The sequence below is a fragment of the Andrographis paniculata genome, unplaced genomic scaffold (genome assembly GCF_009805555.1).
Source record: "Andrographis paniculata isolate CXL003 unplaced genomic scaffold, ASM980555v1 Contig70END, whole genome shotgun sequence".
NCBI classification, from domain to species: Eukaryota; Viridiplantae; Streptophyta; class Magnoliopsida; order Lamiales; family Acanthaceae; genus Andrographis; species Andrographis paniculata.
In genome coordinates, this window is record NW_026137607.1 from 2,272,886 (window position 1) to 2,344,974 (window position 72,089).

Consider the following 72,089-nt stretch of genomic DNA (forward strand, 5'->3'; position numbering starts at 1 on the left):
TATAAAAAAAGAAAAGTAATTGTTTGATGTGATATTTTTTTAGGTAAAAAAATCTAAATAGTAAAAATTTGTGGTAAAACCAAAAAAGAACACAATCTTGTTTCAACAAGCTCCTCAAATGGTGCCTGAGTTTCTGCAATGATGGAGAAGTGTATGGGCAAGAGTTGGAAAACCTGTTAATGTGTGTTTGCAAATATTATTTCTGCAGGGTATAGGGCCCGATCAACCATGTTCTATATCCTCTTATACTATTTCTCTAGAACACCTACCAAGCCGTTCTGAAGTTACCCCGACAATTCCGCTTACAAGAATTATGAAGATCGTGCATAAGAAAGATAAACGGTCAAAACTTTCATGCAAAGCACCATTTGAAGGATGTGATCTAGGCCGGTTGGATAGGTCTGTTGGCCATGCCTAAAAAATAGTTGAAAGTTACATCTCTATCAAGTTTTATATTTACGACATTTATTTAAATGCTTATTATAATTTAAGACTACAATGAATTCCATGATAGACCTGACGATGATGATATTGTACTTTGTCAACTCATCAAAAGACAAAGGTTACAACAAGCTTGCTTTTGATCCATAGTATATAGCGTGTCCTTACTGTCTGCACTACAAAAAAACTTAAATTTAGCTACAAAAAAAAATTCGTAGCAAAAGGTAATAATTCATATAGCAGGGGTAAACTATTTTTTTAGTCCCGTATCTGACCCCCTTTATCATTTTAAGACTTTAAGTGGACTCTATCTGAAAATAGTCCCGTAAGTAAAATTTTTTCGCTAAAATGGTTCTCCGGTGCCGGAGTTACGACGTTGGCCTGGCATTGCTGACGTGGCGTTGATGTAGCTGACATGTCATTGCCACGTAGATGCCACGTCAGCGACACATGGATTTATTTTTATTTTTTATTTTTTTATTTTACAAAATTTCTTGGTAAACTATTTTTTAGTCCCGTACATGATCTCATTTATCAATTTTAGGACATTTAAATGGATTGTCTCAAAATAGTCCTGCATGTAAAAGATTTTCGCTAAAATGGTCCTCTGACGTGGCATCTACGTGGCGATGACATGTTAGCCAGGTCAGCAACGGCTGCCAGCATGGCGAGTCCGGCACCGGAGGACCATTTTAGCGAAATTTTTATACTTACGAGACTATTTTCAGACATGGTCCACTTAAAGTCCTAAAATGATAAAGGGGGTCAAATACGAGACTAAAAAAACAATTTACCCTTCACAACATAAACATTTTTGCGACGAAATGAGTTTCGTCGCCTATACCGCGTTAGTAAAGGTCTTTGGCGATAAATATGACTTTCGTAACAAAAAATAAATTTTTGCAATGAAAGTTAAGAAAAGAGATATAGCTACAAAAAATATGATTTCGTAGCTAAAATGTTTTTACTATATAATTAAAATTTATAACTAAAGAGTTTTAGCAACAAAATATATATGATTTTTTTAGCCAAATGATTTTAGATATGAAAAATAATTTTGTAGCTAAAACCTTCTTGCTATGAAGATAGAATTTTCTAGCAAAAAAAATTTAGCGACGAAATTAATTTTGTAGTACATAATTTATTTTTAATGACGAAATTAATTTTGTAGTACATAATTTATTTTTAGCGATGAAATTTTTTTTGTTGCTAAATGTCACGTTTTAACTACAAAATATTTCATAGTTAAAAATATTGTAACTAATTAGATAATTTTTTGTAGCGCCGGTAACTCAAATATTATTGAAACATAGTACAAAAAGGATGGAAAAGAGTAGTGCGATCATCCCTACTTTGCCCGAACATCAAGCTGTCGAAACTAGGGATGGCATACCGTACCATACCGAAAATACCGACCGATACTGATACCGTACCGAACTTTTCGGTATGGCGAAAATACATACCGGTAGTATATTGAAACTTTCGGTACGGTACCGGTATATACCGTTTATACCGAAAATTTTAATTTCGGTACGATACCAATATATACCGCTTATACCGAAAATTTTGATTTAGGTACAATACCGGTATATACCGATTGTACCGAAAATTATAATTTTAAATTTTAAAATAATTAAAAAAATTAATAAATATCACCATTCTCCACCACAAAAATATTATGAAAAAATCAATAAATTTTCAATAGTCTACATATTTTTGTTATGATTTTAAAAAACTAATATAATTATTAAAAAAATATGATATTGTTTTTATTAAATAATTTAATTATTAATATAAATAATAATTAAATTATTTAATAAAAACAATATCGGTACGGTATCATACCGAAATACCGAACTTTCCAAAAATTCATACTGATACCGTACTGAAAATTTTGGTACGATATCTATACCGTACCGAAATTATCGATATACTAGTACGATAAGTCGGTATTTCGGTATGTTCGGTAAATTTCTCCATCCCTAGTCCAAACCTTGGGTTTGTCCAAGTTTTCCGCTGAATTAATGGTTGTATTTTTTCAAGGTCAACTTAATACTAATGAGCACTTGCCATCTGCACAAAAGTGCTTCGCATCGCCATCTGCACAACGCATTGTCAAACACCCCCAAAGTTTTCAAAGATTATCCCTAGGGTTAAATTGCAATTTAATCAAAGTATTAATTGTAATTTTTGGAATTACAAGGGTTTGTTCGGTTTTGATTTCAAACAACTTTTTTACTATCAATTAACTCAGTTTTCAATAAAAATTTATTTTATTTATTAAATACCACATTAAATAATTATTGAAAATAATACTCGAATTAAAAACTCAAAACCAAAATATAAATCAACAAACCTTAAAGTATGCATAAATATATATATATATATGTAATTATATATTAAAATTAACTTAAGTTGGGACACGAAACTATGAAGGATAGGTGAGATGGACAAGAGCAAGTGAGATTGCAACTCATGCACAATTTGAGTATGAAAATGAAGAATTTTGGTAATACATAGGATGAATAATACTACTAAGGAGCAATATTGATTATTGAATATATATGTGCGGTCCTACAAGATGTATTTCTACACCTTAAACTCCAATCCTGATCACTTTTGAACGATGCATCGGAATGAAATGCAAACTCAAAATGTTTGTTTTGTAGAGTGATGTTGTCTGCTTGAAATTAGAACAACAAACAAGCAACAAAAAATGCAGTCTAGAGTGAATCGAAACAAACAACACACCAGCGTTTGTTGACCCAGTTCGGCTCTTAACCGGCCTACGTCTGGGTGGTACCAACCCAGGGCAATTCCACTATGAGTAAGGCAGGAACAAGATACAAAAACTCCTCACACACACTCCACAAATCAACAGCCACAAACCCAACTTAAATGTATTAGTTTCCCTACCACATACAAGTGCAACTTCCTTCGCAAAGGTAAGCATGCAAGGCCTCGACCTTCATTGGTTGTGCTTTGAAATGGAAAGTTGTTGAAGGCAACTTGTCACTTCCTCCTCCTTCGACTCTCTTTGGAATCCCCTTTGAACTAAGCAAACACTCGACAGTTTATCGACACAACACATTGTTGTGATTTATTCAGGATGTGATTTTGGCTTCAAATCTCCATCAAGTTTGACATGGTTCAGACCCAATGTAATAGATAAAAATCCTCTCAGATTTTTCTACTCAAAATATGGTCTATCCTCCCACAAAAATCCCTCAAAATAAAAGAGAACACTCCCCCTCAACTAGAAGTGAAACTCAACTAATAACACTATGGGATTTGGGCTTTCCTTTCGGTGAAGATGAATAGAACTCTTCAAGTTCTCACTCTCTACTTAGAACACGAAAGATATTATATTTTCTCTCTTAGAAAATTATGAAAGCCCCATTTCCACAATTCCAAGGGTAATGTATATATATACATACACAAACCCACTTCTTCCGATCAACATTCGACAACAAATGGACTCAAAATGGTCAAATATGCCAAGACACATCTCATGACACATATGTATGCATATGAGACGAAATTGATATGTCAAACTCCACATAAATGCCTAGAAGAAAGAGATAGTCAAATATTACCTCTTTTGGTAATGGGTGTTGAAAACCTTCTTCTTCCTTTATTTTTTATTTTCCTTTTGCATGCAATTTCGTGGAACAAAGCCCTTTTGTTTTTGTATGAAGTAGGACAGTGAGATATATATTTTGTCTCACTTTGAAGCTTTTTCAATGACCAAAACATCAGACCTTGAACCATGAATTCAAGCAGGTTGTAGTCTTGCAAATAGTTGATTGGTTGTCTGATCTTTCTATAGATCCAAAATGGACTGAGTCTCCCTTCCTTTTTCTTCATCTCTTTTTGACTTTTCATTTTGATGCAAGCACGAGGGACAAGGTATTTTGTCTTTATTACAGTCAAGCATCGAGATAAACAATTTATCTAATGTTGGAGCTTTTCAAAGACCAATATATCAGACCTTGAACCGAGCATCAAGAGCAGATTTGAAGGCATGCAGACATCAGCTTGGTTGTCTGACTTGTCTGCGGATCCAAAAGGGGTAGAGTGTCCCTTCCTCTTTCTTCATCTATTTTTTTTACTTTCCAAATCAATGCTCGCACATTTTTCCTTATGTCTTTTGTCAATGAAACAAACCAGATTTCAATTGTCTTTTTATCTCTTAAAAAGACTTGTTCCAACTCAGAAAATATGTGAAAAAATACTCCACATCAGCAGCCAACGTGGACAATTTAGCAACCACACATGCACTAGTTAGTTTTCTGAATATTCTGCGGATATCCGATACATCAAATAAAATTTCATATCAACAATATGTATGAGATAGTTTTTGTAATTGTTTTGATATAATATTTATTTTAAAAGAAATAATATCCCTAAAGCCTAAAAAGTATAAAATACAATTAAACAGATAATTCTAATAAAATAGTTTTAAACGTGTTTGGGTAAATTAATTTTTTTAGTCTCGTAACTGTTATCCCTTATAATTTTAGTCTCATAACTAGAGCAGAGATTAAAATAATCTTATAAGTAGTTATTTTTAGCACATTTGGTCCTTCGGGGCCACAGATGCTTGTATGGCACGCCGCAGGACACGTGTCCGCCCTGGTAAGCATCATCTGGCGGACACATGGAATAATTGATCCTTTTATCATTTTAGTCCCTTAATTGGATCATATTTAAAATAGTCTCATAAATACTTTTTTTTTGCATAATTGGTCCATTGGCACCGGAGATGCGCACATGGTACCCACGTGTATCTGTCTGCCAGGTACGTAAAGTTTGGCGGACATGTGGATTTTTTTAAATTTTAAATTTTTTTATTTAAAATTTGGACAATATCAAAAATAAAATAAAACCAAGTGTGCTGCCATGTAATCTCCGGCGCCAAAGGACCGAATGTGCAAAAACAAATCACTTACGAGACCATTTTTATACACGCTAATATTACAAGACTAAAATGATAAATTGGGTCCATTATGGGACTAAATAAACAATTTTTCCAGAAAATTAATAGTCCACGTGTCCGCCAGGTGATGCTTACTTGGCAGACATGTGTCCTCCGGTGTGCTACAGAGGCATCTCCAGCGCCGGAGGATCAAATGTGTCCAAAAAATCCACTTACGAGACTCTTTCAATACAAGTTTCAGTTACAAGACTAAAATGATAAAGATAATAATTACGAGACTAAAAAAACAATTTACCCTAAATGTGTGAGATTATTTTTATTTCAAAATTTTCAAGATATAATGAAAATTTCTTTTGAGTATGTTAATTCTATTGCCCTCCTATCACTACAAAAAATTAACATATTTGTAACAAAAATTAGGGATGGGTGAGGTTTGCTACGAGAAATTTATGGGTGAAATTTAATGAATTTCGTCCATAATTCTATCATTGATGTCATTAATAACGGAACAAGTGGATTAAGGATGAAAAAATTTTATTTCAAAAATATTATTTTCTTGTCGTGTATATTTTGTATATTCAATAATAAAATTAATGATAAATTATTTTCCCAACAATAGTGAAACTTTTATTATATCTTACACAAAATATATAATTATATAATATTCATTTTAAAATATTGTTGAAGACCCTTGTTACAAATATATCATTATGCTAACATATTTCGAGTTTTCAACAAACAATTTGGGCAGTACATTGGCTCTTGTTGGGCCCGACATCCACACACTTGATGCTTTTTGGCATTTGGCTCGCTGCATAACGTCCAATCACTGTTAAGAAGCAATCATTTTGCCCGGTTGAACCACAGGCGCCTTGTCTAGAAATTGGGGGTATTGGACAATATTTTCCAGGTTGTCCTACACATCCGTATGCTCGCATACATTATATATTTATCATTTGGAAATATAAATTTATGAAATAGGCATAAATAAATAAAAAAAAATTACCTAAAGAAGGAGTGAAGAGGGCTGACAAAATCGACAAACAGAACACAATGACGATGGATGAGTTCTTCATTTTTCTTTTAGTTCTTGATTTATTTATTTTTTCTCAATATTCTTGCATTTATTTGAATTTGAACACCACTCTTTTTATAGTTGCGTGTAAGAATCAGATTGAGACTTGGAAATGTCTTAAAAACAGGTTTAATGTTTTGGAAATCTTTAAAAAATTGGAAGTAAATATTAAATTATTGTTAAATTACTTTACTATTACAATAATTTTGATGGAATCCTATTAATAAATTATTTGACATAGTAATTTACCAATAAATTTGGTTGATTATGTATATTATGAAAATCACACCTATTGATTCGAATGGATGGGTAAACATTTATAATTTTAATAATTAAAATCTCCAAAAGCATTTTAGTAATCTAATTATTCTTGGTAAATGAAATCATGAGCATAAGATCTTTTTATACTACATTTGCATGTTATTACATGAGTTAATGGCTTAGATTTTTCACACATGGTAAATATGATAGGATTACCAATTTATATATATATACATTCACATGTTTCATAAGTAATATTTGCGAAGATTTTTTTGCTATGACAAATGATATAAATTCTATAAATCATAATAGCTTTAATGGACACTATCACAAATATTTACATTTTAAATACAATGTATAAATTTTAAAGTTAATCATTAATGACAACATAATTTCAATACCGGCAAAACATTTAGTTGTCTTGTGTATAGCATATATGTAAAAGCATGATCTTTATTATTTCCATGTACATTTTGACTGTTTGTTCTTAGATGATGTAGATTGTTTGCCCATCGCTTTTCCACCTTCTCCTGAGGTCTCCCTCTGTACAATATTGAAGTGTTTCTAGCATATGACTCGGACGAACCTAATTATGATAATACAAGAGTTAGTAGTTTTAAAGTTTTGGTAATGTTTCTTGTAAGTTTCTCTTTTTAATCATTTGGATACATTTTTTTGCAGCAGTTTCGTAATGCAGGCCAGATTCTACTCGTAGAAAATGAACAAGATGCTTCTCAAGATTTTGAAAAGGTATACAATCGATAAATGGCTCATTCTATTGCTTATCAGCAAAGCTTTTGGCCCACTAATATCTCAATCAGTTTGACAACTACCACGTCCTTATAAATAAGTGTTGCAAATTTTAGATATTAGATTTCTCAAATGTGGAGGTGATTAAATGGTTGTTTCTATTTAGGATCAGCCAAACACCAATGAGCTGTTGCTATCAATGCAAAATACATTAAATTTTTCTGGTAAAATTTTAGATATAAGGGGGTGTCATGCAATTTCTAAAGTACAGAGATATTTTACGCTGAATTTTAAAAAACGTCGCATGAAACCCCACTATCGTAGATGAGAAGATGATTTTCTATCTATATGTTTTGCATAATATGGGGTTTCATGCAATACTTTTGAAAATATAAGGAGGCGTCATGCAATTTTTTAAAGTAAAGTGGGGATTTACGTCGAGTTTCGAAACAACATAGAGGTTTTATGGAACATTTATTAAAGTATAAGGGGGTGCTATGCAATTTTTAAAGTAAATGGGAGATTGACGCTGACTTTCGAAACCACAAGGGAATTTTGGACAATTTTGCCAATTTTCCCTCTGCATAACACTATGAGTGCGAGAAAGCCAGCGATAATGCAAGAGTTAGTAATATTAAACATTTTTTCATATTGTTTAAGTCTCTCTTTTTATTAATTTATGGAAATTTAAGTGTAGCAGTTGAATACTACACGCGAGCTTGTACTTGTAGAAAAAGATCAAGATACTACTGAGATTTCGACTAGGTTAGCAATCTATAATTGGCTATTTCTATTGGTTCCAACCAACCTTTTTGGCGCCTAATATTACTATCATTTTGTAAACTACCACTTTCTTATGAACTAAATGCTTTTACACGTTGAAATTATATTGTATGGTATTTGTCAGTAACCAGTCCTTCCTGCTTACAGCACTTTCGAAAGCTACCTCAGATATGAGCAAAGTATTTTTCGGTCCCAGCTACCTCTACTTACAGGAAAATATGGGAACATTCCGCCTCACGAATCCTTGGTTATAACACTTATAAGTTCTTACACTTTTTGCATTGCCAGATTAGTTGATGTTAAACTTTTTCCATGTGTTTGATTCTAGCCAATGGAAGATGTTGCAGCCATAACTTCTCCTCCCGCAGTTCAACAAATTTGGGGTTTTTAAAGACTGTTATTTTGGCTGTTAGAAATTCCCAAAAATTTCTAACAGTGGTATTAAATTGTATTATACATTTAACTTGCAATAAGAATCTAATATTTGTTTGGAACTAGGTTTACTTATTAAGCATTTAGAATCATATAAAACCCTCACGTCACTATGATTTACTTGAATCAGTCTGAACGAAGTTTAGCCGAACGACCATCTATCCATGAAGAACAGGTTGTTGAAATTCCACTTAAAGACTATGATCGTCAACTAACTGCAAATTTAAATAGGTATCTACTTTCATATAAATTACATTATAATTCCTTGGAGGGAACGCCTCTGACTGACTTGGACCAACATTTCAGACCACCACTGTGCAATCTGAAACGACTTAATTAATCTAGATTCCAGACTCTGTCTAAATACCATTGACAGTCCGAGAATTGATAGTAGATCGACTTCAAGTATTGGAAAAGGCACGTATAAAGGTAATAAAGCTTTACCATTCGGAACACAGAATGGTTGACCTTCTAGATAACACCTTCAGGAAGGTTTTTGAGTTAATGACCGAAGCCGTTGGTTGGTTCCATGACTTGGCAATCTCTGAAACAACAATGAAAGTGTGATTTGAGTAATCACCGATGATCTTGTGATGGTGTGAATTGATATGTATAAAAAGATTACAAAAATATGTCTTCTACACAAGTAAACAAAAGAATGCAACAAAAGGAAAATATAAAATCTATACATATCTAAGATCTGATCTTATTACCCCCGTCAAGCGCTGCATGGGATGCATGCAAGCGCAGAACTTCAAAAGAAGGGCACGGAAGACATTTTGTAAAGATATCGCTAAGATGAAGAGAGGAAGGAACATAACATGTAGTAACCAACCCACAGAGACTAGTTCTCACACGAAGTGGCAGTCAATGTCGATGTTCTTGGCGCGTTTATGATCAACCGGATTCTGACTGAGAAAAATATCGTTATTGTTATCATTGAAGAGCAATGGACAACCAGAAAGAACAACATGTAGTTCAAAGAGAAGAGTCTAGATCCAAATCAACTTAGAAGCAGAACTGGCCATGGCACGATACTCGGATTCACAACTAGAGCGAGAAACTGCTGGTTACTTATTGGCACTCCAAGATACAAGATTTTCTCCAAGGAAAATTGAGTAACTGTACATAGATCGACGAGTGTCAGTGAACCTTGCCCAATTGGCATCTAAGCAACCAATTAGGGAGAGATCAGGCTGTGAAGTGAAAGAGAGACCAAAGGATAACATCCCCTAAAAATAGCGCAAAATTCTTTTTACAACCAAGAAATAAGCCTCTGTTGGCAATTGCAAAAGCTGACTTACAAGATTTAGAACATATGACAAGTCCGGTCTAGTGATGGTTAAATACTGAAGAGCACCTACAAGCGAGCGATAGAGAGTGGGGTCGGAACATGGATTGTCATCCTTTGTAAGTGTCTCACCGACCACTAGCGGAGTAGATACTGGCTTAGAATCGAGAAGTTTTGCACGCTGTAGAATATCATGCACATGTTTTGCTTGGCTAACAAAGAGGCCAAGAGATGAATTCGATACCTCCAGACCCAAAAAAATAAGTTAGTTGACCAAGGTCTTTAATAGCAAACTTAGTGCCAATACGGTTGATCAAATGAGTAAGCGACTCACCGTGGTTTTCATTTTTTATTATGTCATCAACATCTAAAAGGAGAAAGATATTATTCTCTACTTGGTGCACAAAGAATAAGGAAGGATCCAAACGACTCTGAGCAAAGCCGAGAGAGAAGAGGAAATAGCAAAATCGCTAAAACCAAACCAATGGAGCTTGGCATAAGCCATGTAAAGCCTTTTTTAATCGACATACATGATTCATAAATCATAGATCGATGCAACCAGGTGGTTGGGCCATGTAGACATGTTTAGTAAGAAAACCATTGAGAAACACATTTTTAACAAGTTGAATCAAGGCCATTTGTAATGAACGAATAAGGCGAGAATTATGCAGACAGTAGAAGCCTTGACAACTGGGCCAAAAGTATGATGGAAATCAACACCAGGAATTTGTGTAAAGCCTTAAGCAACAGTTCGGGCCTTATGTCGCTCAATAGAACCATTAGAGCGGTATTTTGTGCAATAAACCCATTTTGACACAACAATATTGGCATTTTCGGGTAGAGATACCAAATCCCATATGTAATTAGAGTGCAATGCATCCATTTCTTTCTGCATAGCGGCTGACCATTGTGGTGATTTTTGCGCAGATTCGAAACCACTGAATTTTTATCTAGAGTGGATAGCAAGGCTGTAGAGGCATAATTTACTAGGTATAGAGGCATAAACCACTGACCATATGATGTTTTTACTGCGATGCAACTGGTAGAGCAGGGGACATGCTACATGAGTATCTATAATATATGGTAGGTCATTAATAGGTGGAGCAAGTTGTGGCAACTCAATAGTAGGAGTAGTAGGAGTCTCAAACAAACAAGGCCGGAATATCCAAGAATTCCCATGCTGTAGAGGTAAACTTATTGGAAAACAGAAAAAATGTTTTATCAAATTGTGTATGTCGAGCCTGAAATATTTTTCCAAAATTAGGATCATAATACCGGAAACTCTTATATGGAGGTGTAGCCCAAAAATATGCATAGTCGACTACAGGGGGCCAATTTGTGTGGTGAAGAATCCCGTAGATAAGGATAGACTATGCAACCGAAGAGTTTGAAGTTCACAAAATTCATAGAAAATGTAAAAATAAACTTAGAAGGAGACTTTTCAGCCAAGACAGATGAGGGAATACGATTGACGATAAATGCAGCAGTGGCAAAAGCATTGAACCAAAAATTTGCGGGCATATAGCATGAAACATCATTGATAAACCTGTCTCGGTGACATGGTGATGTTTTCTCTCAGCTCGGCAATTTTGTGGTGGTGTGTGTGAACAAGACAAACGATGATGTATCCCATGCACGTGCATGAACTCTCGAACACGGCTATTAACGAATTTAGTGCCACCATCACTTTGAAACATTTTAATAATAGTGGAGAACTGATTGCACACATAGTGATGAAATCTCACAATCACATCATAGAAATCAAATTTAGCATTCAAGGGATAGAGCCAAGTGAAACGTGGTAAATTATTTATAAATGGCACATAATAACGAAAACCATCACGAGATATAACAGTCGCGAGACCCCATAAATCATAATAAATAAAATCCAATACAACATAAGCCCGTTTCTCATTTAAGTGGAAAGAAAGTCTCTTGCTCTTGGCTAATTGACAGGAGGAGAAAAGTTTTAGGCTCGGAAATATTGAAGTAACAGATAAGTGTCTAATCTTATTTAGCAATGTAATGGTACAAGATTGGACATGCCCCAGGAGTAAATGCCATAAATCATAACTTGCTCTTATTCTACATTTTTAATAGAAATAAGAAATGCTGCAGAACCTATCTTCAAGATATAAAGCCCATGTTCACAACTTCCCTACGGAAGAGTCGCCTTTGTGAGGTGGTGCTGAATGGAAAAAGAATCATTAGTAAAAACAGCCTCAACCGGATAATAAGTTGTCAATTCGCTTATAGATAAAATATTCGTTGTTATTTGAGGCACAACAGGAACATTATGTTGAGAGTTAATTAATTTGCAATTTCCAGAGAAGAAGATTGAAAAGCCATTTTGAGAGATTAAAAGACTACAAGAATAATTAATTGATGAATTAATTTACATTGGAACATGTTATGTGTTATTCAACATTGATTATGTGAACTCTTATATATTGTAACCGAATAAAGAAGTGAGATTAAGATAAGTTTTCTTGCAAAGTAATAAAACGTGCAACAACACATTTCTTCACCATTTACATTTATCTTCAAAATCACCAAAAAATTTTGGTATCAGAGTACATAAGATTTCCTCAACACATACTCCCACCATGTTGTCGTTCACTTCCAATCAAGTTCCTATATTCGAAGGCAAACATTTTGATTATTGGAGCAGTCAAATGGAGACGTTGTTTCTATCCCAAGACTTATGGGATGTTATGGAAGAAGAATATCCGATACTACCTGAAAACAATGAAGGGTAGACTGATCCTCAACAAGCAGAGTATAAGAAGAACATAAAGAGGGATGCTTGTGCACTCAGATTCGTCTAGCAAGGTCTGAGTAAAACCATATACCCAAGAATCCATGGAGTAAAAGGGGCGAAGCAAGCATGGGAAATCTTGAAAGAAGGTTTCCAAGGGAACAACAAAGTCACCTCAATAAAGTTGCAATCTCTTTGGAGAGATTTCGATAATCTTACGAAGAAAGAAAGTGAAGGTATGCAGGCTTATCTCACTCGAGTTGTAGAGATTGTAAACCAAATTAGAAGCCTCGGTGACACAATCTATGAGAGGAAAGTAGTGCAAAAGGTGTTGCGTAGTCTACCATCCAAATACGACTATGTCGTGGCGGCTATTGAGGAATCAAAGGACTTGTCAACATTCACATTCAATTAGTTGTCAACTGATACGAGATTTAAAGTCAATTGAGGAATGCAGTAAGTATCAGGAAGGGATATAAATGGTAGAGATACAGATCATGAATGAGTATATCTATGTGACTCCCATTAGCAGTATGTATAGGCAATGAAGGAGACATAAGATGCGTATCGGTCAAGAGGCCAAGTGTATGTGTCATATGATGGCAACAACCAGAATCAAAATACCACGAACTGTTTATACCAAAAGGGGAATTGAAAGCAAGAACTTGATGCAAGAGAGTCACGAGACTCTGGACTAAGGAAGCCATGCCAGTAACAGCACGAAAATAAAATCAACACCGATGACAAAACTAATCACAAACCTGTATAAATCACGAAATCAAGATTCGAATCAATAAATCAAATCGAATGATCCAACCGACAATAGTTTTAAAAAAAATCAACTCCGATGATAAAGCCAACCACACCACGGCGTAGGGAATCAAAACATGAGGTGGCGGCCGAAAAACAACGACTGGAGGTGGCCGGATACGCTCACACGTGCGACCGAAAGATCGGTAGCGGAAAAGCTTTACCTCAAAATTCACGTCGCCGGCGCGTGAGAGAAACACGCGCGGCTGTTGGCGGCGATATTTGTGTGGTAAGCAGGCAATGATGAGACGGTCCTAACGGTAGCGACGGTGTTGACCGGAGAGCGGCGGATGGCGGCGGACAACGGTGACGGCGGCTAGGGTTTCGTATTTTTAATATTTGGCTCAGATACCATGTTGAAATTTGGGGAAAAATTATGAAAGTGTATTTCAAAATAAGGAAATACAAGAGTATATATACTAGTGGATTTACGCCAAAACTAAGATAGATAATATCAAAATAATATCAAAAGATATCTATATCTAATAAGAGGATATCTAAATCTAACACTCTTGTTCGTTGATGATTATAGCAGAATGATGTGGGTTTATCTTTTGAGAGAAAAATTGGAAGTTTTCTCGGCATTTCACAAATTCAAGGCTTTGGTGGAAAATCAAAGTGATTGGAAAATGAAATCTCTTCGGACTGATCGTGGGGGAGAGTTTATCTACACTCCTTTTATGAAGTATTGTGAAGAACATTGAATTCAAAGGCAACTCACCATTCGAATGAGCCCTCAACAAAATGGTGTTATGGAAAGAGAAGCATGATGATCGGGAAGTCCTTGCCAAAAACCTTCTGTGCTGAAGCAGTTCACACAACCATCTATATTTTAAACTAATGTCCTCAAAGATTGAACTTCATTTGAAGAGTGGCATGAAAGGAAACCGATGGTTTATCCTTTCAAGATTTTTGGCAGCATCACATACTCTCACGTTGACCGAAAGAACCAAGATAAGCTTGCAAGAAGGGTGAGAAACTTATTTTTATTGGATAAAGTGATGAGTCGAAAGGATATCGTCTCTATAATCTAATAACGAGCAAGCTTGTTGTGGCAAGTGATGTTATTTTTTGATGAAATGGTTGCATGGAATTGGGATGAAAATGCAACACAAAATTCAGCATCCAATGAATTCTTTAAGCAATCTCAACTTGATGATGAACCTGCTAAAGTCTCACAACCTCAAAGTCCAATACCCACTTAATCAACTCAGAAGCGGTACTGGCCATGGCACCATACTCGGATTCACAACTAGAGTGAGAAACTACTGATTGCTTCTTGGCACTCCAAGTACAAGATTTCCTACAAGAAAAATTGAGTAACCGTACATAGATCGACGAGTATCAAGGAACCTTGCCCAATCGGCATCTAAGTAACTAATTAGGGAGAGATCAGGCTGTGAAGTGAAAGAGAGACTAGAGGATAACATCCCCTTAAAATAGCGCAAAATTCTTTTTACAGCCAAGAAATGAGCCTCTATTGGCAATTGCAAAAGCTGACTTACAAGATTTACAACATATGACAATTCCGGTCTAGTGATGGTTAAATACTGAAGAGCACCTACAAGCAAGCGATAAAGAGTGGTGTCGGAACATGGATTTCCATCCTTGGTAAGTGTCTCACCAGCCACTAGCAGAGTAGATACTGGCTTAGAATCAAGAAGTTGTCCGCGTTGTAGAATATCATGCACATGTTTTGCTTTTTAACAAAGAGACCACGAGATGAATGTGAACCTCTAGACCCAAAAAATAAGTTAGTTGACCAAGGTCTTCAATAGCAAACTTAGTGCCAATACGGTTGATCAAATGAGTAAGCGACTCAGCGTGGCTGTCAGTAATTATTATGTCATCAACATATAAAAGAAGAAAGATATTATTCTCTCCTTGGTTCATGAAGAATAAGGAAGGATCCAAACGACTCTGAGTAAAGCTGAGAGAGAAGATGAAAGAGCCAAATCACTGAAACCAAACCAATGGAGCTTGGCATAAGCCATGTACAACCTTTTTTAATCGACATACATGATTCGGAAATCGTGGATCGAAGAAACCAGGTGGTTGGTCCATGTAGACATGTTTAGTAAGAACACCATTGAGAAACACATTTTTAACATCAAGTTGAATCAAAGGCCATTTTTAATGAACGGATAAGGCGAAAATTATGCAGACAATGGAAGCCTTGACAACTAAGCTAAAGGTATGATGGAAATCAACACCAGTGGATCATCCAAAGCATAAGGACTTGATCTGATTGAAAGTCTATAAGACCAAGTTTTGAGAAGATAGAAGCATTGAAAAGCACAAGGCAAGACTTGTTCCTAAGGGCTACTCTCAACGGCCTAGGATTGATTTCACCGAGATTTTTGCACCGGTGGTTAGAATGGAGACTACTCATACCGTTCTTGCTCTTGATGCTCAACTTGAATTTCAAGTCTACCAATTGGATGTAAAATCAACATTTTTTAATGGAGAACTCGAAGAAGAAGTTTACGCACAACAACCTCAAGGCTTTGAAGTTAAAGGCAAGGATGATAAAATGTATCATCTTTGGAAAGGACTTTATGGATTAAAACAAGCTCCACGAGCTTGGAATAACAAAATTCATGGCTACTTTTGCAAGAATGATTTTGATCAAAGCACAAATGATTACTCTCTCTATGTGAAGAAAGAAAGAGCAAATTTCTTGGTCGTGTGCATTTATGTAGATTATCTTATCTACATGGGAACTCAAGAGAAAATGGTTAAAGCTTTCAAGAAGAAAATGATAGAGGATTTTGAAATGACGGATTTAGGTATGATTAGTTACTTCTTGGGAATTAAAGTCAAGCAATCAAAATATGAAGTCTTTATCTCCCAAGAAAAATACATTGAAGATCTTCTCAAAAAGTTTCATATGGAAGCTTGCAAATCAGTTTCTACTCCAATGGCGGCGAATGAAAATTTGAGGCAGGATAATGGAGTAGAGATGGTGGATAGTTCGTTGTTTAGAAGTCTTGTCGGTTCTTTGATTTATCTTACCAACACAAAACCATATATTGTGCACGTTGTGAGCTTAATCTCTAGATTCATGAGTGATCCAAGCAAAGCTCATGTCAAAGCTGCGAAGAGGATACTGCGATACCTTCAAGGAAACAAGAAAGAAGGTGTCAAGTATGTCAAGGAAGGAGATTCGAATTTGGTTGGATTTACCGATAGCGATTGGGTTGGTTCATTGGATGATAGAAAGAGCACGTCGGGATACTTACTTTGTTTTGGTTCAAATGTCATCTCTTGGAGTTCAAAGAAGTAGAAATCTGTTGCAGTATTGACGTCCGAAGCCGAATACATTGCAGCTACGAAAGCTATTTGTTTGGTTAAGGAGAGTGCTTAATGATCTCCAACAAATTTAGGAGGAGCCAACCATAGTTTATTGTGATAACATGTCTACAATAACTATGAAAAAAGAATCCCGTATTCCATTCTCAAACAAAGCATATTGAGCTGCGTCATCATTTTATTATAGATATGTGAACAAGCAAGAAATCAGTTTGGAGTTTATTGGAACAAATGAGCAAGCTACATATTTCCTCACAAAGGCGGTTCAAAAAGGCAATGGAGTTCTTGCAAATTGAAAATTAAGGAGTGTTGAGAGTTAATTAATTTGCAATTTCCAGAGAAGAAGTTTGAAAAGACATTTTGAGAGATTAAAAGACTACAATAATAATTCATTGATGAATTCATTTTACATTGGAACATGTTATGAGTTATTCAGCATTGATTATGCAAACTCTTATATATTGTAACTGAATAAAGAAGTAAGATTAAGATCAGTTTTCTTGCAGAGTAATAAAACGTGCAACAACACATTTCTTCATCATTTACATTTATCTTCAAAATCACCAACACATTAGTGAGTTTCAGTTTCGAAGATATGCAATCTGTACCATTCCAAACAATAACAGAATGATTACCATTATAAGAGACAACCGAGTCTAGAAAGGATGGTTGGACAACAATGTGAGCAGAGGCGCCCGAGTCAAATGCAGAACCACGCAAATTGGGCTCAATTGCACGTGAAGCATGAAAAGCTTGTGTAAGGTCAACAAAATTACAAGAAACACATCATCATAAAAGCACACATGAGAGAGCATACACTAGAACAAACAAATTTTTCCCTGCCATTCTCCGGTCCCTACCCTTTGTGATCCTAAAGCCAAACAAACATAAATTTTAGGATTTCCAAACACGACAACCTAAAAAGGTCATACAATTAAGTGTGTTCATTTTATAATACAAGAAAGCTCAATGTCATTACATAGAACATTTATTACATTTACTTCCTTAAAAACATTAATAACATAAACTCTTGCCTACCCTTTCCTAAAACATTATCTATCAAGAAATGACTCACATCATTACTCTACTATTCTCCTCTTAAGTATGTCACAGTTTACTCTTCTCTAATCTTATCTAAAATATCTCTATGAAGTTCCACATATTCATTCTCGAAAAACTCACTAGGTTCTTCACGCATACATCACATTGCTACTCCTCCTTCCCATCCAATCAAATTAATTCTTACACGTCAAACATTTATCTTGTCTGTGCAATGTGATGGGCAAAATCTATTTAATTCTAAATAAATTATTTTCCAAATAAATTTTACAAGTAAATTATATCTTCATCAAAATTTCATTTCATAGACAAATAAACTTATGGTTCTACGCATCTCAACTTCAAATGACATTAACTCCTACCAAAATGCCCCACTCGTTCCCCGACTCGGTCAATAACACTTTCGGTTCTTTTGGCCAAATGGAGTTTTTTGCAGATTCTAATGGGCAAATCTATTTAAATCTAAATATATTATTTACCAAAAAAATGTTTACAAGTAAAATATATCTAAAAAGATATCATTTAAATAAACAAACAAACTTCTTTAATTATACACATGTCTATTTCAAATGACATCAATTATCAATACTTAGCAAAATTCCCAACTACGATCTCCGATTCAGTCAATAACATAATCAGTTCTTTTGGCCAAATGCATTGTTTTAAGTTGAGTCATCATCCTCCATAAAACCATAATCCGTTCCCTTTATCCTTGTATTAACGTATAATTAAATGTTTACAACACATGATATTAAAATAAAATAAAATAAAATAAAATAATCTGTAGAAAAACATGAAAAAAAAAAATGTGAAGCAGCATCACAATGTTGTGACAAATAAAAGCAAAAGAGAGGGGAAACTGAGCACCATTTAACACTAATGTCCGATGACCAAGCTTAAAATTACACAATATTAACGAAATCTATTTTTTTTTTATACGAAATAATTCTTAAGATCACCGTCGGATTTTTAATTAAAAACCTCAACACAATACACGAACAAGCCCTTGGCCTAACCTGCCTCTATACGGACTTGAACATTGTTCGATAGATTTGCCTATCGTTCCTAAAAACCCATTCCTCCGCTACAACTTTGCAAAAGTGTAATTAGGTCAAAAATCATGTACAACTATGACATTTACAAAGTTCCTTTCTGCAAATCTTTCTACTAATACACAGTGTTGTGCGGCGTAGGGCGCATGCATGAACACTAGTATATATATATATATATAACATATGCATATGTATTTCATCTATATATTTTCATATCAATATATTATATACTCCCTCCGTCCCACGTTGCAATGTCCGAATTATTGTAGACACGAAAATTTAGGATAAGGTTAATTAGTATATAATTAAGAATGTATTAGTGAAAAAAAATTATCATATCATATAAATAATTATAGATTAAGATTATGAATAACTAATTAGTTTAATTAAAATTTAAAATATTTTAAATTAGATGAAAATGAGATTAAAGTGTGTAATCATTTTCGAGAAAAATGATATTGACATGAGATGTGAGACAGAATAGAAATGGCAATGTGGACATTGTAGGTGGGACATAGGAAGTATATCTTATATAACATTAATATACGATTATTTCAAATATATATTACCTAAAATGAATAATATTGAAAATTCACATATGCTTAGTTTATTGGGAGTACTTTTATTACACTATCCCCGTTTGAACTTATTTAAGATAGAATTAAGGGAAATGTTAGATATAGTAAGTGGTTCCATGACATTTTCAGTTTTGATCTATTTGTAGATTCTTGTAATACATTTGATCTTATAGTCTTATTCAAATAAAGATAATCTCATGTTTAGTTCCAAACTAACATAATAAATGGACATTGCCCCTTTGATATATTGTCTCGTTTCTAATGCATAAGCTGACTCATCCAATATATTTACAAATTCAGTAATATTTAATCAAACACACGCAGATTCAGTTGAAAAATAAAATAAACTAAAATACCCGCCATTCTATTTAGATATACATAGGAAAAATTGCAAAAAATATCTCACACGTATAACCCATTATTATTTTTTATCTTGTATTTTATATTTTACCAGCGAGATAAATACAAGATAAAAAATAATAATGGGTTATACGTGACATATTTTTTGCAATTTTTCCTACAACCAGACTAATTAAGTTACTTATAATTAATACGGTCCGGTATGTTGTAAAAATTGAGCTTGAGGTACCATAACATTGTTTATTTTTATGAACTATATCCATTTAAACAAAGCATATACTATATTGTAATTGCATGAATTATATATTACACAAACAAATCATCAAGGTTAAAACAATAATAATAATAGTAATAACAAAAAACACAAAATACATTTGATCGTTTGGATCAAACATGAAATTATTTTCTTTGGGCGAGACCAAATGCATTAACAACATTACAAAATGACTGACAATATTATCCAACTATTCAGTGAAACCAATCTTTATCTTTTAGATTAGGGGGGAAAAAAAATCTAAATTATTTAAGTGTTCAAATACGCATTACTAATTAATATAAAGTCTATAAATCTTTTTAATTAAAAAGTTAAATTAAAAATAAGACTTCAATTTATTTTAAACTGATATAATTCACTTCCCAATATTTTAAGTTTTTAATTGATAATTAATGTACTGTTTCAACTTCTTCTTTTTTTCCCTTTATAAAAATGGGGCAAAAAATTCTGATTTATATACACGCAGGTTAAACAAATATTTAGTTTTAGATTTAGATTTGGCCTTATTCATAAATTATATTATATAGATTTGTAAATTATATTATATAGATTTGAGTCTATCAAATCTGTTTTATATTGTCTATGTATAAACCTCTTATTTTGATGATCAATATAATGCAATTTTCTGGTTTTCATAATTTATTTTCATATGCTATTAGAGTCTATGTTTCTCCTGGAGTAGATACAATATACCAATCTACGTTTCTTGCGTTTCTCCTGGTACATTCAACCTGGAATGTATCTAGAGGTCTACAAAAAAAAAAAAAAAATTGAGTCTTGGCTTCCGTCTACATTTGGATTTAAGAGTAATGTTTGCGTATTTGTTTGCAATCGATCTGTCATGTTTCTTTAGAGCTATGTATCCGACTGCATTGAGAGTCTCGTCATTTCTGACACTCTAATTTAGAGTCCCGTTGTTTCGGATTTTATAGAGAGTACTCTCATTGTTTCCAGCTCTAGTGAGAATCCTTTTGTTTCCGACTCCGTTGTGAGTCTTGTTGTTTCTGACTCTAATTCAATTTAGAGTATTGTTTCTGGCTTTGACACGGTGGAGCGGCCACGGCAAGGACAGACAAACAACTATTATTTTTATTTGCGTATTTATTTAAATTTTTTATCAAACTTAAGTTGGTTTTTCTAATATATTATGTTTTAGATTTAATAGATTTACATTTACATTTATTTATATCATATATTAGATTATTTAGATTTGAGTATTATGATCAATACTGCATTTTTCGGTTTTCATAATTTATTTCATAGAACTAAAATGGTAAAGGATTCCATATTTGTAGAAGATTTTATTACTCTATTAGGAGAAAAACAAATAAAAAAAATGGATAAACACATTGATAATGGAAGTTAGTATTTCAAATATCTTTTGATTTGAAAGTAACTAACTAATTAACTTTCCCCAACAATAATTCTTCCTTAAATAATTATAATACTAATAATTTTAAACTTGCTCTTTTATTAGTAATTAATTTTTTTATAATTCGAATAATCCCTATATCCAATATTTCACTATAAAAACAAGAAATGGATAAACACATTGATAGTGGAAATTAGTATCTCAAATATCTTTGGATTTGAAAGTAACTATCTAATTAACTTTTCCCAATAATAATTCTTCCTTAAATAATAATAATAATTTTAAAATCTCTCCCTTGTTACTAATTAAATTTTTTTAATTCCAATAATCCTTACATGACTATAAAAACAAAACACAGATTAACACATTGATAATCGAAATGGAAAAATTGAAAAAAATATTCCCATCATTACCCTATTATCATTTGTATCCTGTATTTATTTCTCTGCACAAAATATATTCTACATATTTGCAAAATTCGTTATTTTTATCATTTGCCCGTGCGTAGCCGCATGTGATCGCGCGTTACGGCGCGTGGTGTGAACGTCACGCGCGGCCATATGACAAAAATAACGACTTTTGAAAACATTTAGTATATATTTTGTCAGATAAATAAATACAGGATTAAAATGATAATTGAGTAATTATGGAGATATGTTTTGCAATTTTCTCAATCGAAAATAGTATTATCTCAAATATATTTTTTTAATTGAAAGTAACTAAGTAATAAACTTTCCAAAACAATAATACTTCCTTAAGTAATAACAATAATTATAATACCTCTCTCTTATTACTAACTAATTTTGTTATAATTCCAATATTCCTTATATCCAACAATTCACTATAAAAAGGGTCTCTTCATTAGTAATACATCATATATTTGGTACTTAGACAAAAAATGAAGAGCTTTAAACCAGTGGTTACAATATTCATATTGGCGATATTTCTTACATGGCCGGATGTCTCTCGGGCAGGTTGTCTTGAGGATTGTATCCGAGTATGTGGCAGTGTCCCGATCGTCAAGCCCAGCTGCATTTCAGATTGCTACAAGGAATGCGGCGTCAAACCTCCGTCTGCCTTTTCAATAAATAGAGATTACAATCGTAATTAATGTGAGATCTAGTGATGTTATTGTAATGTAATAAATTCTCGAGTGCCGTTTTATGGTTGAATAGAGTATATATTAATGTTATTCGAGTAAGGGGTGGGCGTGTTTTTATTATTTTATATAGTTTAGTTTTTTATTGCCTTTAGTTGAAACATAACCGTTCTTTATTTTTTATCACCGGGAGTGAAACAAAAATGAAAGTCTATAAATATATATATATATATATATAGAGGGTGTTTGAAGAATTTGGAAGAATTTACACTATTTATACAAATTTTTTCTCCTAAAAATTACAAATCAAACACTTATTTTTTATATTATATTTCCTCCGTCCCAGCTAAATTATCCTATTTAGCTTAGGCACGAGTTTTAAGTATTATGTAATTAGTAAATAATTAAGAAGTGTATTAGAAAAAATAATTATGATTTAATAAACTTAATTATAGATATAGATTCAGATTCAGATGAATAAATAGTTTAATTAAAATAAAAAAAATATATAAACTATGAATTTTAAAATTAGATTAAAGTGTATAATTATATTTTTTTTAAAAAAAAAAAGAAAGAACAAATTACTTAGGACGGAAATAGAAATATGAGACAAATTAAGTGGGACTGAAGTACAAAAAATTAATTTTACATTCAAAACATCAAATTAATACTTATTTATATCAACATCATATCACTATTTAAATTCAAATAGTTTATTATTCAAATTTCAATTCAAAATTCAAACGTCCAAACAAACACACCATAATGATTATGTCTACCTATAAAAATAAGAATAATACGTCCAAACAAACACACCATAATGATTATGTCTACCTATAAAAATAAGAATAATTAAATAATTCCTTGTCCGAACCAATGTATTTATTTATTTATTTATTTATTTTTACCTATTCAAAATCAATACAGTAAAAATAAACTACTTACAACTTATATATTATTACAAGAATATATTTGGACATATATACTATAGGGGTAAATGATTTACAAAAATATATTTACAAAATCAAATTTTCTTTTTTATTTTATTTTATTCTCAACTTATTTTATTTTTGAACCAAAATCAATTTTTCTTTTTTCTCTAGGGGTATTTCCTAGTAAATTAAAAAATAACAATATCTTATTGGTTGGTAGAAGTGTGTAAGATAGTTTTTAATATTTTTGTCATTTGTACTTAAATTGATTGTATGTATAATAGTATTTCTATAAATTATCTAAAAATTAAAAGATATTTTAGTATTAGGGCGGTTACTTTTGAGTAATGAAGACGAAAATTATAAAAAAAAAAATACTTTCAGTCGGAACGAAGGGAGTAATTGTTACTGTTCAATCGAATGACAACCAAAGGGCTTCTTTTTTGGAAATTTAAGTAATTAAATCTGTAATATTGTATCAAACACAACCTAGACATTTGATAAAATGAAGAGAAGTAGCACAAAAAATAATACATGAATAAAAGAAATAAAAATTATAAATTTCATTGAGATGCTTGATCTGAAGTTACAATGAATACAATGCCAATTTATAAAATTTCATCAGTGTTTTATGAATTATACACCTTTCTAATTAATTAGCAGCAACCATTGGTACAGGAACTTAATTTATTTAGTAATCTAATTATGCCTAAATTCAATAATATCCAACTTTCTTTAAATAAAATCTTTATTAATAATATTTTCTACCAATTTTATATTTATATATTCCCAATAAATTTGTTATAAATTTTCCCATAAAAAAATAAAGGACCTCCGTCTTCTGGCATTATAGTCACTGTATGTTCCGGATTTCATTACAGGACTATTGCATTTGCATGGACTGATTCCAATTCAGAAAATTCCTAGCCGGCTTCAACTTCAACCACCTTAGACACATCGACCCGGACAGTCCCTTCTTGATCAAGGTACAATTCATTCTAACCCAAAACCCTTAAAAATCCGAGTCGCCTTTATTTCTAAAAATCCGGGGTTGGGGTACCCTTACTTGTAAGAATCCAGGGCACCCTTATTCCTAAAAATCTGGGACACCCTTTATTTCTAGGAAACCAAAGTGCCTTTATTTCTGAAAAAATCTAGCACTCCGGTTGTCTTTATCTTAAAAAATCTGGGGTGTCGGTTGCATCCAGCTTAAAAAATTTGGGACTTTAAAAAATCCGGGGCGCCGATAGTCTCTATCTAGTTCCAATCCGAGGCTGTTGTCTACTTCGGATTCCCTCCGGCACACATTAAACACATCCTGACAAGCCCGGATATTCTTAATTCATAGTCTGATCTGAATGGCGATATTTATTCTGGTTATATTTTAGAACTATTATTTTTATCAATTCGCACGTCCAGAAAGTCGGCTACCCTTTGAATGCCTAGGCACCTCAACTATTTAACTCATCTGGACAATTAAGTTAAGTGGTAACACCGGCTCCCCTTTTGTCAAACGACTGAACCCGTTTAAGTCATTTGACATAAGAGCTCCAGAAACTCAAAACCCCAAATCCACAAAGACTTATTTCAGACTCCACCGCATGGTATGGTGTGATGATGGGATTATTGTCAATCCATTACTAGACCGTGGCCTCGGTTTGGTACGTATATAGCAATCTAGGTTTCAGTTGAGAATATAAACTTGAAAATGTTCTCCCGCCATTGATACAAGTTCTTGATTGCTACCCACATATTAGTTTTTAATTATTGGAGTCGGCCTTGCCTTATCTTGGGGCGTACATATAATCTAGAATCCTTAGAATATGGATCGACACAAATTCCAATGCTTGGTTTCAATAGATGCTGGGGTCGTAATAGGTTCTCTGTTTTTCAAGTATACTGTTGATTTATACGGTTCGGTGTTATGTTTGAAAGATGTTGGATCTACTCTCACAATCTTAACCTTATCACCGTCCAAAAATATTAATTTTTTATGGACATTGGATGGGACGTAAGGAGAAAAATAGATCCAATCCCTTCCAAGAAGCAATGAATATGTGGTGAGCATGTTCATGACAAAGAACATGATCGACATCTTTGGCTCGATGCCAATTTTGGGAGAAACTTATTTTTTAGATGTGCTTACTTGGTGGCCGATGTTTTAGAAATTTCCTGACTTAAGTTGTGTATCTGCATCTTTGTGTTCCGGAATGTAGTCCAACGCATCCGATCGGTCATCTAGTTATCATGCTGAGCTATACATTTGACCATGATGTTGTTGAGAAACACACGAACCTCTGATTCCGGAAATGTATTGGTTGTCCGATGTCGGGCAAAGTCTCATGTCAGAGACCTTGATATTTTTAGGGGCAAGGTTTGATTGCTAAGGTGATTGGTTTCCTTTTTATGTTGTCCAATACAACATCGTAACTCCCCGTCGGTCATAGTTTTCCTCCACAACGGAATACACCTCGGAAATTGGTATGGAGAAAATCCACGCCACCCTTAATGTTTTGGGAAAACAGTGTGTGATTATCATACCATGGAGGGTTTTCAAAATGTAGGCTTGTGGGTTTTGTACAAAAATCAGAATTTTCGTTATAAGCATTATACTTTTGACAACATAAATTATTCCAATGGACTAGTGATTAGGGAATGAACCAATTTTTTCATACGCCTATCAAGAGGTCATCTTGTAAGCCTTGTAGTAGATCTGAATGATTGGTGTCCTTAATTTTTTTCCAGGCCCTTGTCACGACTGGACGAAGACTGTCTTTGGGGCGGTATGTAACCTTGAGGGGTGTTTCTTCTAGCGACTCCAGCCATTCCATTATAGTGGCAATTTGAATCTTAGGAAAAGGTTCTTCATCCATCTTCATACCAGCAAGTTTGAGTCATCCATTCTTCAAAGAATTCATTATGGTGGTTCTAAAGTGAAGACAATTTTGAAAGGTGTAGAGTTGCTACTACAACTTTCAATGATGAATTTTAATAGACAAAACTGAATATAGATATTACTGCATCTTATTTCATCCCTTCGTATTACAATTTATAGTGTCATGTAGAAAGATTTAGGACACTTGAGACAATGGAAAAGTCACACTCATAAATTAGCAATTTAAATGATTCTTTAAAATGCATTAATTCTAACACTCCCCCTTAATACATTTTATGACTCCAATGCGATCACGCAAATGACAAAATCTTTCTCTAGGCAGTGGCTTTCGTAAAGAGATCTGCGAGTTGCTCTTGACTCTCACAATGCTGCAGCTTAATCACTTTATCTTCCACGGCATCTCTCACAAAGTGATATTTGATGGCAATGTGCTTAGTTTGCTCATGTTGCACCAGATACTTTGCTATTGAGATTGCCGACTTGTTATCACAAAAGAGAGGGGTCTCTTCTTCTTGATTTAATCCAACATCTTCAAGAACTCTCCTCAACCACATTATTTGTGTGATAGCTTTATAGGTTGCGATGTATTCCGCATGTGCCGTCGATGTGGCCACAACCTTTTGCTTCTTGGATATCCACGAGCATGTGTTGGTACCAAGTTGAAAAACACAACCGGATGTACTTTTCCTATCATCAAGGCTCCCGGCCCAATCGCTGTCACAATAACCAACCAAGTCAGAGTGCATGGGGGACTTGTACATGAGACCATAATCAAGTGTGCCTTTCAAGTATCTTAAAATTCTTTTCGCAGCGGGAAAATGAATTTGACTTGGTTCTTGCAAAAACCTGGACAACAAACTTGTTGCAAAGAGGATATCGGATTTTGTGGTAGCTAGGTAAAGAATACCAATTAAACTCCAATGAGTGGAGCTTAAAACCTTTTTTGTGCCATCATCTTTCCTCAACTTCTCATGTTGAGTCATTGGAGTGTCAATACTTTTGCAATTTTCCATGTGAAAATTTTCAAGAATTCCCTTTGTGTATTTCTTTTGAGAGAAAAAAATTTCATCGTTCATTTGCTTTACTTCTATGCCCAAGAAGTAACTCATCATGCCAAGATCACTCATCTCATAGGCAGGGCCGTCCTTGGACCCGGGTGAAAGGGGCGCCCGCCCAAGGCACAATCTAAACTGGGGCCCATTATTTATTTATGTTATATATAAATTATTTATATATACAAACTATTTGACATTAATGTATTAATACAATAGCATGGCTTGGTGTTTAAGTTCTATCTACGTGGGTTTTGGGTTCAAACTCAATTATTATTAGGTAAAATTATCAATAACTCCTTTATGATTTCGAAACTCAGTGTAAATCCTCTATGTACTTTAAAAATGGCATGAACCCCTTTATACTTTAAAAAACGTTCCATGAAACTCATTTTTATATTTTTTTGGTAATGAGAAGATGACTTTTTATCTATATTTTTTTGTATGGCGGAGGTTTCATATAGTGTTTGTTAAAATATAAGGGAGTGTTACGCAATTTTTAAAGTATATGAAAATTTATGCTAAGTTTCGAAACTAAATTTATGCTAGAAAAAATATTTTTTTATTTATATTTTATTATAGGTAAAAAATATTATATATATAAGGGTCCCTGATTTTTATTTCGTCCCGGGCCTTTCCTGCTCATAGGTCTTCATCATGTCTTGTTTGAATCTTTCCAACAAAGAAGAATTATTCCCTGTAAATATAAGATCGTCGACATAAAGACACACAGTCAGGATGTTAGAGCCTTCCTTTTTCACATATAGAGTAAGTTCATTTTTGCTCTTCTTGAATCCGCACTTAAGGAAATACGAGTCGATCCCATTGTACCATGCCCTTGGAGTTTGCTTTAGTCCATAAAGCACCTTCTTCAACTTGTAGACTTTCTTTTCTCTCCATTCAATGAAAAAACCTTGAGGCTGCTCAACATAAATATCTTCATCAAGCTTTCCATTTAGGAAAGCCGATTTCACATCAAGTTGAAAAATTGTCCACTTCTTTTGCGCTGCAAGACTGATTACAATCCTAATAGTCTCCATTCGTGCCACCGGAGAAAACGTTTCAAAGAAATCAATACCTGGCTGTTGTGTAAAGCATCTCGCCACGAGTCGAGCTTTGTATTTTTGCACTTTCCCTTCTTGATCCAACTTGATTTTGTAGATCCACTTCAAGCTGACCACATCTCTATCTCTCGGCTTCTCCAACAGTTGCCAAGTATTGTTCTTTTCAATCATATATATTTCTTCTTTCATGTCATTTCTCCAGACTTCAATCTTTACAGCTTCCTCAAAGCTTTTAGGTTCCGTCATCACAAAATTGCAACTTTCATAGATGTCGTTCAACCTTTTCATTTTCAAAGGAGGAGATTCAGATGAGGATATTGTTTACCCTTCACTTGACGGTGTTGCAATAGGAGATGATGGTGTTGAATGATCTCCTTCACTTCGAAATTATTTGTTGGAATTTGACCATGGCTGATTCCCTGGACTTTCTTTTCTTTCCAATCCCAAGCTGCATTTTCATGAAATATAACGTCTCTACTAACAATCAGCTTGTTAGTGTTTACATTCAAGAGACGATAACCTTTCGTGTTGGACGAGTAACCAATAAAGATGCATTTTTTACTCTTCTCATCAAATTTGGTTCTCTTTTCAGCTGGAATGTGAGCATAACAAATGCAACCAAAAATCTTAAAATGACTCACCGATGGCTCGATTCCTGTCCAAACTTCATAGGGTTTGTTGGACATCGGTTGAGTATATACACTGCGGTATCAACTGCTACAGCCCAAAAAAAATTTGGAAGTTCCTTCTCATTCAGCATGGTTCTTGCCATTTCGCAAATGATTCTATTTTTCCTTTCAGCTACTCCATTTTTCTGTGGTGAATAAACCGGTTGTGAGTTGTTTCCAAATTCCTTCATCTTTGCAATAAGATTCAAACTCTTGAGAGGTATATTCACCTCCTCGGTCACATCGAATGGTTTTGATCCGGCACCCTCCTTGATTTTCAACCAATGCTTTGAATCTTTTAAAGATTGTAAATGTCTCGGATTTCTCCTTCAAGAAATATACCCATGTCATTTTTGAATAATCATCAATGAAGGTTAGAAAATACCTATGATGACCCAATGACGTTGTCTTCATCGGCCCGCAAATATCTGAGTGAATAAGCTCCAATGGTGCAATTGCTCTCAACGCCTTCCCCTTTTGAAATGGGGCACGTTGTTGCTTCCCCATGCGGCTCCAAGAATGTTTTTGTATTGCACACATGGTGGTGTGATCCGTCGTTGAGGAGGGGGTTGTGGATACAGCTTGTTGTGTATAGGTGTTAGTTGGAGCATAGTATCTTTGGGTTTGCGCCATACTTTGTGGTCCGTTGTAAGTCTAGATGGTGTTGGCGTCTGAAAATAGCAGCACGAATGCATGCAACCATTGTTAACCGTGATTTATGAAATCGACCGAGGTAATCAGCCGGTATTGATACATCCCGACACCACCTTCAATTTTGGTAGTGGGCGGAGTCACATTCACACTTATCCGTTGGGTGGTGGCAAAAAACTATGGATGAGTTGCTAGCATATTTCTTAGGATAGCACAATCGTACTTTCATGTGTGGCCAAGTGTGGAGCCTCCTGGCCATGATGTGGCCCCAGTATCTTCACCCAAGTAATTGTGAATCCATTTGGAATGGATGTTGGTCGAGGCGGCAGTCAGAAAATTTAGTGTGGACAACATTGGTATCCTCTGGCAATATTACTGCTTTGAAGTGAGCCATGAACGACAGACGAGTCTTCCTGATCTTAATATAATGAATCCGGGATGATATTCTATGAGCAACAAATTTGGTCCCACCAAGTGTGCTAAAATATTTATGTGGGTTAAAAATTTCTGACCGGATGATAACCAAGGGGTTTCTTTTTAAAGGATTGAGTAATTTAACCGGATGAAAATTTTGATTGAGATGTTGGATTTGAGTTTCCAATTAATAAAATGCCTATTTATAAAATCTAATCCATGTCTTTTGAATTGACACGCTTTTCTAATTAACTCATAATACAAAGGACCGCAATCCTTTGGTACAGAAAAATAAATTTAATGAAGTTATTTTATCTTTAAATCTAATTATTCCTAAATTCGGTAATATTCAAATTTTTTTAGATAAAATCTTGATTAATTTTTCGGCGACAAACCATAAATATTTTTTTTAATAATTTTATATTTATATATTGAAAATAAATTTAATATATTTATCCCATGAAAACTAAGGGGCCACAATCTTCCGGAATTCTCGAATAAATGTGCAATAATTTTAATCTGAAAATTGTATTTTTTTTATATGCGGCGTGATACAAAAATACATACAATAACCAAATGAAGTATTTGGATAACAATCCATAACTTTTAAGTTATAAAATAAAGTCTTGTAGGTCAGCATCATATATATTATTACGAGCAAAAATAGTTAAAAAAAAATATGAGAAAATTACAAAAGATATCCTATATGTATATACTCAATTATGTTTCATATTTATTTTGTTGGCAAAATATATCATGCACATTCATAAAAGTCACAATTTTCGTATCCGGACCAAGCATGATTTTCAGGTCCTATACAATCTCACTCACTTTGCTCCCCCTGCAATGTCTTAAGGCCACGTGTTAGACTCTAGGTACAAAAAATACGAACTTTTGGAATGTGTAGGATATATTTTGCTAGTGAAATAAAGAAAAAAAAAAAATTTACATAATTTTTGTAATTTTGCAATAAATTTATTAAATCTATTTTTTATTTTTTATTTATAAGTATCTTCTATAATTATAAATATATATATAATGTGTTTGAAATATTAATATATATTTTAAAATTATTATATGAAAATTAAATTAAATTATAATGATACTAAATTTGGAAAAAAATTATATTAAATTAAAATATATATATGTATATATATGTGCGCGTTTGGGATTTAATAATAAATAGATCTTAAAGAAAAATAAATAAATAAATTTAGGCAGAATTGTCTAATCCATTTGTGGTTTGGAAACTCTGCTTAATTCTAGAAAGCATGAGAGGATGTCACTTAATTTTTAAAGCACAAAGGAGAATTTCGCGGAGTTTCCAAACCCTGGGTGGGTTATAGGCAAATTTACCTTAATTCATATGTGAGTGATCTTTACAATTTCAATACTTCTATTCAAACATAAATAAAAATATTACAAAATTTATAAATATTTTACTAATTTTTTAAAATTACTGTAAAATTTTTAGACTAATTTACATATTAAAATTATAAATTTTTATAGATATATTAGATTCTTAAATAAAAATTTTAAAAAATTATGCAATTTAATTTTAATTGGTAAATAAGATATTTTTAAACTATTAATACAAAAATATTCAAAAATATAAATAAACCTGTGATCTATGAACACTTATAGAAAATAATACTACCTCCGTCTATCCATTTACTTTTGCACGTTAATCTTTGAATATTAATTATTATATCAAAATATAGTACAAATTAAGGAAAAACGACAAAAATATTTCTATTGATGTCTTATAATACTAATATAATGATATTTGTACAAAAAATTATACAAATATAAGAATATTTTTAATGTTAAAAACAATGACGTCAAATACAAATGGATAGATTAGTTGTGAACGGAGGTAGTATATACATATATAAAAATATTAAATAAAGCAATACAGTGGTATATGCAAACACAAAATAAAAAAATTATAAATATAAATATTTTGTTGAAACTTTAAATTTTGAAATTACTAAAAAAACTTGAATTAGACAATTAATTGTAGAATTAAAAAAAAAAAAAAAAAAAAAAAAACCAAAAGGAAAGAAGAAAAAAAGAAAAGAAAATAATATATCAAAAGGTACAAAAACTAGAAGTAATATATACACATATATAGAGAGAGATAGTACATAGAAATTGTAAAATTTGAAAGTAGCACTCACCTCATGCCATGTGGACTTAGAACCTCAGAGCAACAACAATGGTCTATTAATAGAAGGCTTCTCCTTCTGATACAGACTTTTTTCACTTTTTTGATAAAAAAAAAAAAAAACCACGCAATAGCTTCATTTTTGTGTATGAAACATCGCGGCAACTTGGGAGCATGCTGGTGCAGATGAGGCCAAGCCCAAGCCTGTAAATCTCATTCATTTTTCATAAACCATTGTGTCTATTTTTTTAAATGATTTGTGTCAAAAAAAAAAAAAAAGAGAAAACACGCCGGTGCCAACTCAACTAAGGGAGACATTTTTTACTAAATGTCATTGCAGATGCTCTGAAAATAGAACATTGTCCTACATGCGTCAATTATAAATATCTAGCATTTGGAAAATACGATTTTTGAAACATACAAAATATATTTTGCTGCAAAATAAATAAAAAATAAAGTGATAATTGGATATATATATATATAAACCCTTAATAATGAATTCAAAAATAAATCATTAGCCCAATAGTTAAGATTAGTTTGTCTTTCCACAATCACCTCTAGGTCAAGTAAACTATTATAAAAGCGACACGCTTAGGGATAAAGTCTTGTGTGCTCACTTACACTTAGCATTCTACTATATGAAGTATGTACATGTATTGCAATTACTCTTTCACTTCACTCACTCAACATCATTCTCTTTATCTCACAACCGTATACTTCTATCTCTCCACACACCGTTAAGCACTTCATCCATCACCATCCCCGTGATTAGTGATCATCTTTCACATTCCTTATCATCACATTTGTTCCATTCTTTAAATTCTTACAATCTAAATTCTTTTTGTCGACGCATTTAAATTTCAAATCTGATTTCATAAACTAGCATTATTATTCAACTTAAGTTTTTCCTCACATTAATTCTCTGAGTTCGACGCGGCACTTACCGATTAATATGAAAAATCTTACTATTTGATGAATATATTTTTTTTAACAATAACGCAACTCTTTAATTCATGTTTACTGTATTCAAATCAAAAGTAAAATAATTCTTTCAAAATAAATCATCACCCGCCCTCCCAAAAGAACCTCGTCCTCAACATTAGTATACTTTGATGCTAATTTGACTCATGTTCCTAGTGTAAGATTGAACTAAAGACATTTACTCATTAAGATTGATGTTGCTTATAGAATATTTATTTTAGCATTTTGATATGTTTCACGATTGATGTTATACGTTTCTTATGATAGTAAATTCTATGTCGTGATTTTGAAACACATGAGACTATGAAGTTAAATAAAAATGTGATAATTTAATACTTATAAGATATACTACCTCCGTCCGGCTCTAAGTGTCTCATTTACTTTTTGCGAGTTGATCTTTGAATATTAATTATTATATGAAAACTTAGTACAAATTAAGAGAAAATGGCAAAAATATTTCTATTAGTGTCTTATAATACTATTATAATGATATTTATGCAAAAAATTATACAAATATAATGATATTATTAAGATTAAGTACAATGACACAAAAGGTAAATAGGACCCTTAGAGCCGGACAGAGGGAGAAATATATATAATTTTGTATACCAGTACCTTGTGTTCGTTATTTTGTCACCATGGCAAAAGGGCAATGTGACAACCTTAGTAACAATTTCATCCAATTCGGGCACAAAATCTACCGACTAGAACCTGAAAAAGCAGCGCGATATCCAGCTTCATCTGCAATGATTGGTGGTATATGCCATGTTCCAAGGGAAGGGCCGTGCATTTTTCCACCTTCATCAAATTCAGTTCAAATTTTAGAAAGACAGCATCCAAACTGTCACATGTAAAGTTCGACAATAATGAAGATATGGCATATAAGGATGTAGCATTTTACCTTCTCTTGTAGCTTCTTCACATCTCTTCTGGTACTTGGCAGAAAGTTCCGAATCTAATTCTATCAATAACTGATTGTATCTTTTCTCTACGTTAGTTATAAATTGTGCCTACAAAGAATGCTTGGAGTCGGTACTTTCATTTGTCAAATCATTAAGAGGTTTTAAGAGAATGCAACACTTACCAACATGATAGGTGCATCTATAGCTCCGTAATATTTGATAAACATGCGTAGAATGTTGAAATTATTATCGACAACATCATCCTACCAAAATAATAATAAGTTTTAGTCATCTATGGAAGAAGAAACTAACCTAAAATAGGGAAGAATGACGCACCTCATAATCGAACCTGTTTGCGTCATCCAGAAGTCCATCAATAAGGAATTATTTCATGGTTCCACGGGCATAATGGAAAGAAACACATTGTAATAAATGAGATCGTAAATGAACACACTATGAAACTAAGGGTATGATATTGCAAATCCAAACAGGCAAATTTCTCACTTCTTTCATTAGTCATTTTCAGTTTCTAATCAACACATTAGTGGAGAATTTACGGACTCAGGAATGGATAATATGATGGTTACAACATTTAACAAATGTAGTAAGAATCATACTCACAGGTCATCCGATACTTCCACAAGCAATTCCGATGCAGACAAAAACTCCATATGTAGTTCATTTACCTTCAAGATAACTCCAGCAAAGTAAATAAACATGCAACAGTAAACAAACTAATTTCCAAAGCATAAATTAGTCTGTACAGTCACTCAGACAATGTCGCCGTACTCATTGTGTCATTTCTTCATAATCAATTTATGTTGTGTCTAACAAAGAATTAATGCATCGTGCATTGTTGATCAGCCCCATAGTAAATTGGTTACAAGTTTGTACTGACAAAATAAGGAAAGAAAAATGCTTGAAATTTTTCTATTTCTTATCAAAAAGATGGTACACCTATATATACAAGTGTAGAGGCCTCTAATGTTGACCAAAAATCAAAGTTACCCAAATTAGATATCCAACTACTAAAAATACTATAGTTACATAATCATCTCGTTATACTAACAAATAAAGAAGAATATCTAATTGCATAATCATCTAATTATGTTAACAAATAAAGAAGAATACTTGTCATACCCCCTCAAATTGATGTTGGGGAATCCACTAGCAACAATTTACCACATAGAAACATGTCTTTGGCATGTCAAAGCCTTCTTGAAGACATGAGCAATCTGAAGATCAGTGGTGAGATGGGGAAGAGTGATAACAATCCGAGTAAAGGCCTTCTGGATGTTTGTCCACCTCTATGTGCTTTGTGCATTCATGATAGACTGGATTTCCAGCTATGTGAATTGTGCTAGTATTATCACCATGAATGGATTACGACCACTTGAAGAAAATCCAAGTTAAAAAAGAAGTCTTCTTAACCACAAATTTCAGATCAAACGGCTGACATGCCTCTATAGAAGATTTAGAGACACGGTCTTGCTTTATACACTTCCAAGAAATCAATGCATCTCCAAGAAAAATGCACCTACCTGTAGTAGTCTTTTGTGTGTCTGGGCAGCCAGCCCAATCTGCATCACTGTGCAGTCAAATGAAGAGTCGAATTTTCAGGGAAAAATAACACCCGAGTCGGTGATCCAATTAGATAACGAATGATGCGAAGAAATGCTGCAAGATGAAGATGGCGAGGAGATTACATAAACCTGCTAACTATGTGGACAGCATATGAGATATCAGACCTAGTAATCGTTAAGTAGATAAGACTACCAACAAGATGTCTATATAAGAAAGGATCAGGAAAAAGCTCTCCCATATCTTTCCAAAATTTCACATTCAACTCTATTGGCGTATCAACAGCAGTAGCACCCTTTAATCCATCTAGCGTAATGAGGTCTTAGATGTATTTATCTTGATTCAAAAACAGATCATGATAACTTCCAGCCCTAAAAAATATGGAAGATGCCCAACATCCTTTAATTTAATTTCCCATGTAGCATGTTTTGAGGCTTAGTGATCAGCTTATCATCACTACCAGTGATGATAATTGCTAATATCGTCAAGAGAAAGACCATACTCATGGCTAACTTGTGAAATAATAGTGATGAATTATATACACTCTGTGAGAAAGAAAATTGGAGAAGAGTGTCGCGAAACTTTTCAAACCAAGCTCTTGGCACCTAGTTTAGTCCATACAAAGAACGTCTTAGCCTACAAACCTCAAGAGAAGTTGTCACTATCTACCAGGTGGAAGTCTCATGTAGATCTCTTCTTTGAGGTCCCCATTCAAGAAAGCATTTTTCACATACATTTGATGTAGAGGCTAACATCTAGATGATGCTATAGCAAGAACTGTTCTCATCCATAAAGGTTTGAAAAATCATACCTCTCAACTGGTATGCGAGGTCTAGAGCTCCTACGAAGAGGAAGGGGTCAGATGTCGCGAGAGGTGATATAGGGACCTGTAGGAGGATCAGATGTAGGAGAAAGACATCTATGATTAACATGAACCAGTTTAAACCTCCGTACAAGTGTAGGTGACTCAGGAAAATCCGGTAGAATTGACAGAGAAGAAGATTTTGAAATTCGGTGTGAGCTAAAGAATAGTTTATTCTCAAAGAAAACTACATTCTTAGAAACACGAGTTTGACAAATGTGAGGATCATAACAAAGAAACCCTTTTTGCGTTCCAGCATATCCCAAGAAAGCACACTTAACCGATTAAGAAGAATGTTTACTTCTCTCATGTGCTTTGATTGTAAACTTTCTTCATGCAATTTCACATCTCTCTAGAGGTCTTATAGGGCTTGAGATTGAGAAGTATGGAGGGTTTCACACTTCCAAGGATCCAAGACATGATTTGGGCATCCTTCACCTCCCATCTTACATATTTATCTTTCTCTGTTTCTCGGTTGGGTGTTGGATTTGTCCCATCAATATGACTCCACAGCTCTTTTCCCGTGACAAAGATTTAAAATTGGAATGAGCAGGCATAATAGTTCTTGCCATTAAATCGGACAAAAAAAATTTCAAGTCGTTCCAAAGACATGTTTTAAACAAGAACAAGAACTAAGATCTTGAAGAATGACAAGAAACAGGGCTCAAGGCTCAACATGAAACGAGATCTCAGTGTTTTTGACTCTGGTACTATGACAAAATAAAAAAATAATACAAAAAAAAAAAAGAAAAGAAAAATGCTAAAAAAAAATTCTATTTCTTATCAAAAAGATGTTACACCTATATATACTAGTGTGGAGGCCTCTAACTTTGACCGGAAATCAAGGTTATCCAAAGCAAATATACAACTACTAAAAATACTCTAATTACAATTTACAATAATTATATAATTATCTAATTATGTTAACAAAAAAAGAAGAATATCTAATTACAATAATTACATTGCATTTAATTATGTTAACAAATAAAAAACAATATTTGACATGTACAAGGGCTTATATAAATGATTGTTACAAAGGATTATGTATGTTGCACATGCATCTAAGATCTTATACCGGAATGATAGAAGATATCATCTCTATAAGTGCAAAATTAAAATAATAGTTTGCCAACAAAGTATGCAACAAAGTTGGCAGATACCTTGTCTCCTCTCAATTGGTATAGTAGAAGGTTCAGAACGCGATAATCAAATGACTTCAAATGTATTGCATTTGTCACATCTTGAATGGATATCTACACCAAAAGCATGTTTAATTGGAACCAGAAGAGGAAAGATGAATATCAAAAGTAAAATATTTTAATGTAATGAATGTCTCATCACATTGAATCAATCAATAGTCACTTTTAAATTCTTCTAAACATTAAAGAAAATGAGTTGGGGTTTTGCAGGACTTTTAGATTATTCTTATAGAAAATGGATTTGTTGCTGATTACAGAAGTTCCAAATCTGAGAAATTAAAAACAAAGAAATATATTTGAGATTTTGACTAGGAAGGAAATGATACAAAAGTGTACCTCCTTGTCATTTGCAAGGGCATGGCATAGCTTTCTTTCTAGAGCCCAATATTCTACTCCGCAGTTCAGCTCTTTCGAAATTCTTAATAAAAAGAAAACAATATAAAATAATTGAAAAAAAAAAAAAAAGGCTGACATTGGAAGTAGTTTTATGTATAATGTAAGTATAAATACGTAATAGATGCTAAATAACATAGCAAACCTTTCTGTCAAAAGCCCGTGACTTTCTAAAACATTAATGAGTGAACCGAATGGATATTTTCCAAATTTGCATAAAGAAATAGAATCAAGGCACGAATCATCATCCTGGTATTAAAGAAAAAATAGTAAATAATTGGAAACACCGGATAGTAGTTTGAAAAATATTGTCCATCAAGGATCAACATCACCTTGAAGTCCTTGCTGAATAATTGAACTTCACTCTTCGACGACTGCAGTAGTTTCTCATTTAAACCGTCCAACTGTACAAATAGAATAAAATAAAATCCAAGAATGAATTACAATCATGTAGCTCACTAAATAACAACAGTCCAGATAGTACGGCAGCAAAGCTCCTAGTTTAGAAACAAAGACTGGTGAAGCAACACAGAAGGTAATAATGTGTCCTAAATAATGAAATATAGGCAACTAAGTTTTCACACGGGTTTATAGGAATGAACATATTGATTTGCATACATTATAGTCCATAGTATCATCATAAAAGCCTCTAGTTGTCATCAGCTAGAGAACTAATTATATAAGACAATTCACCTGATAAATAAAGCTTTCTGTGAATGAGAGAATGGGTAAATATTTGAAAATTGATTGTGCACAGTTTGCTTCCATTTTGTGAAACATAAAATATGACCTGCACTGCCAGTGTGAAACAACAAAACATCAAAGCCATTGATGATTTTGAGTACAAATGTAAATACCACAAAAGAGATGTATAGACAGGTTATCATTGAAGGTCCTACAAAATGGAGAATGAATTTGGAATATGTTCTACGAGTATCAAGTTTCCAATACAAAACTTGTTGAGAGAAAACAACGAGAAAGTAAATTTACTTAAATTGATTGTTGACAATAGCAATACATGAGTGTATATAGATATCTATTGGTGCGATCAAGAGATGGAAAGGAATCGGAGGGTTGGGGGAGACAAAATGAACAAACAAAAATTAATGTTTAACACTGTATCTAACACTTAATTTATGCTAATTAATATAACACTCCCTCTCATGTTGAGTCATTCATATCATAAGCTCCAAGCTTATAACAAATGTAGCGCACTAGTAATCCACCCAAGGCCTTCATTAGATTAGCAAGTTGGTCTTAAGACTGGATGTAAGGAACTAGAATGAGATCTTGATTTTTCACAAACAAAATGTAAATTCACTTTAATGTATTTAGTTTTTTCCTTCAAGATTAGAGGCAATAGTAAATGTCACTTGATTGTCACATATGAGTTCCGTTAAAGATGGATCTTGAAAATTAATTTCAATAAGAAGATTCTTTTGCGAAATTAGTTCACATGTTCCGCGCTACTTTGCATATTCCAAGGTTCAAGGTGATGCCATAAATTGACTTGACAATACTTATGGCAAAAGCAATATTTTAACGAGTAACAATAAGATTATTCAATTTGTCAACAAAATTGCAATACTTTCTAGATCTTTCGATCATTTTCCTCTTTTCTGCTACAAGTTTAACATTTGGAGTCCATAGACGATAGAACTATCTATCATTTTTCCCCAAGTAGCATGGTTACTAACAAAAGATCAATATCATACTTTCTCTTGGATAAACAAATGCCCATTTTGAAGGAAGCAACTTCAATACCAAGAAAGTATTTAAAGCATCCAAGGTACTTAGTCCAAAACTTGGTATGACAAAAGGTTTTCAATAATAGTTTTATGTTTGATATTGTTTAGAGACATTTATTGGTTGGTGATTTACTAGGTTGTGTGATTTACTTGTTGGTAGGTTTTCCGGTTTGTTCTTCTAATCTCTACTTAGATTTTCTATAAATCAAAAACTTATGTAGTCCCTCCGTCATCTAAATCTATGCTTACCTTTTTTTTTGGATTGTCATAAAAAAAATGTATTTGTTTACTTTTTAGCAAAAACAATACATTACTTTTTTTATTTTTTATTACAAAAGATAACGTAACAATTATTACTCATTTTTACCAAAATACTTACCCAAATATTTGAGCATACAATTGAATGACGGAAGGAATATTATATATTAAATAATCGAATAAACAATAATGAATTTTTTGCTTTTTTTACTTTTTTTCTATTTTCACATGGTATCAAAACACGGAGAACAATCTTGTTCTTAAACCAATATCTTAGTCCACATGATTTCTTTTTCAATTAACCTTTCCTTACCACAGTAATCGTCCAATAGACTTTACTTCCCAAACCCACATACTTTGGCAACCAACCATTACCATCACCGGAATCATCTTCATGCACCGTCAACCATGGCTGGATTTGGACGGGGTGGGAAGATTTTTCATGTTGAGTGTATTTTTTTCCGCTTCCTCACACTACAATTGATTGCAATATCATTTTTTGTTTAATCTCACTCTTGATTCCTACAACAAATGCGATAAAAGTATCCGGAATTGTTTAAAGTAGCTCCTGGCGTGCAGATTGATTTTGAGAACAAAATGTACTACTAAGAGAGGAACATGTAATACCCCATAAAATAATTGTCGGAAGTTCGTCGAAACTTGCCAAAATCGGAACCAGAGTCGGACAATTTTTTTTTGGAATTTAATTTATTTTGGCTTTTGATGTAAGAATTGGATAATTGAGTTAGAATTGGGAGGTAAATTGGGTTTTGGATCATTTTGGGCCCAAAAGGATTATAAAAAAATAGGCCCATGTCTATTTTATTCAAGGAAATAGAGATCGGTGAGTTTGGAGATCACTTCCCGCGTGTTCCACCAGCTCTAGCCGCCGCTCAGCTCTCTCTTCTTCTCCTATCTTCTTGGTCCCTTTTTCTAAAGTAAATAGGATGAATCTTAGTTAAATATATAGGCTTGTTAAGTGTTAGATTTTGCTATTTTTTTTAGAAAATTGATTAGAGCACTTACAACAAGATATTTGTTAAAAGTATCTCCTCACATACACAATAATACTCTTTTTCTTCCACACCACTCATACTTCCAACTCAACAAAAAATACATAAATATTTATATTTATATCAAAATTATTTATTCTAAAATTAAAATTTCAAAAAAATATATTAATATACATATCATTATATAAAGAATAAAATTTTATATACCTTCGTCCGACCCTAAGGGTCTCATTTACTTTTTGCATGTTGATCTTTGAATATTAATTATTATATTAAAACTGTTGAGCTATTTTCAGTTTTAGATTTAGTAGATTTATATTTAGATTTGGTCTTATCCATAAATTACATTACTTACATTTGAGTTTATCGAATCTGTTTTGTATTGTCTCTATATAAATCTTTTATTTTGAAGATCAATAAGAAAATCTCATTATTTTCCTCCAAAATTTCTAACATGGTATCAAAGCCTACTTTTCTCATGCCGCAGATATAGCCTAGCACCTGCATTTCTTCGAATACATTTAACCTGGGATGTACCCGGAAGTTTTCCAATTTTGAGATTTTGCCCACGGTTTCTAGTCTTTTTGTTTCCGATTTTAATTATGTTTTGAGTCATGATCTAGTTTACGATTGAAGCCATGCATGTACATCTGTCTGCGATTCTGCGCTCCGTCTGCTACGTTTCTCCAGAGCCATGTTTCTGAATGCAATGAGAGTCCCATTATTTCCGACTTTGTGGAGAGTACTCCCGTCATTTTCGGCTCCAGTAGAAAGTCCAGCTCCCGTAGAGAGTCATGTTATTTTCGGCTCCAGTAGAGAGTCATGTCGTTTTCGACTCCATTGTGAGTTATGTAATTTTTTACTCTAATTCAGTTTAGAGCATTATTTCTGACTTTGACACAGTAGAGTAGCGACGAAAACGGCAGACAAGCAACTGATTTTTATTTGCGTCTTTTGCGTTCGTATTCAACTTTTTTATCAAACTCAAGTTGGTTTCTGTTATACCTCTTGAGTTTGTGGGAGGATGTTAAGATATTTTAGATATTCAATTTTAAATTTAGTAGATTTATATTTAGATATGGTTTTATCCATAGATTAGATTACTTAGATTTGATCAAGTCCCTTTTGTATTGCCTATATATAGGCTCTTTATTTTGATGATCAATAACAAAATCTCATTATTTTCACCCAAAATTACTAACAAAAATGTAGTACAAATTAAGAAAAAATTACAAAAATACTTTCATTAGTATCTTATAATACTAATAGAAGAACATTTGTACAAAAACTTATACAAATATAAGGATATTTTTAATGTTAAAGTACAATGACGCAAAAGGTAAATTTGATTCTTAGAGGCGGACGGAGTGAGTATAATATAAAAATATAAATATAAATATTTAAAAATAAAATAAAGCAAAAAAGTACACATCTCGTGGGTATCTTTGTAGAGATACCCATGAGATTTTTTTACTTTTTTTTTAATTTTAAAGACTGACATGGCATCTTGCGTGCGTATCTCTTGGGGTGGAGATATTCACATTGCACTTGCTCCGGGAAAAGAAGTTCACGACCCGTGGGCCTTCTACCTCCACGCAGCATCACTCCGTCAGGCTTTCGCCATTTCCGTATCCATACTAATACCAATCCAAGTCATTTCATGAATAAAACGTAACCAAACTATAAATTCTGCAATAATATTATGGTTTTCATAAGGTTTTTCAATTCTTGTGATAGCAATATTAAGTTTTCAGTTCTCCATTGCCCAAGAAAAGGATCTTGTTAGTATCTATCGAACTAATCTTTCCCGCACGTTCGGCTATAGAAATAGAGCTAGGGTCCTCGTAGTCCATTAGGAAGAAGGGGATTTTAGTGATAAGTTCTATAGGAATTAGACGATCCTATTTGGTCACTCAAATTTTTGATATTCCTTTTTGAACTGCGGTTTCAGAGCTGACAACAATGCTATAAAGAAGTACGATTGGGGAGCTCGATTTGAGCCAACATAGAAATATTGCCTTAATGGGTAAAAGGATCGGGGTTGGTTAGCTTAGGGTAAATTATATAAGAGTCCTTTGTGTTTTCGTAAAAATACACAAAACAACTCGTGTTTTATGTATTGCATGAAACCTCATTGTGTTAAATCAAAGTTTGTACAAAATACCCTATTCGTCCAAAGATGATGTTTGAATGTAAATACGCAAATTTTATACAAATAAAAACGTAATATATCTTAAATAGTTTTTTTGAATAAAATAAATAAATAATCAATCCTTCATTTTTATAGTTTTTGTAAAAATCATATAACGGTTTATCTCCAAAAAATTATAAAATAAAGAAATAAGCAATTCTTTATTATTTATTTATTTTATTCAAACAAGACTATTTAATATATTTACCTCTTTTATTTGTATATAACTTACATAATTAGGTTTGTATTTACAACCAAATATCAACTCTAGACGAATAGGGTGTTTTGTGCAAATTTTAATTTAACACAAGGGGGTTTCATGCAATAAATAGAACACGAAGTATTTAGTACATTTTTACTAAAATACAAGCAGATATTATATAATTTACCCAATAACTTAATTCATCTTTTGAATATCAACTAATATTTTAAATACTAGTACAAAACTTGCAAGCTATTATTAATTTCATACACACATGCGGGCCAGCGAGGGAATGATCAGATGAGTGGGAATTGCTGCACTTACAACCGAAATGGAAACCGAGCATTTCGAAAGAAAAAATTTTGAATTGCTAATTAATATTAATTGTTTATGATTTGATAGACTTTACCTCTTTTGAACGGACTCAATAGGCGATTTGACACTACTTATGGAACCGAACCTGGGTGATCTATCCATGACCATGACGAAGCTTAGGTGTATTATTGAACCACACAAAACAACAAACAATGAAACCGAAGACAAAGCCCCTTAGGATGTTCTTTAGAGTTTTTGTGGAAATTATTACGGTGTTTCAAGTTGAAAAATGAAGGGTTTGTGAAATGGGTTAAACCTAACCTAGTTTATGACTTTTGGATGATTTTTTAGGTTAAATCATGTCGATTTTTGGAATGCACATATTGTCCAAATGGTTGTTCGGCAAAATAACATGAGATTTTGATGAACTCATTGGAATTTAATATTTTCATTCTTGTTTAGCTATTAAATGAAAATGTTGATAAGTGAAAAGTGTTTTATGAGCAAACTTGAGAACTTTAGTTTTCGCTTATGTTGCAAAGCATAACCTTTGGTCAATGCTATATTGGTTAGTTAGCTAAATATTTGTAAATGGGATGTTTCGAGTTGAAAACCATTTTATTACGATTTGTCTAATCGCATGTTGGGTATTCGGTTAAATTGTTAATTGAAATTACTCGTCGAGTCCAATCAACTTATCGATCGTATAGGATGATAAGGCGTAGTCTTCCACATCTGTACCTTGTGAACACATTAGGGTATACCATTATTTTAGGATAACTAGCTAACCTCGAACTAGATCTCGAATAGGCTAAGTCGTGGCATCAAGATAATGGGTTCCATTTTGGGTGATTCCGAGGTGCATGTCATCCACTATGAAATGGTCTTTAGACCGTCATCTGTGATGGAGGGATGGATTGTGTACAATCCCCTCGTGGTATTGTGATGTATGAGACTAGAGGGTTTGGCCATTTTTGTCTATCGTAAACTAATAAATAGGTTGTCATACGTGTACTTTGGGTCTCGAACCCATACGCATCAATAGTGGAGTTCCTTGAGGGTTGTGACCCTCTATTTGCTATGTGTATTTGTGTGAGTTTTCTTCGTGAAGTGTTCATCACTATCATTTCAGAATAAAAGAGTGAAAATGAGACACAAAGACTTGTGCCTGAGTTGTCAATATGTGTTATGTGCAATTTCATTTAACTTATCTCTTCCAAATGATTTTGTGGGATTTACATGTGAGTTTTGGCATATACTATATTAATTTATCTTTGATTCATTGTGCTTACTCAACCGTTGTGTTGATCTTCTTTCTACAAATATTTATAGGTGATGTGCTCCCGCTAACTTTAAATGATGCATCCACATCGTATGATTCATTAGTGGGAAATAGAATTATCTATCACTTAGGATGCTTTTGAATTTATAACTAATGTTTTAAGAATTCATGCTTTGTGAACTAAATTTCGGCTCATATTTTTTACTCAAACCTTATTTATTTATATGATAAGCCGGTACGCTTTATCTTTTAAGTTTTTATTGAACTGCTTGTGTTGGGCAATTTAGTCTTAGCACTATATAATGTGAGGTTCGTTAGTTAATAAACGAGCTTTCCGGTGTGGTGTGGCAGTGATACTCCGGTTTGAGCCGACCGCAATGTTACAATTTCCGACACATGAAGAGGATTCCAGAAACACAAATGGTGGAAACATGGTTACCAAACAACACTGGTTTGGAAAGCACAATCAATCAGCTATAAAGGTGGTGGGTGGGGATGGATTAATTGAAGAAAAGAGAAGGAATAAGCAATGCAGGGCAAAGTCCGGATGCATTCTGCATTGATACCATGTCTGGGGAAAATGAAGGGAAAAAGAGAATTAATGTTGAACACTAATTCTAACACTGATCCTATTCCTAGGCCATTAACATATACTTGCCAAGATTCAAATATCAGATAACAGAATTAAACTCATTACAATTTTATATATAATGGTATAATCTATAGCATGTATAGTAGTTAAAGCAAGTTTAAACAAAATAAACTCCTCGAAACATTATTAACAAAGAACAAAAACATCAGTGTTAGCACTACTTACAAAATCCTCCAGAGTTGAATTTGATCGCATCATCGCATCTATTCCAACCATAGGCACTTCAACAAAGAATCTCTGCATCTGATTGGGATTTACCTTTTCATCAGAATGGAGGTGTACAGAGTTTCCAATCTGGCTGTCACCTACAAATTCTCAGTTTTACAAAAAGGAACAGTAATATTTTAGAATTTTTTTTCCCCATATCTTGGACAATGCCAGTGTATCAAAACTTTTGAAATGCAATATGGTCTATTTCGTATTCAACTAACACATCACAATGGTGTATTTCAAAACCTGCAGTTTTAGTATACCATCACTATTTCTTATAATGACTTGTTCCAATTAATTGTGGGTTGTCACCTTGAAAGCAACCCACATACTCATTAATGTAAGTTTATACATGACAGCAACTCCTATTATCAGATGCCTAACTGCACTCTTATCAACATCATGATACAATTATGGTGTGTTTGATTGGGGGTTTGGATTTTGAGTTGGGATTTGAATAGTAAAAATTTTGAATTTGAATAGTTGTATGATGTGATATAAATAGGGTTTGATGTGATGTTTTGAATGTAAAATTGATTTTTAGTATAATATAAAAAATGAAAAATAGGTGTTTGATTTGATATTTTTGGGGGAAAAAAATTGGATGAATAGTGGAAATCCACCAAAATCCTTCAAACAAACACACCCTAATAGTCAGATGTAAGCTGCCAAAAAAAAAATGAAAACTATATGACAGAATATGAAGATGTTTGATCAAACATATAACCAAAACACACATTGAGAAAGTTCCTCTCCCAAGTTTCAGTACTGTTGTGTAGAATTATCTCAAACAAGGGGTGAGAAACCCTGTAATGAGTTTAATTAGATCATTTCTTACATCATTTTCCATAGCCACCATTAACAGAAACATGTCAAGCTATAAGCAAGAAACTATACATTGACCGAAAAAAAAACAATCAAGAAAAACAATTAGTGATAAGCTTAATTGTGGTACAGAAACTACACTGCCCATACCTTCCCCTCCACCTTGCAGCGCACCCCCAATAATTAAACTTGATATCTAAGGAAAAGAAGAGTCATAGTAATTCCCACTCCAAAATCCTCAAAATCATAAAACATTAGAAGTTCTGTGAATAGAAATTGATCAAACCTTTGACATGTTCTTGGAAATCAACCCGCATTTGGATGCAATATCCAGCGTACCATAGTCGTGCATCTTCATCAAATTTTCGAAACTTCAGAATAATTGAATAGAATACAATAAAGAAATGATCGGAGTTAAAATTGAATCAAAACGCAGCATAAAAGTCCGCTTCCTCTCAGATGTCTAAAGAGAAACTCACACGCTCAACTGCTGAAACTAACTGTTTAATTTCAACTAGGAAAAAAGGTGAGTAACCAAACGTCGTATTGCAAAACAAGAACTGTCGCCTATTATCAAAACTCTGAACTCCAACGCAATTGAATGACAGACATAATCGAGGGGGGAGAGGTAAGAAGGTTAGTACCAAAAGGGTAGTAAAATCGGCGAGAAAGCGTTGGCAATCGGAGTTGGCGTCGGAAATTCCAGCTGAATGCAGCCATTCCATTGTCGTCTGCAGTTGCTGCAACTTTTGTAGCTCTTCCATTCACAGACGCAGATCAAAATTAGTACTGCCCTGCCCTAGATTGACAAAACGCTGAATCGGAATGTTAATGAACAAGAACAAAGGGATGTTACTGGATTCAACCCCGAAACCGTATGAAATACAGGGTGTGTTATTTCATAAGGGTGAGAAAATTATGGAATATATATATTTTTTTTTAAAGAATTAATGCATTGTTTTTATAAAAACAATACATCTCAAATTTACTCAGGTTGTGTTCGATTTTACACGTATTTTTACTATTTAGATTTTTTTTTTTCTCAAAAAATTTCACATCAAACAATTTTTTTATTATATTAGTATAAATTTATTTTACATTCAAAATATCACATAACTTATATTTATATCACATCAAACAATTATTCAAATTCAACTTTTTACTATTCAAAAATTCAAACTCAAAAACTAAAAACAACAAACAAACACACCCTCGTATTTTTAGTAATTTATTCAATTATTTTTTAAAATATCAAATTAAATACTCTTTTTGCCTCATATAAAGAGTAATATTTATTTTTTTCATATAGATTTTTAATACTCCCTTGTCCCATTAAAAAAATTACCATTTTCCTTTTTGTTGTCTCAAAAAAAGTTTACCATTTCCTAATTTAATAATTGTACTATCTATGTAACATAATAAATACCCTTACAATTTACACTATATTACACAAATGTCATTACTTTTATATTAAACAATACTAATAGGGGTATTTTCATTTTTTTTACTACAACTCATTATAATACTAATATTCAAAAATCTACGTGCAAAAAAGTAAACGGCAGCCTTGCACGGGGACGGAGGGAGTATTAGTATTATATTTAATTATAGTAAAAAAAAAGACAAAAATACATGTATTAGTAGTATGTACTATAAAATGTAATAACATTTTTGTAATATATTTGTACTACAATTACTAAATTATGAATTGATACATTTGTTTGGGACGAACAAAAATAGAAATAAAACATTTATTATGAGACGGATAAAGTATTTATTTTTTATTTTTTATATTATATTAAAAATTAATTTCAAATTCAAAATATTAAATCAACTTCAATATTTGTTTATATCAATTCAAAACTTTTACCATTAAAATTTCAACAAAAAGTCCAAACATAATCTTTTTAATATTAGTATTATATTATATATAGACAAATCAATAAAAAAAAAAAAGACTAATCTTTCCTTGTTAGTATTGTATGTTACTAATAAAATTTCTTCGTGCTCAACTGTGAAATTTTGCACACTTTTGATATCATTGAATTCGATAGCTCGTCTGCCAAGTGGATAAGTTTTTGAACTCTCTGGGAACATACGGACTAGTGGCTCGGCTCTCACCTTTGGGGTGATAACATTTAAAATACATGCATAAGCCTGCAAGAGTAGTATATATAACACAAATTCAAGTTCATGAATAAATAATATTTAAACAATTGAAATAAAATATTTTAATTTTTTATGTGCATATAGCAGTAAAAAAAATTACGAAATTTTTTCTCAAAGTTCAACTCTATTGATGAATATTCACCAAAGTTTGAAATATGTATAGTATTTTCTTCAAGCGATGAGTTGAAGTAGATCATTTAGTCGTATATCATCGCTCAGAAAAAGTGTAGCATTTACAAAAATAGACAATGTGAGGTTATACACGCAAGGTGCAAAGAAGAAATCTGTGCTTGGAAATTGATTTCTTATGGGACAAAGGTAGTATTGTATTATTTTATTCGTTAGTAGAAGTGTGTAAGAGATTTAGTAAATTTATATTTAGATTTGGTTTATCAATGTAGTAGATTACTTATATTTGAGTCTATCAAATCTATTTTGTATTGTGTATATTCCTTATTTTGATGATCAATAATACAATTTCATTTTCTTTCCTCAAAAATTGTAACACTTGTAATAATATATTTATAATTTAAGTACAAGTTAAAAGTATTTTTTATTAGTATTTAATTATTTTTAGTAAAATAGGAAATGAATAATTTTGAATGTGATAAATGAAAATTGTGAAGAAAAAAAATATTTTGAATTGGAACAAAAAATGTGTATATTTAGTGTGAATTGCATCGGATTAAATGTGATATTATAATTTTTTTTTAAATATATATATATATATAGGTTCACTTACTCACCCTTAATTTGAATATGAGAACTAAAAATAATACTTTCTCTGTCCTGGTATATATAATCTCTTTTTTTGTCGATCTTATAGAAAATAGTCATTTTCTATTTTTAGTAAATTTATTCATTTTAAACATACTTAACAAAATCCTATAAAATTAATCCAATTTCTTTTGGATACCGAGTTTAAAAAATGATGTGTTAGATGATTAATTAATTTGATTAATTTGTTTAATATTTATAATTCATTATTATTTTAATTATTTGTATTTAATGAAGTATTAAAACAAAATTATAAATATTTTCTTTTTTACTTTTTATTTTTTATTTTTTTAGGCTGAATATTATATATTTTGAAATTAATTTTTAAAAAAAAAATATTTTTATCAATTGTAAAATAGTAGGTAACGAAAAAAATAAAACTAATTTTAATTATATAAACATAATTAAACAAAACACTATAAAAAAAATTAATTTAAATAATATTTTACATAAAAAAAATTAAAAGAAGACATGAAAAATGAAACATAATACCACATTACTAATAATAAAGATAAATATAATAGAAAAGTTTATGAATTTGTTTTCTTTCACAAAATAATAATCACAATTATTAATAACTTTTTTTCTGTTCTTCAAATTTGGTCTCATTTCGTTGTAAATATACAAAGGAGTATGGCTAAATTTATAATAATACATTCTTTCTCTATAATATATTTAAATATGTTAATAATACAATTAAATATTTTAATAATATTTTAATAATTTTTAATTACTAACAATAAAAATATAATACCTGTGAGATTTTAAAATAGTTTTACTATTTCAATTTTTTTTTAAAGATACCAAATGAAACACTTTTTTTTTCATTTATTATACTTCTCCGTCACACGCCACAGATGACATTTTTTTTTTTTTTTGTTCATTTCATCAAAGATGACTACTTTATATTTTTAGTAAATTTATTCATCTTAAATATATTTAACAAATATAACTCAGTTTAATTAAATTTTTAATCGTTCAAAACTCATTTATTTCTATCTTTCTTCTCAATAAAACAAATATTTTTATCTATATTTAAAACTTCTCCTTTTTTATAAAATTAGTTTTAAGTTAATTATAAATAAAATAAATATATATTTTATTTATTTGTATTATATAATTTTTTGTTATCTACAAAATAATATACATATTGCATATATTTTATTGAAATATAATCCTAAAAATATTTAAATACCAACAATATTTTTTATAAAAATTAATAAAATAATATAATAACTTATTATTAATAACTTACTAATCTAATTATCTAAAAATATTGTGTCCCACCCAAAGGGGTCATCCCTGCTGAACGGAGTGAGTATTATACTAAAACTTAGGATCCGTTTGGATTAGCTTAAAAAATAAGCGGCTTGATTTTATGTTTAGATAAATAATTATAAAAGATATAATAAAGTTGAAAGTGCTTTTAAACTGTTAAGATTATCAAATAGGACATAGTAATGTATATAGTATATTGTTTATTAAAATTTTTTAATTTATTTAGAATTTTATAAATTATATTTAAAAATTTTAATTATCTAAACTAATTGAAAATATATCTATTAAATTTTATTTATAAACTATATTTGTATGTTTTTTTATATTTTTTATAAAAATGAAAAATAAAAATTTAAATAAATTTAAATAATACTATTCTACAAAATATTTTAACTTTATAAATTATATTTAAAAATATTAAATTATCTACTATATAATTTAAATTTAAATTTTTAAAATTTGATATTTTCAATCATAAATTTTAAATTTAATTAAAATAAAATATATAACTTAATAATTAAAATACAATTATATTTAGATTTTATGTAAATGAATTATTTTTATTTTTATTTTTATTTTGTTTTATTAATTAATTTGTTGTTATTATTATTATTATTATTATTATTATTATTATTGTTGTTGTTGTTGTTGTTGTTATTGTTAATTTTGTAATTTAGATAGTAAACTGCTTATGCTTTTTCCAAAAGCACTCTCAGGTGCTTCTAAAAAAAAGCACTTTTAAAGCTGCTTTCGAGAAGAAGCCCATACAAGCATGAATGAATGTTTTTTAAAGTGGAAACCAAAAGCACTTTACAGAAGCCGATTCAAACGGTGCTTTAATTTATATTTAAAATATTTCATCAATATATATTTATATCACGTTAAACACCTATTTCAATTTAGAATTTATTATTTAAAACCAAAATTGAAAACCAAAATTTCACAAGTAAACACCCGTAACTTTTGTTTTGTTTAAGAAATAAAGTGAAAATTAACATCCCATTATTTATATTCTCTCATCCATAATATTTAATCGAACACCCTAACAATTTTTTTTATACTTCTATTATTAGTATTATTTATAAAAAACAATATATATATTTTACAAGCTTATAAAAATTTAACAAAAAAATTTATTTTTTTATGTTGTCAACACGCTTCTCGCAGGTAATATAAAAAATATCTAAAATTAAAAATACAATCAAATATATTATATATTTTGTTATATTATATTCAAAATTTAATTGAACATTTAAAAATGTAACATAAATATCTATTTATATTATATCAAATTTTGATATTTTATTATCTAAAATTTCTTACTCAATTCTCAAATGTATGACCAAACAAAGAAAGGAAAAATATTTATTAATGGAATAGAATGTAGTTAAGTTTGTAATTTAAATTATTATATGTTAAATATTGTGTTATTAAGGGTGTGTTTCTTTAGGGGGTTGTGAGAAAATTTGGGTTTTAGTTTGTTTTTATTTGAATTTTGAAGTGAGTTTGAATTTACGTGTTTCTTTTGTGTTTGAGTTTGGAGAGTTTTGATCGTGTATTGATTTGATGGTAATTAATATAATAATATAAATCTGTATTAATATGTATAATTTTATTATAAATTTATTTTATATCTACTAATATATATTTATAAATTTTTATTTTTTGTATTATAAAAAAATTAATTCTCTAAAAAAAATATATATATATTTTATTCAATTATCATTATTATAATTTTTTTATTATAATTTTTAAAAAAATTAAAAAAAAAAAAAAAGAGTAACAGACACGGCCAGGCGTGTCACCCTAAAACTCTGCAGTGTACAAACAGTGTTTCTGCGCAAACTTGGGCCGCAGAAACACACCCTAAGAAATATGACTAATTTGGTTGTCGACAGAAAAATTGGACTAATTTCGTGGGTCGGAGGAAATATAAATTAATTTAATTAAGTTTTTAACATCTTACACGTAGTAGTTACTCAAAACCCCTTATTTATATCTTTTCACAATAAACAAATATTTTTATCTATATTTAAAACTCCTCATTTTTTTATAAAAGTAGTTTTAAGTTAATTAAAAATAAATAAATATATTTTTTATTTATTTGTATTATATAAAATTTTATTAGTTATAATGATATCCTTATTGTATATATTTTATCTAGATATAATGTTAAAAATATTCAAAATATCAACCATATATTTTATCCACATTACTCTAAATATAAAAATTTAGGTAAAATATAATTAGTAAGTAATTAACAATTGTATTAGTAAAAATAATTATTATATAATAAAAATAATTATATATTAGGATTAAAATAACTAAATAATATAATTAAAATTGAGAAAATTATACATTGTGAAATTTAAAATGTGATTAAAGTGTATAATTATACTTTCAAAAAAGAAAATGACAAATTACGTGTAAAAGATAGAAATGGGAAAAGGTGGACATTTTATGTGGGATGGAGGGAGTATAAAATAATACCATAACTTATTATTGATAACTTACGATGTCTCTAAAAAACTAATATTTTAATATTAAATGAAATATGTGAATAGCAAATTATACACTAAATTATACAAGGGAGTTATAGAAATTTTGCCTTTTAAAAATGCACTAAACTTGCATGTTTTCATCGGAACTACATCATATCTTACGTCATCCTTGTAACCTTATTGATCGATTTCTACCCATACTTATTTGGTGATATTAATTTCTCCATAATTATTGAGTCATTGCAGTTTGTAAGGCTTCGGGTGCAAATCCACCCTAAAATTAAGCTTTTTCGCAGCAAGATCACTAATAACATTAGTCCAACTACCACAATTAATGATAAGAGTATATATCTTAATTGCTATCTTACACCTTCCATGGAATATATTTTCTTGTTGTTCAGTATCATCAACCTCATTCAAAATAGTGTTAAAAGCTCGAAGAGTGACTAAAATCAAATTGGACTCCGACGTAGATTCTTTTGTCTCTTGGTTAGAGAAATTAATCTCATTGATCTCTTTAGTTTCATATTTAGATTCATACTTATCGAATGTTGTAAGAACCATAGTGATTTTATTTGGGCATTGATTGGTAAAATATCATTGGCTTTGACATTTGAAATATAATACATCTCGATTATGAGTGGTGGACTTTTGGGTGTTAGTTTCCGGTTTAGGGGGCATCAAATCAACTCATGCTACCTCCTCGTCTTTTTTGATGTATTATGGTATATGTGCCTACAATTAAAGAAGGTTTAAATGGATTACCAACATCCGTTTCGGCTTTAGTTTCTTTTCTATCTTTATAACCAAGTATACCATATTCTCGAGATCCACATATTTGTACATGTTCACCACATTGTTTGCTCTTAATCTTCACAGATATCATCTTGTAAAAGAAGTTTTTCAAGTTCCTTATAGTAATCCTTCACTGATCGAGGACCTTGTTGTATGCTTTACAATCTCCTCGATACTTCATGGTGCTAATGATGGGAGACAAACTTCTTTCACATGAGTGCATGGAGTTCGGTCCAAGTCCGCACTGGGGGCTCCCTATTTTTGTGGTGTTTGAAGCTCAATGGGTCCCACCAAGCAAACATGTAATCTAGAAACTCCGTTACATCTAGACAGAGCTTTTGTTGATCAATTAATTGTTGAATATCAAATATTAGTTCTAATGTTTTTTCATATTGCACGAATGCTTCAAGGTCAAATTTTCTTGGAATGGTGGTACCTGAAATTTGATCGAGTTGATAGGTTTATCTTCATACCGTCAGTTATGATTATTATGATGCCTAGGTCATTCTAACCCCCTTCAAACTACTCAGCATCGGGTTTGTCAAAGTTACATAGGAGTAGAGGCTGGATGTTGCGTCTTGACCTCAAAAGTGGATGAACATCATTCCACCTCTGAGCTTTGGGTAGCGGTTAGATGTTCTCTTGCAGCTTTTGTTGGTTTTTTTCTAGTTAATCCACCCTATTGTTATCAATTTCAATATGGAGTAGTGAAGAGTTTTAAACTCTTGTAGAATGGTATTGAGAAATTTTTGCACATGACTTGTTAGAAAAATGGATCCGTCGTCATTTATGTCTCTTCTTTAGATGTTTGTATTCATTTCTATCTCTTCTTCAGATATCCCAGCCATTGCAGACAAACAGATTGCAATACTTGTGTGTGTTCATTTTTGTCTCTTTTTCAGATGTCTATGCAATACAAGCTGGTCGAATTGGGGTAGTCAACTCATTATCGAAAAAATGCAAAAACATCCCATACCATTTGCGTGAAAAAAAGAATTAATAGCTTTGTTTTGCATGGACATCAACTTGGCTGCATAGTTAACCGTGGCCGGCCTTATTTTGGTTGTTAGTGGGGTTTGAGAGATTTCTTTAGAGAGAGAAAGTATGGTTCGATGCTCTCACCCTTGTCTATTCTAATCTCAATATTCTTAATGAGTTTTTAGCATTGCAACTCGCTAAAGAGTTTGTCAGAGATCGAAGTTATTGGAGTTTCAACCGGAAAAGATGATCAAATTCTGAGTAGCTATCCTCTATAGTCGTTGTAAGTATGAGTTTGTGACAACTTGAACTTGTTAAGGTATTCTAAGGTAGGCCAAGGTAGGAGATTGACTTGAAGGAGTTGGAATTACTTAGTACTATAATCAAGGTTGATTATACTATAACTTTTCAGAGATTGAAATCTCCCGGATATAGGTTGGTTTATAACTGAACTATGTTACCAAACACTTTGCCTCATCTACTGCTTTGATGTTCTGCATTTATATCATTGGCAGTAAGTTTTTGTAACTGTGATATAACTATGTTCCGGAAGTTGACCCTATTTTAGGTGTTCACAGGAGTGTTTGGTCGAGCACCATTTTCCAATAGTTGTAATCATAGTTAAACCTTGATTAATCAAATACATCACATAAATAGGTTAACAAGTGAAACAATTCAAATAATAATTAACTTGACATGGATGTTTTTTTATCGGATCATAGAGATGTTTAGTGATAGTGACATTTCTTTTAAATAATATTTTTAGTTAAAATCTAGAACTTCATTATAAATCCTAAGGTCAAGTATCAATCAAGTCATGAATTAAACTTAAATGAATGTGATCACCTTCAATTCTTTAGCCATTTTAAAATTATAAGTATAGATCCAGTAACATAATATCGTCAACCCATACATTAAGTCTAGAAATTTCTAGCCATTGCTCATGGCAACAAATAAGAAACACAAGTACCTCACATCGCATCTTCACATCATGAATATATTCACTCACAAACTCACTCTCACTTATACTCATTGTTTCCATCTAACTCTTACCCCATTATATATATAAATCTCACATCACTTTGTAAAATTCATGTCACCCATATAACCAACCAGTTTACTCATATACATCTGATGCACAATTACTTGTCTTTTTAAATTCATGCGGTATTCACTCATTAGACCTCATGTTACATTATTTTACTAATGTAAGAATTAAATTTTGTTTTACAAATTTGTATTTATTTCACGCCATTGACTGCAAAAACTCATTGTAAGTAGTAATTTGAATTATTTCGTAACTTAAAATCTCTAAGTTCGGCCAGAACACTCATCAATAATATATCATTGGGCCTTGGTCCTTTGATATTCTTTAGGCCCAATGGACATAAGTTTTGCAATTATTTTACTCTTTACTCAGATTAAGCTTAAGTTATTATTTTTTTTTTCCTTCAAAAATATTAAATTAAAAACTATATTTTATTTTTTATATTATTTTGAAAATTAATTTTACATTAAAAATAGCATATTTACATCAAGTTATATCAAATCAAATAACTATTCAAAAATCTAAATCCAAAATCAAAATCCACGATAAACACAATTTAGGGTTTTATTTCGTTGTTTTTGCAAGGCATCACTCCTTCATTATGCTCTCTCATTCTCGATTCAATTTCCATCGATTTTCTACTCCACTATTTCCCGAATCTCCTAAATACATGTCACATTTTTCGTGTCTATTCTATGCATCTTCTTTCCTCTTGTAAGCCTGGTTCGATTGTTTTAGTTCACTACATTAATGCTTGTTAATTTCATTCATTTCTTAAACTGATTGAGACAATATGATGTTGATTGTTTGCATTTTCTGTAAAACAACATTAATTGATCATTGTGTATTCATGTGTTTGAGCGATTAGGCGATTGATTTTACCCTTGCCTTCTTACATTGTGTACTTAGATATAATATGTTTGAGTGTTGGATAATCAGCACTAATTAGCTTATTTATCTTTCTGAAATTAATGGTTCTGTTTATTAGTTCAATTTCTAACATATTTAATAATGCGATATTTTTTAAGAGAAAAATACTAATAATATTAATAAATAGCATCAAAACTTTCAAAAATGGGTATTTAAATAGAGTCTCAATCTTATTAGGGTTTCAATGATATATAAGTCTATAACGAGACATGATCGATAATATGTAAGCGAAATTTAAAGGTGCATAAAGCATATAGCTAGACCGTACCACGATAATATATTTACATACATACATGCATATATATAATAAGCAAAATTGTCCATAATTTTCTTATGGTTTCGAAACTCAGCGTAAATCCCTTTTTTACTTTAAAATTTGTGTGACGCCGCCCCTTTATACTTTTAAAAACGTTGCATGAAACCCCTCACCATGCAAAATACATTAATATGAAATCATTTCCTCGTAACAAAAGACAAGTATCATGGCAGAGGATTTTATGCAACATTTTTTAAAGTATAAGGACGTGCTATGAAATTTTGAAAGTACGGAGAAATTTTACGCTGAATTTCAAAATCACGTGAGAGTTATAAACAATTTCACCTATATAATAAGCAATTAATTATATAAGTGATGGGATGAGATGGAAAATGAAACAACAATGAGTCATCAGATGGGCCAACGATAAGCGGGTTTGGAGGATGAAGATGACTGAAGGGAGTGGACATACTTGCAGTTAGGACAAGAGGGAGAAGACCTGCTCACTATGACCAGAAGATGGCAATTCGCACAGGCTAAGGCAACCATGTCGTCGTTAACGTTGTTGTTGTTGTTATTATTATTAGTGGTGGAGATGTTGAGCTCCAAGTCAAGCTTTTGACGATGATCCGCCTCAAAGTAGTGTTTGCTGCTACTTGTACTTCTCCAAGTCTTGTTGTCCACGTAGTACATTTTTCCTGACTGTACGGATGAAATCAATGTAATTAAATTGATATTTAATCACATATTTTGACTGTACAATAAATAACTTATTATGTAATAATGCAATTGAAAATTGTCTATAGGATATTATATATATATATATATATCAAAGTTAATATATACTCCATTAGTCGGAAATAGTTTAATAGTTTATTTGGGTTTGGTGCGAATTAAAAAAAATAAATATTTTATTAAAAAAATAGTTTGAGGTTTTTTTGAAAATTTAGTTAGTAATTAAAGAGAATGAAGAGAGAATGTAATAAAATTAGTGGTATTTATTATAAATAAGTGTTAAATGAATGATAATAATTAAATAGTAACTTTTTAACTTTTCCAAATATAATAATAAAATAAATTTAACTAACAGACGCAAGAAAAAAAAAAAGAGAATAAATTGTGTAGTAGTGATAACATAATTAACTGTTTTAACTTTTGTATCTTTATTTTTAATTATCCATTTCATGATCGTATTAATAATTCATCAATTTTGTTTTTGTAATTTCTATTTTAATCTCTCCTTCTGTAACTAGGTCACATTGAGCATACATGGTAAGGAAAAGTATTATATATAAGTATTGAACTTAGGATAGTATGAATAGTATACTTTAAATAAGAAACGTAAAAGTTTCTTTTTTACTCTTGTATTGAAGTTTCTACAATGAATTACTTGTTAGATATGATATTTTGTATGAAAATCAGTATTGGGTGTTATATTGTAAAAAAAAAAAAAAATTGAAATAGTAAATAGTAAATAAAGAAGAAGAAAAAATAATTATTACTACTCCCTCCGTCCCGGAACTAAATATCCATTTATTTTTTGCACGTAGTTTTAGAAATATTAGTATTATATTGGGATATAGTAGGAATAAAGTAGAAATGACTAAAATAATTTCATTAGTAGTGTGATATAAAAATAATGATATTTGTGTAATATATTGTAAGTTGTAAGGGTATTTGTAATGTTAGGTAGATAGTACGGTTACTAAAAAAAGAAATGGATACTTTGTTATGAGACGGACTAAAATGGAAAAATTGATACTTTGTTACGGTAGGAAGGGAGTATTATAAAATAGTTTGAGCTACCCACCGTGCAAACAAATTAAAGAATACGGATTCAACTGGACATTCCCATGTCATAAAAAATTAAAGAATGTGGATTCAGTTGCGGGTTCCTACGTTACAAAAAATTAAGGAATGCGAGTTCAGCCGCGGCTTCCAACATTATCAAAAATTAAAGAATATGGGTTCGCACGTTATAAAAATAAAAAAATAAAAAAAATTAAAGAATGTGTATTTGCATGTTATAAAAAATTAAAAAATAAAATTAAAACATTAAAGAATGTGGGTTGACACGTTATAAAAAAAAAAAATAAATTAAATTAAATTAAAGAATGCGTATGTATACTTGAAGGTCGAGGCATTGCTCCCAATGAGAAGGGTGGTGTTGAAGTTGAAGATCAACGTCGACTTTTTCTTCTTCTTCTTCTTCTTCCGACTTCCATTTCCTCTTCGTAAGAAAGCCATCGGTTTTCATTATGCTTTCGCCTTCGCCTTTGCCTTTGCCTTTGCCGGACATAGAAAGTTGAGTAAACTCCATATGGTCAATAAATATTATTTTTATTATTATTATTATTATTATTATTATTATTATTATTAAAGACTACAAAGATCATGAACATGCAAGAAAGAAATTAATTCCAAGTGATGCAAATGCAAGCGAGGGAGAGCTATATATATATATATATGTATGTATGTATATTAATTGTATGTATGATGAAGAGGTTGTGCAATAAATACTAATACATTAAAAGGAGGGCAGGCCATGCATTTATGAGGGACAAGTAGATATCACTTTAATGCCTCTAAATCCAACTCCATTTATTGCACTCCACTTACACTTCAACAATTCAATTTATAAAATCAAAATAACGCTAAATTGTATTAAATTTATCCGTGATTTCATGCAATTGCGTCAAATTCATATACTTTTAAAACTGCGTCAAACTTTCTCGTAATTTTATACACTTTGCGTTTAATCCTTTTCGGCGGTTCTTATTTAACTGTATTTGACATAAATGCGCTTAAACTGCGAATAAATTTTAAAATTTCAATTTCTAAACCCCTAAAATTATAAATATATTTATTTTTCTTATATTTAGCTTCAAAAATAGTTATTTTTCTCAAATTTTAAGAGTTTATTTTTAGTATTTTTAGGCTAAATATATATATAAATAAATATATATAATTTTAGGGGTTTAGAAATTGATATTCTAAAATTTATTCGCAGTTTGGGCGCATTTAGATCAAATACCATTAAATAAGGACCGATGAAAGAGTTAAACGTATAATTTATGAAACCATGAGAGAATTTGACACAGTTTTAGAAGTACGAGAGATTTGGCGCAATTTCATGAGACCATGCAAATAAAATAAAATAAAACATCTAGTTTGTTCTTTCCATATTTTTTTGTTTTTTTGTTTTTTTGCTTTTTAATTGAATAATATTTTTGATTTAATGTTCTATAGCACAAACTAATCTAGTAATTTTATAAAAAATTGTAAAAATAAAATTTAAAAATATATATAGCCAAAAAAACAACAAACTTAGACTGAGGGTGTGTTCATCCAATTATTCTGTAGTGACACGATTGCTCATTAATATAATTAAAAAAATATATAATATATACATATAATTATACACGATATATTGTATATATTTTTATCTATTCATAAAAAGTCAATAAAAAATACTATGTTCGTTATTTAAATATATGTTCACCTTTTTTTTTTTTTTTTCTGTTTTGAATTGTTATAAAAAATATTTTTGTTCCATTTTTTAGCACTACTTATTTTATAATACTCCATTTTTACTATATATAAAAAAATAATAATTACTCCCTCTGTCTCATAAGTAACACGTAGTTTTAAAAATATTAGTATTATATTGACATATAGTAGAAATAAAGTTGAAATTACTAAAATAACCTTATTAGTATATGTGATATAAGTAATTACTCCCGAAAACAAACATATCCTAAATTTATTGCAACGTGCGCATGCTTGCTCACCTGCATTATTAGTGGTTTGTTTGTTTTCACTTAACGGTCCTACAAAGTTCTTAATTTTAAAAAAAAAAAAAAAAAAGAGTTATATGTAATTATTTTTTTATTTTTGTAATTTTATTTTTTAGTAAAAATATTTTTTATTTTAATAAAAATATATATATTTATATTTTACACAATATTACAAACAATGTCATTAAATAATAAATTATTTTAAGGGCATTTTTTTATTTATATTTATATTATATATCATCTATAAAATATTAATATACTAAAATTCACTTGCAAAAAATAAATAAATACATATGATTCGGACGGAGGAAGATATGAAATATATATAGATATAAATTTTAAGATAAAGTCAATTCTTGTTTTTGTTTTTATTAATAAATAAATATATTTATATATTTAATTATTTTATAAAATTAAGATATGTTAATTGTGTATAAATATATAATTATATATAGAAATATTTGTGTATTGTATAGATAAAAATAAAAAAAAAATTAGTGGTTATAAAATGTTAAAAATTTAATTAAATTAAATTATATTTGTTAAATAGATTTAAAAATTTAGTAAAAATATAAATGGATTTAAAAGGAAAAATAATATGTCTGTCATGCATAGATAGTATTTTAAAGATACTTAAATATTCACATTTTAAATTTATTTTAATTACATATTTATTTAATTAAAATTTAATTAAATAAATCTCATTAACCTCAACTTCCAACAAACAATCAAATAAAATCATATATTGTTTTTATAACTAATTGTAAAGATATTTTCATACACAATATTATATTTAACAATTGTTTTAAAAATATTTCAAAAAAATGCAAACATAAAAAAAGGAAAGGAATTAATTTGTTCTCTTCTAAATATTTTTATTTTTTATTTTTGTGTATCTCTAAATATTCATCCAAAAACATCCGCTCAATATAAAATATCATCTTCAATAGTAAAAATTTTGAATTTGAATAGTTATATGATGTGATATAAACAAGTTTGATGTGATGTTTTTAATGTAAAATTAATGTTTAGTATAATATAAAAAATAAAAAATAAAAAATAGGTGTTTGATTTGATATTTTTAAAAAAAATACATAAATAAATAAATAGTGGATTTAAAATCCAATCCCCACACGATCTCAAAGTTATCAAATACTTGAAATTAATTATAAATATATTATAATAAATACATCCATCCAACTTTTATTTTTCATGGTTATTAAGAAACTATTTATTAAAAAATTATTTAATTTGAATTTAGTTAATAAAATAGTTGTAGGTTGTGTTTGTTTGTAGGATTTTGACAAAATCCTACTATTTATCCAAAAAATTTTTTCCCAAAAACATCAAATTAAACACCTATTTTTTTTATATATATTATACTAAAAATCAATTTTACATTCAAAATATCACATCAACACATAATTATATCACATCATACAACTATTCAAATTCAAAATTTTTACTATTCAAATCTCAATTCAAAATCCAATCCTCCAAACAAACACAACCGTAATAGAGTAAACTATTATTTAAAATATTAAATTTAAAATATTTTTATTTTTAAAAATTTCAGCTCGACCCTACTTGAGTTTGATTTTTCATATCATATCTATGTTGAATTTTCGAATATCTAGGTCATTCTTATTTTTGTCGATTCCAATGGAATGTAATTAAAATTAAAATTTGGAAATCATTAAAAGTAAAATGCTAAAGCAATTGATTTGAATTATTTAAGATGTAATTGCTATTCTATTTTATTATTATTATTATTATTTTTTTAATGAAAATGACATATTTGAATAAGACATCTAAATATATGTATATATAATACTTTCTTAGTTTCAACTCAGAATATCATTTTTATTATTTTTGTTTGTCTCACTCAAAAATATTTATTTTTTATTTTAATAAAAATAGTTATGCATTAATACCAAAATATTTTTAGTTTTTATTTAAATTACAAATACATCTCCCGTCCCATAAAAAGGGTTCCATTTTCAATTTTCGTCCGTCCCAAAACAAGATACCATTTTCTAATTTAGTAATTGTATTACCTACCTAACATAATAAATACCCTTCCAACTTACAATATATTACATAAATGCCACCACTTTTATATTATGCAATACTAATAAGGGTATTTTCATCTTTTTTTTATTACAACCCAATATAATACTGAATATTCGAAAATTTACGTGCAAAATATAAATGTTACTCTTTGTATGAGACATAGGGAGTATAAAATTTCAAATAACCTATTTGAATGAAACAGAAAGAGTAACATAGCTTGATGTTACCAAAGAAATATTATTAAATATAAAAATGTAAATACTATTTCCGTCCACCGCCAATCTATCAATTTGCATTTGACGTCATTGTTTTTAACATTAAAAATATCCTTATAGAATTTTTTGTATAAATATCGTTACATTAATATTATAAGACACCAATAGAAGCATTTTTGTCATTTTTCTTTGATTTATACTACGTTTTGATATAATAATTAATATTCAAATATTAGCATACAAAAATCAAATGGATAGATTGGTTGTTGACGGAGGTAGTAATAAATTTTGAATATTCATTTTTTTCAAAAAGAAAAAAAATCTTGTGGCTTTCAACAAGCCTAGTGATTATTGAAATTTTAGTAGCTTAGTTAATGAATAGTTTGAAACATCATATAATTTTATGTATCACCATTTATGTAAGTATGTATTGCATGTTAATTTAATACATACAATATATAAAATATAATTGACAGTACGATAATAATATACTCTCTCCGTCCCTTAATAATTTATTTATTTTTCTATTTTGGTTCATCCTATAAAAAAATAACAATTTCTTTTTTTAGTAATTATACCATCTACTTAACATTATAAATACATTTTCAATGTATAATATATTACACAAATATCATTACTTTTATATCATGCAATACTAATAAGAGTAATTTAGTCTTTTTAGCTTTATTTTTATTTTATTCCAATATAATACTAATATTTTTAAAACTCCATGTAAAAAGTAAATAAATATATAAATATGGGACGGATGGAGTATACGATAAATATTTATTATTTCAACAATATATATGTATTGATGAGAATGAGAAGTAGGAGCTGCCCAACCAAACATGTATCCCTGTAATAAATAAGCATATAGTTACAATAAATGATTCCCGTGAGCTAATGGCCAATAAATGTTCTGCACTCCCCACTCACGCATCCACTTACCACTTACCATATCGCCTATCTCTCCCTTAAAAACATACTTCCTCCGTCCCACCTAATATAGGTGTATTACTGTTGACACAAAAATTTAGGTAAAATATAATTAGTAAGTAATTAAAAAATATATTAGTAAAAATAATTATAAATTAAGATTAAAATAAATAAATAGTTTAATTAAAATTAAAAAAATTATAAAATTTAAAATTTAAAATGCGATTAAAGTGCATAATTAGATTTTCAAAAATAAAAATGACAAGTTATGTGGGACAAACGAAAATAAAAAATAGGGACAAATTATGTGGGACTGGGGAGTACCTTATAAATATATATATAAGAATTGTCTCATCCATTTTTCTCAATTTCAAACGTTTTTTTTTTTGTCTGGTAACGGATCACCTGGTGGTGTGAGAAGTGAACTTATGATCGTGAGATTATTGATTCAAATTTTGATGCATCTAGGTCCACCTGCCACACGTTTCGGACCTAATTTGCAGAGTATTAGGTACTTTCGGATAGCAGCGGCGAGTTCCCAAGTTATCAAAAAATAATAAAAAAAAATATTTCTTTTTTGAGTTTTTTTTTTATTATTTTAAAATTTAAAAATAATAATTTTGGTATGTTATACTTTTTCGTTCCGGGTCGGGTCAAATGATCTTCTTTGTTAGGGACATGGTATTTTAGATAGTGTAAATTAGTAAGTTATTAATAATAAGTTATGATATTATTTTATTATTTTTTGTATGAATAATGTCGTTGGTATTTTAAATATTTTTAGCATTATCTCCATAAAATATATACAATATATATCATTTTATAGATTATAAAATTTTATATAATACAAATAAAAAAAAATTATATTTATTAATTTATATTTAACTTAAAACTAATTTTATATAAAAATGATAAATTTTAAATATAGATAAAATATTTGTTTATTAAAGAGAGATAGAAATAATGAAATTTTGAGTTAGTCCTACGTATAAGATGTTAGAAATTTAATTAAATTAATTTATACACGGTCATTTATTTGGAATGTCCAACAATTATTGTCTTATTTATATTTTTATACATAAAATTTACTCTTTTGCCCTTATTTTATTTACTCTTTTCTTTTCTATACACAAAATTAAAGGCAAATTGGTCATTTTATAACAAAACCCTAATGACCTAAAAATACGTGTAAATATACATAGGACATTAGAAAATGGACGGAGGAAGTATTTGTTAGATGTGCTTAAGATGGATAAATTTACTAAAATAAAAATGAGTCATCTTTTATGGGACGAATAAAAAAGAAAAATGAATCATTTGTGACGGGACGAAAGTAGTATTTATGTAAATTTACATTAATTTACGAATTTTAATTTTACAGTATAATTTATGAAAACCTATATTAATATAAGAATTTTAGACTTTCAAAAAATAATAATAATAATATTTTTTTTATGAAAAAATACCGTAATTTGCAATTTTATTGTCAAAAAAGATTTAACAACTTTTTATTGGAAAGTTTTACTCGACATATTGTATATATATTTTTCATGTCCCACCAAATTGATCCATCATTATTTTTTAGTTGTACTACGAAATTTCTCTGCTATGCTAATATAAAAATAATTAGTAAATACTAATTAAAATAAAATTTTTTAATATTTTTAATTAAATTATCAATATTACTAACTTTATTGTTTATTTGATTGTAAATTTAAAAATTGAACTAAAATTTTGAATAATAGAAAATAAAATAGATATTTAATACTTCATTTGTCCCAATTGAAATGGGTTATTTGAGGTTTTGTAGTAGATTAAAAAGTAATACTATCTCCGTCCACCGTCAATCTATCCATTTGCATTTGACATAATTGTTTCGAACATTAAAAATATCCTTATATTTGTATAATTTTTTGTACAAATATTATTACATTAGTATTATAAGATATCAATAGAAATATTTTTGTCGTTTTTTCTTAATTTATACTAGGTTTTGATATAATAATTAATATTTAAAGATTAATATGCAAAAAGTAAATAGATAGATTTGCGGTGAACGGAGATAGTATTATTTATTTGGTTAGTAAAAATGTATAAAATGTTTTGACATTTTGCTATTAGACTTTATATCTAAAGTAATTATATGTGTAATGTTATATTTATAATTTAGGTAAAGTTAAAGGATATTTTGTTATTAAGTGTATGATTATTTTTTCTAAAATAGAAAATGAACACTTTCGACTGGGACATATGAAAGTGGTAAAAATGGTACTTTGAGTTGAGACGAATGAAGTATAACATAAATAGATATTTATGTAATATTTAAAATTTTCAATTAATTTTTATTGTAATATAAAAGAAATTAATATTTGATGTGATATTTTATGATTGGAAAATTAGTTAATAGTGAAATTTAAATATATAATTTTTGTGTTAAAAAAGATAGAAAAAAAAAATAAAAAGAAATTCATTTACTGCGACAAAATTATAAAATTACTTTTCAATTTAGTATTTCGGCGTAAAACATTATATTTTGATATCATATATGCAATTAAGTTAGAAGGGGGTTCGGTACTGTATACCAAGGGTGTGTTTGTTTGGAGGGTCGAATTTAATTTGTGATTTAAATAGTAAAAATTTTGAATTGAAATAGTTATATGATGTGATATTTTGAACTTTTGATATTGCAAAAAGTAATCATTATAAGTATACATAAAAGCAAAAAAACACTTCCATTAATAATTAAATACAATTATTTTTTAATTTACTAGAAAAATCCAAAATGGTACATTTGTCCAAGACGAAAATAGTTTGTGCCTTGGTATATTTTGTGTTTTGGAATTTTACGATATTTTAAAATTTTGGATTAAATAAATATCGATATTTTATGACCTAGCTCGCAGGATTGTCCAGATAAAATTCTATCCACTGATATATCTATTATAACCTCAAACGAAAAGTTTCAAGTTAGCGTAAATTACAATCCTATCAAATGGAAGGTTTGAAATTAAACTAAATTACGACCGTCTCAAACAAAATATTTGAAATTAATATAAATTACGACGCCATTTATGTCTGTAGTTAAAATTGTAATTATGGCCGTAGCTAATCCCATGTCATTTTGATCGAGTGAAGACGCCTACATAAAGGATCTCCCCCTTCATTTTCGAAACATACTAACCAACACATTTTCTCATCTCCTCTAATATCTACTCATCCCTCCCAAAAAGTTTTTGGTCATGTCCTAGAAAACTTTCCTAGTATTTCGGAAAATCTCATTTTTATCTTCATTTTTGTTTGCTGAAGCTCAAACTTATTGAAGCGTCACCTAACCCGGAGACGAAAATTGCTTTATTTTTTGAGACAAACATCATCACCAAAGGTATTAGTGAGAAGTAATTTATCTTGCAGCAGAGGATATCCTCGACTCGGCGTTATTCCCAATTTGCATCATTCTACACGGTTGCTGGTTTATTCTATTAATTAATAATATTTAATTATTATCTCGCATAAAAATATTATTCTTATTATTACTATTATTATTATTCAACAATCACAAAACCAATTATTTTATCTTTGTCTAATATTGTATTGCGAGATGTCACACGATCAAATTATTAACACCATTGATGCTCTAAAAAATCTTACTATGGTCTCCACCAATGCCGATAGAGTGACTCAAACCCATGCTCGTGATGATGCATTAATTTTGGTAATAATTTTACTATACCTTATAATATGTATTATTTAATTAAAAGGCTACGTTGTGCCCTTAAGAAATAAATTGAAGTCCGAGTATGTCGGGTCTAAAATATTTGTTTTTGACCCGCTTGTGGACAATGTTGTGGTTGAGGGTGGTTCAGTTGTTGAACATATGAAAGAATTTCATCATCTTGTCCACTGTTTCTTCGACGAACAAAATGTGCTACTCAAATCATTCATCACTGGTGTGATGTTTGATAAGGTTCCTCAAAATGGAGTAAGTTTAAGTCCAAGCTGAAGCAGGTAGGACTTGATGATTTGTTTGTTCAAATCCTTGTCGAGAAGGACAAAAAAAAAAAAAAAAAGCACAAGGCCAAAGACAGAGAAATTGCCAAGGCTTACATGGTTGGAGTGCCTTCCAAAACGTGTGTTGGATAGTCTAAATTGATAAGTAATTGTTTTCACTATAGAAAAATAGGACACTTAAGAAAGAACTGTTTGTTGTCTAAGAAGAAGAAGATAAATCAAAGTCTCCACTTTGTCGAGATGTATCAGATAAGTGATTGTGACCTAAAAAATGAGGACTTGGTTGTTTTCGTATATGGACTAATTATTTTGAGAGTATAAATACATGGTTCATTGATATTGAGGCCTCATGTCATATATGTTCCGAAAAGGCAGGTTTATCAATATATAATGAGACCGAACAAAGAAAATTAGATCAAAGGTGTAGGGAACTTAGTGCTAAAGATGACCTCCGACAAAGAGCATACATTGAAAGATGTTCTGCATGTGCTGGACATTTGGAAAAATCTTATATCTGATTTTCTACTTGTAATACATGACTTTTAAACTAATCTTTTTTAGCTAATAAGTTTATTTTATCAAAAAGTTGAGAAATTATTAGCTAGAGGTTATCTTAAAAATGACTTATTCAAGCTAGATGTAATTGCTATGCATGGAACACCTATTGTGAATAATAACAATTATTATTCTTCTTATTTGATTAAGTGTTCTGATTTATGATATTGTAGACTGGGTCATGTGAACTGTAATGCTATAAAAAGATTGGTAAATATAAATTAACTAAATATCAAAGAAATAAACACTCAAAGTAAATGTGAAGTTTGTGGAGGCTAAAATGGCAAAGTTGCCATTCCCTTCTGTCGAAAGGAATACTAACACATTATATTTAATTCACAATGATATGTTTGATTCGATATTTGTGAAAAATAGAGGTGTAAAGAAATATTTCATCATTTTCATCGACGAATACACAAGGTATTGCTATCTACACCTATTAAGGAAAAGATCGAAGCAATCAAGGTCTTCAAAAACTTAAAAAACGAGGCATAAAATCAATTTGGCTATAAAAAATAAAAATAGTTCGAAATGATAGAGACAGAGAGTGTTTGGTGTTGTTTGAAAAATAATGTAATAAAAGTAGCGTAATTCATCAGACAATAGCTCCATACTCACCTCAATCAAACGACGTCACAAAACACAAAAATCAAACACTTAAAGAGATGATAAATGCCTTGTTGATAAGTTCAGGATTACTCCAAAACTTATTGGGGAGAAAGTACTAGTTGTGAATTATATCCTAAATAAAATTTCACTTAAGGGTAAGGATATTACTTTTTCGAATTATTGAAAGACAAGAAACCCGCATATAAATTATTTAAAATGTGGGGGTGCCTGGAGAAAGTGGAAGTTTCACCTCCTAAACAAGTTGCTATTGGTCCTAAGATGATAGATTATATTTTTATTGGATATGCTCCAAATATTAATGTATATCATTTTATAGTTTACAAATCAGACATCCCTGAGATAATTGAAGGAACTACAGTAGAATCACATGAATGCAGAAGTCTTTAAGAGCATCTACCTTTGTAAGGAAATGATCTAGCTCAATCCATAATCCATAGATAAAGAACTATAATGTGGAAAGAGACAAAAAACTAAAAGACCTAATCGAGAGGTCTCAGAACCTAGATGTAGCAAAAGGACAAGAGTTGATAAAACTTTTCGTCCGGATTTTGTTACATACATGTTGGATAATGATCCAACTTCGATAAAGAAAGCATTTTCTATTCCATATGCTCTTTTCTGGAAAAATGCAATAGACAATGAAATAGACTCAATTATGCAAAACAACACTTAGGTGTTATATGATCTACCTGAAGGTTGTAACCTTTTAGGGTAAATAGGTCTTGAAAAGAAAGTTCAAGACTGATGGGTCTATTGATAAATATAAAGTTCGTTTCATAGTGAAAGACTGCAGACAAACTGAAGGGTTTGATTTATTTGATACATATTTTACTAGTGACCAGGATAACATCGATCCAAGTGCTTCTCTCAATTATATTTTTAAACAATCTTGAGATTTATCAAATGAATGTGAAGACTGCATTCTTTAATTGTGAATTAGAAAAAGAATTGTATATGAAACAACTTGAAGGATTTTTGGTAATGAAATTTGATAATGTACGAGTCATTCCAGGACGCTTTTGTCCTCACTCACGCGCTCCCTGAAAAACTTTCCAGGGGGTCACCCATCCTCAAACTACTCTAGGGCAAGCACACTAAACTCTAGAATTCTTTCAGTAGGACTTCCGAAAAAAATGTGCACATTATTAACATGAGTAGTCTATCCAATACATTTAAACTCTAATCAACTTCAGATGGCCTAATACCGGCTCATCCACACACGGGAGTTTGCCAAGCAACGGCCCAACTCCTGGGGTATCTCATCCTCCCCCACTTTAGAATGCAACGTCCACGTTGCACCCCAAGAATCGTCAACTGCTAGGCCCCTCAATAGTTAGGTCAACGAATGTGGGCTGTCGCAGGTCGGCTCTAATACGAACTGTGACACCCCGACCCGCAAATCACACAAAGCTGAGCATGTCAGGATCGTAGACTGGCTCCACAGGTCAACACGAGTCCTTCCAGCGCGTTTCTGTCCTCACTCATGCTCACCCTAAGAGACTTCCCAATGGGTCACCCATCCTCAAATTACTCTAGAGCAAGCACGGTTTAACTCTAGAGTTCTTTCAAATGAAAATTTATCAATTTTAGTCCCAAGATGGTTGACTGGGACTGAACACGGCCTTATTGGATGACTTAGAAGGGTGACTGGGCGTCCTAGACAGCCAACACGACCGTGTTGATTACCCTGCACTTCTGAACACGGCTGTGTACGTGCCCATGTTCATGCTCGTGTTCTGAACACAGTTATGTTCATGCCCATATTCATGACCATGTTCTCAACACAGCCATGTTCTAAGCCATGTTCATGACATTGTTCTCAACACATGTTTTCAATATAGTCATATTGTAGGTCATATTTATTATTATTTTCAGTTCTTTGTTAAAATTATTTGATATATATATATTTATAATTCAACAAAAATATTTTTTACAATTATTTTATAATATAAAAATAATCAACTATTAACATTTTAAAAAATAATTACAAAGAAAGTATAAAAATAATAATATATTAATATATATTTTTAATAATCATC

The 72,089-nt window shown here is 30.8% G+C and overlaps 3 protein-coding genes across 6 annotated transcripts; all 3 read right to left on the reverse strand.

The window, feature by feature from the left end:
- Window positions 1–14,707: 14,707 nt before the first annotated feature.
- LOC127264362 (uncharacterized mitochondrial protein AtMg00810-like) lies at window positions 14,708–15,604 on the reverse strand. Its single transcript, XM_051293844.1, has 3 exons — window positions 15,560–15,604; window positions 14,894–15,189; window positions 14,708–14,843 (listed from the first exon to the last, which is right to left on the reverse strand). Exons 1-3 carry the CDS (start codon window positions 15,602–15,604, stop codon window positions 14,708–14,710), a joined length of 477 nt encoding a protein of 158 aa, XP_051149801.1.
- An 18,171-nt stretch (window positions 15,605–33,775) lies between these two features.
- LOC127264493 (uncharacterized) lies at window positions 33,776–47,998 on the reverse strand. Of its 4 annotated transcripts, none has more exons than XM_051294050.1 (14): window positions 47,749–47,998; window positions 47,391–47,456; window positions 47,255–47,300; window positions 46,235–46,374; window positions 39,102–39,203; window positions 38,741–38,812; window positions 38,554–38,657; window positions 38,352–38,433; window positions 37,977–38,069; window positions 34,995–35,059; window positions 34,710–34,722; window positions 34,556–34,636; window positions 34,373–34,481; window positions 33,776–34,269 (listed from the first exon to the last, which is right to left on the reverse strand). In XM_051294050.1, the coding sequence occupies exons 1-14, from the start codon at window positions 47,866–47,868 to the stop codon at window positions 34,169–34,171; spliced, it is 1,194 nt and encodes a 397-aa protein (XP_051150007.1). In that variant the 5' UTR covers window positions 47,869–47,998; the 3' UTR covers window positions 33,776–34,168. The 4 variants fall into 4 exon arrangements, with proteins under 4 accessions (XP_051150007.1, XP_051150006.1, XP_051150009.1 ...); XM_051294049.1 differs by having other exon boundaries at window positions 46,235–46,383; XM_051294052.1 differs by having other exon boundaries at window positions 46,235–46,383; window positions 47,391–47,475; window positions 47,749–47,885.
- Window positions 47,999–57,731: 9,733 nt separating this feature from the next.
- LOC127264454 (uncharacterized) lies at window positions 57,732–60,258 on the reverse strand. The gene is made up of 2 exons (XM_051293994.1): window positions 59,965–60,258; window positions 57,732–58,538 (listed from the first exon to the last, which is right to left on the reverse strand). The coding sequence occupies exons 1-2, from the start codon at window positions 60,154–60,156 to the stop codon at window positions 58,248–58,250; spliced, it is 483 nt and encodes a 160-aa protein (XP_051149951.1). The 5' UTR covers window positions 60,157–60,258; the 3' UTR covers window positions 57,732–58,247.
- Window positions 60,259–72,089: the final 11,831 nt, after the last annotated feature.

What these genes read in the sequence shown, in the direction of transcription:
- LOC127264493 (XM_051294049.1), bottom strand. Translation starts at nt 47,868, where the DNA reads ATGGAAGAGCTACAAAAGTTGCAGCAACTGCAGACGACAATGGAATGG. An exon ending in CCGATTTTACTACCCTTTTG is followed by an intron (nt 47,457 to 47,748) that starts GTACTAACCTTC and finishes AATTTGATGAAG; the next exon opens with ATGCACGACTATGGTACGCT. An exon ending in TTTCCAAGAACATGTCAAAG is followed by an intron (nt 47,301 to 47,390) that starts GTTTGATCAATT and finishes TCTTTTCCTTAG; the next exon opens with ATATCAAGTTTAATTATTGG.
- LOC127264454 (XM_051293994.1), bottom strand. Translation starts at nt 60,156, where the DNA reads ATGGAGTTTACTCAACTTTCTATGTCCGGCAAAGGCAAAGGCAAAGGC. An exon ending in AGCAATGCCTCGACCTTCAA is followed by an intron (nt 58,539 to 59,964) that starts GTATACATACGC and finishes TCATCCGTACAG; the next exon opens with TCAGGAAAAATGTACTACGT.
- LOC127264362 (XM_051293844.1), bottom strand. Translation starts at nt 15,604, where the DNA reads ATGGACCAACCACCTGGTTTCTTCGATCCACGATTTCCGAATCAT. An exon ending in ATCCACGATTTCCGAATCAT is followed by an intron (nt 15,190 to 15,559) that starts GTATGTCGATTA and finishes CTTGATTCTAAG; the next exon opens with CCAGTATCTACTCTGCTAGT. An exon ending in TTAGATGCCGATTGGGCAAG is followed by an intron (nt 14,844 to 14,893) that starts GTTCCTTGATAC and finishes TTTTTCTTGTAG; the next exon opens with GAAATCTTGTACTTGGAGTG.